Source organism: Stigmatopora argus, chromosome 18 (assembly GCF_051989625.1).
Source record: "Stigmatopora argus isolate UIUO_Sarg chromosome 18, RoL_Sarg_1.0, whole genome shotgun sequence".
Classification (NCBI taxonomy): Eukaryota; Metazoa; Chordata; class Actinopteri; order Syngnathiformes; family Syngnathidae; genus Stigmatopora; species Stigmatopora argus.
In genome coordinates, this window is record NC_135404.1 from 2,403,416 (window position 1) to 2,475,504 (window position 72,089).

General features: G+C 40.0%; 3 protein-coding genes and 2 long non-coding RNA genes across 5 annotated transcripts in view; 2 read left to right on the forward strand and 3 right to left on the reverse strand.

The window, feature by feature from the left end:
* Nucleotides 1-717: 717 nt before the first annotated feature.
* Nucleotides 718-6,277, forward strand: LOC144092678 (2-aminoethanethiol dioxygenase-like). Its single transcript, XM_077625687.1, has 2 exons — nucleotides 718-1,346; nucleotides 5,130-6,277. Exons 1-2 carry the CDS (start codon nucleotides 1,011-1,013, stop codon nucleotides 5,586-5,588), a joined length of 795 nt encoding a protein of 264 aa, XP_077481813.1. The 5' UTR covers nucleotides 718-1,010; the 3' UTR covers nucleotides 5,589-6,277.
* An 8,896-nt stretch (nucleotides 6,278-15,173) lies between these two features.
* On the reverse strand, nucleotides 15,174-19,322 carry egr2b (early growth response 2b). Its single transcript, XM_077625820.1, has 2 exons — nucleotides 19,163-19,322; nucleotides 15,174-18,787 (listed from the first exon to the last, which is right to left on the reverse strand). Exons 1-2 carry the CDS (start codon nucleotides 19,320-19,322, stop codon nucleotides 17,628-17,630), a joined length of 1,320 nt encoding a protein of 439 aa, XP_077481946.1. The 3' UTR covers nucleotides 15,174-17,627.
* A 4,128-nt stretch (nucleotides 19,323-23,450) lies between these two features.
* LOC144092381 (uncharacterized) lies at nucleotides 23,451-46,990 on the forward strand. Its single transcript, XR_013306007.1, has 3 exons — nucleotides 23,451-23,604; nucleotides 38,794-38,842; nucleotides 46,696-46,990. It is a non-coding gene; the product is annotated as an uncharacterized LOC144092381 (long non-coding RNA).
* Nucleotides 43,725-48,961, reverse strand: LOC144092382 (uncharacterized). Its single transcript, XR_013306008.1, has 3 exons — nucleotides 48,874-48,961; nucleotides 44,340-44,473; nucleotides 43,725-43,866 (listed from the first exon to the last, which is right to left on the reverse strand). It is a non-coding gene; the product is annotated as an uncharacterized LOC144092382 (long non-coding RNA).
* A 22,213-nt stretch (nucleotides 48,962-71,174) lies between these two features.
* LOC144093202 (NHL repeat-containing protein 3-like) overlaps nucleotides 71,175-72,089 on the reverse strand; it is an 8,585-nt gene continuing 7,670 nt past the window's right edge. Inside the window, exon 3 of the mRNA XM_077626534.1 lies at nucleotides 71,175-72,089. This exon is cut by the window's right edge and continues 1,981 nt beyond it. The gene's annotated coding sequence lies outside the window, so the exon portion shown is untranslated.

Below are 72,089 nucleotides of genomic sequence, written 5' to 3' on the forward strand. Positions count from 1 at the left end.
CATATTTCAAATTAATTTATTTTTGGCGTTGTTTTTTAAATTAAGTATTTTTCAAAACTCCGTTTTTCAAAATTAATTATTTTTGTTTTCTTTTTAAATATTTTTTCTTCTTCGTTTTTCAAATTAAATAATTTTTGGGTTTGTATTTTAAATTATTTTTTCAACAACAACAAAAAAATCAAAAAAAACAACCCCAAAAATAAATTAATTTGCCAAACGGCCAGGGCTTTTTTAATGCAATAAGCTTCCGTACATTTTTTGTCACTTCGATTAATAAAATTTTGATTGCAATTTTGATTAAAGTGATTTTTTTTAAATGTCTTATTGGAAGCATTTTTTTGTTTTCTTTTTATTGACGTGCGGGATTTTTTTTTGTTAAAAATACATATTTTGATTGAATGATGAACAAACAAATCTACCTCTATAGAATTTAAAGGATATTTCGTTTCAAGTGAAGGAAAGATGGAAGGAAGTCGGCATGCGTTGAGTTCAATGGCCTGTGTGGATTTCCTCTTTTCATCCATTGGTCGTCGTCGTCATTCATGGGGAATGTAGTTTATTTGGTGATATAATTTCTGTTTCTGCCGTATTTAAGCTAAATGTAGTCGGATTTTGAGAATAAAATTTTACATAATTTGTTTCAACGACAATTCAGTCATTTTGTTCAATTTCATTAAATATCTGAGTATGATTTCACAAAACAGTAATTAAAATAAAACTCACGTTCCCACAATGCTACATTGTGTAGCGCAGGCACCGCTCGAGCAGGCAGCCAGGCAACTATGGCATCTTAGAAAATGATCAAACGAAGGACACTGTATGGCGATAAAATTGGGCGTTATTACAACAAAAGCCACATTTTACCACCAAACATCGATTTTTTTGTGTTTAGATGAGGTTGACCCACAGACGCTGGGCAACATTTCTTGACATTAAGTCTTTTGCGAGGCATTTAAGAACGTTTCCTTTGCGACGAAAAGGGAAGCCTTTATTTTTTCCCATCGACAAGAATGTCGCGAAATAACAAGAATCCTCTCATCCAGAAAATAGCAAAACAAGCTTTTATGACTTTTAAAGGGTTGAAATGCTTGGAAAGCGGAGACAGTAAAGTATTTGCAGAGAAACAGGCTAAACTAATCTCTCTAGTTTCCGCGCTCCGAACTAATGATCTTAAGATCGCGCCCCGGAAAAACAAACCGACCTCACGGACATCGGATCTTGAAACTCCCCCTGTCACCTACATGCACATCTGTGAGACAGATGTGTTCAGCATGGGGATATTCCTGCTCAGAACCGGAGCCTCCATACCTCTCCACGACCATCCGGATATGAACGGGATGCTGAAGGTCTGAAATGCTTCAATTTGCCAATTGAATTTTATGTTTTGGTATAATCCCCTACCAGTGGATATCCAAAATACCACTGGTATACAAATGTACGCTGAATTTTACGTGGAGAGTGTTTCACAATTTTAAAAATTGTTATCTTTTTTCATAACATTTGATTGCATTCTACAAGCCCCACTATGGCCAATTTTCTCATCTCATCTAATTCCCTGAACCGCTTTATCCTCACTAGGGTCGCGGGGTGTGCTGGAGCCTATCCCAGCTAACTCCGGGCCAGAAGCAGGGGACACCCTGAATTGGTGGCCAGCCAATCGCAGGGTACAAGGAGACAAACAACCATTCACGCTCACACTCATACCCACGTGGCAATTTAGAGAGTCCAATCAGCCTACCATGCATGTCTTTGGAATGTGGGAGGAAACCAGAGTACCCAGTGAAAACCCACGCAGGCCTGGGGAGAACATGCAAACTCCACACAGGTGGACCGATCTGGATTTGAACCCAGGACCCCAGAGCTGTGAGGCCGACGCGCTAATCACTCGCTCCACCGGGTCACCCGGCCTATTTTCTTCTATTCAAAAATGTGAAATATTATTTGGACCATTGACACAATGATAATTGATATTTTTGAACCAATTTAGGATAAATTATAGTGAGTTCTAAATCTTTTAAACCACATCTGTCAACTTTTGCCTTTTTTATTATGTGATTTGTGTCATAGATTCCATGTATTTGACATTTGACACTGACAACTTGACCTTTGACACAATTTAGGCACAGTCCTCGTACTAGCTGATATGGCAAAGCCTGGTATTAAGCTGTGTTGACAACAAAGTTAAATAATTATATCAGGTAGATAATTGGAAGCAAGAGATGCAGTCAGTTCAATAAAGATTTGAACACCCTGTTATATTGCAAGTACTCCCGCTTAGAAACAATTAAGAGGTCTGAAATTTTCATTGGCGGTGCATTTCCCCTTTGAGAGAGATAAAAGGAAAAATTCAGAAAACACAATGCATGATTTTTTAAAAACGATTTATTTGTGTTATACAGCTGCAAATAAGTATTTGAACACTTGATAAAACAAATATTAATATTTTGTACAGAGCTCAAATGTTTCCTATTGTTTTTCATCAGGTTTGCACACACTGCAGGAGGGATTTTGGCCCACTCTTCCACGCAAATTTTCTCTAGATCAGTCAGGTTTCTTGGCTGTCGCTGAGAAACACAGAGTTTGAGCTTAATCTCAAAATTTTCTATGGGGTTTGGGTCTGAAGACTGGCTAGGCCACGCCAGAACTTTGATATGCTTCTTATGAAGCCACTCATTGGTTTTCCTGGGTGTGTGCTTTGGATCATTGTCATGTTGGAAGACCCAGGCATGACCCATTTTCAATGCTATGACAGAGGGAAGGAGGTTGGTCCCCAAAATTTCAAAAATGCCCCCTGGTCATCCTCTACCTAATACAGTGCAGTCGTTCTGTCCCGTGTGCAGAAAAAAATCCTAAAGCATGATGCTAGAACCCCCATGTTTTACAGTAGGAATGATGTTAGAACCCCCATGTTTTACAGTAGGAATGATGTTCTTGGGATGGAACTCAGCATTTTTCTTCCTCCAAACACCATTAGTGGAATTGTGACCAAAAACTTCTGTTTTGGTCTCATCTGACCACAAAACCTCCCTATGACTCGTCTTTATCATCCAAATTTGTCATTGGCAAAAATATGGACCTTGACTTGTGCTGGTTTAAGCAGGAGAACCTTTTGTACCATGCATGATTTCAAACTATGATGTCTTAGTTTATTTCAAGTCATTGACCAAGTCCTCTCGTGCAGTTCTGGGCTGATTCCAATTTTCTCTCTGGTGTGGTGGAAAGCTCTTTGGTCTTGGCCATGTTACAAGTTTGAGTCTTAGTGATTATATCGGGTGGACATGTGTCTTTATGCAGCTCACGACCTAAAACAGGTGCATCTGATTCAGGATAATATACATGGAATGGGCTTTTAAAGGTGGACTAACAGGTCTTTGAGGGTCAGAAATCTAGCTAATAGACAGGTTTTCAAATGCTTATTTGCAGCTGTATCGCACAAATGAATTGTTAAAAATCATACATTGTAATTTCTGGATTTTTCTCTTTAGATTATCTCTCTCTCAGTGGACATACCATTTTGGAACCCTCCATGATTTCTATGTGGGAGACCTTGCAATATAGCAGGGGGTTTAAATACTTACAGAACTGACTGGGAAATCAAGCAAGACAAAAGTTAATAAACAGGAATCACTATTCTCTTCTATTACCGTATTTATTCGCGTATAAGGCGCCTGCGCGTATAAGCCGCTTGAATAATCTGTATAAGCTGTTGAATTTTACTATTTCTTGTCTATAAGCCACCCCTAATTCAAAATTTTCACCTCCATATTTATGGTTTTAATAGGGTGTAGAAATGTGTTACTTTAAAGGGAAAATCTTAAGAAAACATCACATGTTTTTTCTAAAATACTGTATCAATCAAAAGCATATTATTAAGGTCAAATACGTTAATATGCCTGTTTTTGTAAATTCAAAATATGAAATTATTCAATTTGAAAAAGAAATAAATCTATCTTGATGAGAACCCGATGCTTTTTGATGACGTAAATTACAATTTTCTTACCAGAAGTTTAAGATGTTGTGGCAACCAAATTGCTTCTAATGTTGAAATATCTCTATTTTTTTCGATGGTTCATATGCTGCAATAGTTGTCACTTTCGAACAAGAAATAAAAAGAAAAAAATGTACAATCATTTCCTTTCTGTTGTGATGTGCTGACATGGTAAACGCTACGGTCAGAGCACGCTTAACTACGGTAAGATGGCGGCGCCCTGAGCGAGCAATAGCAGACATAAGTAAGTGTACTCGCGTCTGGCCAGTCTGAGCACGTTTACCTGCGGTAAGATGGCCGTGCCCCGAGCGAACAGTGACGGGAACGTGAGTTTTTTCACGTTTTGTTACGTCTTTGGCAAGACGTTATGGCGAGGTAACGAGGAATTAGGATTTAGGACCCAATCACAGGGACGCAGGTGACGAGGGATGTGGTGCTCAAACCAAAACTAATAACTTAAGCAGGATCTTAGAAAATAACAAATACTTTGAAATCAAGTCACATAACCACACCTGACAAGGGGAGACACGAGAAAGCGTGGAACAGGGATCGAGGTAACGTGGAAACATGGCATGGACAAAGAAAACCAGACAAACCGACGAATGACATAACAATTAGTGGGGTTTAAATAGACTGACATGGGTTGACGAGACAATTAGGAACACCTGGGAAACACACGAGGGAGCAAGCAGGGAATACACCAGAGGCGGAGAAACGACACCTGAACACAATGGGCAATCACTTAGACAGGACAGCAGGGGGGAAAAAGCATAAAACCAACCAATCCTAACACGTTTTATGCAAGATATGGTTTATTTTTTCCTTGAATTATATTCATAGACATCAAAATACATTTTGTTTAGCATTTTATCCGTTTATCTTTTCTTTATTTTGAAATAAATGACCGCATCGGCTGCATTGTCTTGCGTCATGACGTCACGGCGCCATTAGTTGTGACGTCATCATCGTCAACTTGCAGTTTCGTGCATGGCGTGTTTTTATGCGCATATAAGCCGTACCCTAGATTCAATCATCATTTTTTGTCCGGCTTATATGCGAGTAAATACGGTAGGTCCATTAATAAGCAGTGACAAAAATGGTTGGCCTGTTTTGGTTTTAAAATGATCTTCTCTTTCTTTAGGTTCTCTATGGCAAGGTGAATGTCAGTTGCTTTGACAAGCTAGAAAGTGGTCAGAATGTCACTGCTGCCCTTCCTCACTTTGAAACTCCACTGGATCCATTCCAACATGCTTCATTGCGATGTTCCTTGCTCCGATCAGTTACTGAGTACTCGGAGAACAGTGGACCGTGCCTCCTTACGCCGCTACGGGATAATCTGCACCAAATTGATGCTGTAGACGGGCCTGCTGCTTTCCTGGATATCCTTGCACCACCATACGATCCAGATGATGGAAGGGACTGTCATTATTACAAAGTTCTGAAAACTGTGTCAGACCCCGGTATAGCTGTGATGGACAACCAGGAGCTGCAGGAAGAGGCGAGGGGGAAAGAGAAAAACATGTGGCTTTTAGAAATTCCTCAGCCAGAGGACTTCTCTTGTGGAGGAGAGCCTTATCCAGGTCCTGCAGTTTCTATGTGAAACCAATACTACAATGTGTATTGTGATATTAACTCATTTGCAAATCCTATTTCTTCCATGAACATGGAAGTCAAACATCAGGGCCTTGCGTGCTTTTGTTAAAGCTACAAACAAAATAAGTTAAAACAGGGCCACTGACTGTCCGCAGTCAAAATAAGACTGTTTAACAATGGAATGTAACCGTGATTTTCAAAAACACTTTGCATTTAATATATTTTCTTTCTATTTCTGATCTTTTTGCCTTTTATGAATGAATGTAATCTTGAACTACAATTTACTCTGAAAAATCTGAATACAGAGGACTTGTATTTCCAAGTTGAAATACCTGGGACAAAATTAGGAGTTTATTCCCGCCAAACACATCAGAGCATAGTATTTGAGTTCCAATCACAGAAGAATAAGATTTGAAATACTTTTGCAATCCCTAACCACAAATTTTTATCCATATTTATTCCCAGCTAAACAATTTTTTTTGTTCTAATTGAATATATATGGATGTCAACAGTGGGCACAGAAAGACAAATTTTTGAAAATACTATGCACATTTCCTGATGTTTTCGTATAGTTATCTAATAGTTTTACAGATTAGCAGTGTTGCAACAAATACAGACCATCAATTTCTTTATTTACTCTCCTTTGAATTCATTGTAATCAACCAGAAAGTGGATGTTAAAATGTTGAAGTCTCAACCCAGGTTGTTGGCTTTTTTGGCAATCTATTACATGGGATTTTTGCTTTGCTAGTTCCATATATTGGCAAAATAGCTACTAGCCTTCTACCTATACCGTATGTTTCCAAACCACGCAAGATTGGAATGTGGCCTCAATTATTTTCAAGAGTGAAATGTTCCACCCAGTGTTGCCCATATTGATCCCAGCCACAACTAAGGGTGTAACACATCAATATGGTGATGTTTCGTGATCGTTGTAGTTCTACCGGTTATCAATAGGCTCCTGGCAAGAGTTGTTATATCATTTTAAAAAGTATTACTGTCTAATAGGGGAACCAGCCCCCCGAAAAAATTGATCTCCTTGGCAAAATGCTTCTATGGAAACTTCATTGCTGTATTCTTTGGAAATTAGTGCAGTGTTCTAACACTAGGGTCCAATGACTCACTAGTCATTACGCATGTGTATATCGTCAATACATCCCAATTACTCAATACTATGTATTAACTTTAGCTTCCCAACAGTGTAAACACCTCATCTGACATTACACTTTGATCCAAAGCTTGTGAGTGTATTTCAGGTCACTACAGAGAGTGAATAAATCCAATTGATCCTCATTTTAAAATAACGAACACAAACCCACACCGACAATTTTTTTACACTTCACGTAAAAAAACAAAACAAAGGACAATTTGTCTGGGGACAGCCTTTAAAGTTAAAAGAAAGCACATTTTAAAGCAATTTGACAATTGAATTAATTATTTGACTTACACAGCCACGGTGTAGAGCAGGGGTGGCCAAGTCTGGTCCTCGAGAGCCCTATCCGGTCTGTTTTCCATATCTCCCTCCACCAACACACCTGAATCAAATACCGTATTTTCACACCTATAGGGCGCACTTAAAAGTCTAAAATTTTCTCTAAAATGGTCGATGTGCCCAATCGGTCAGTGCGTTTTGTCTGTGCACTAAACTCAATTTTTGAATGGCCCTGACTGGTTTTATTTCTTGCCGGCACGCTAATTATTGCGATCAACCCAGCGGACGTTCACCCTAAAAATTGCCTCCCCGCACATTCCAAGCATTACGGTAAATCCATTCAAAACATCCCAGGGGAGTGGCAAGGCATTTGACTTCCGTGTTCTTGCAGCGCTTTTAACCCTAAAAACACTCTCAATACTTAAAGAAACAGCATATCAGAGCTATACAGAGGAAATGCCTGGCGTGAATGACAACACAATGCGGATGTGAACGCTTGGAAAATGGACTGAAGCCATGGATCGAACACAATTTAACAGCTTTGCTAACAGATTGCTAACAAATTGCTAAAGGATCGCTAACGGAGGGCCAACATTGTAGTTCGGGCAGGCAGCGTCGCACGAGTTACGAGACGATTTGGAATGAATTGTCGACGCCGATATAACAGCGAGCAAAATCAAAGGCTTGTAAGCGATGCCTGTCGCGAGTTACAATGGATCGTGGATGACTGGGCTAAAGTGTCGGCCAGCACTGTTCGAGCTTTCACCAAAGCTGGAATCAAGTTCCCGGAATACACAACTCTGACTGACAGTGGAGCCTTGCATGTTAAACGCCAAACTCTATATATTAGAGTGTACCTTTGACCTCAATAAAGCATTATCAAACTTAGTTTTAGTCGTGCTGTCTTTAACAAAACATGCTACTGCCAAGCCTAACATACGCTAGCAGCTAGCATAACATACACTAGCAGATAGCATAACATATGTTAGCGGCTCGCATAACATAGGTACGCTAGTGACCAGCATAACATACGCTGGCCTACTCCCAAATGAGACTGCCCTATCACACGGTGCGTTTTATAGGTGTGAAAATATGGTAATCTGGATCGGTATCAAGCTTCTGGACAGCTTCCTGATGTGTTGATCATTTGATTTAGGTGTGGTAGAGGAGAGATATATGGAAAACAGACTGGATAGGGGCTCTCGAGGACCGGACTTGGCCACCCCTGGTGTAGAGGTTCACTCGCCTGATTTCGGAGGGGGCAGGCGCAGAGCAGGCTCGATTCCAGCTGGTGGCGGTATGATTTTTGTGCCAATGTCTAGGGTGGAGAAATCCCTTCGGGGTAGGCTCCAGCAACCCTTATGAGGATCCACGGTGTGGAGGATGAATGAATATTTGACATACCTCGAGAGTGAACTGGTGCCACTGGTGGTGTTTTTACCACACGTTCGAGAAAACTGGTCTACAAAATTTAGGAAAATATCTTGTTCAGAGATCAATATGGCTAAATTGTACTTGTTCTGGTGACATGGGTTCGAAAATAACATTTATTGCCTTTGGCTAAAGTATTCAACATATTTAATGTTAATGTTTGATTACACAAAAAGACTGCAAACGCGCTGCCTGCTTTACAGCATACATCACTTCCGTCTTTTACGATTGTCTCACTTTTATCTTGTTTAGCCGCATTTACATTCATTGCTTCATCTCTATTCATCCTTCACTCACTCACTGGAAACACGTGTAGTTCTTTCCAAATGCAAGAGACTTGACGACTCTTTCACTGGTCCCCATGGCATACACATTCCTTCGTTACGGAACACTACTGCTTTTGTCCACTGGTGGCGTCGACATCACTGAAAACCGAATTTTAATTAGCATTCCTTAACATTTCTGCCAGATCCTGTTACAGTGCCTCAACTTTTTAACCTTTCGTCACATTTCAGGCTTCAAATATAAAGATATAAAATTATTATATTTTTGGAAAGGATCAACACCATGTGGGATACAATTGTGAAGTGGAAAGAAATCTATTGGATATTTTAGACTTATTTAACGAATAAAAACTGAAGAGTAATATTATTCGGCCCCTTCTCCTGGACCCTGAATCTCCTCAGGGGTACCGTATTTACTCGCATATAAGCCGCCCGCGTGTATAAGCCGCACCCTGAAAGTTGCCTTGAAATTTTTGAGTGTTACAATTTCTCGCGTATAAGCCGCCCCCCTAATTCCCAATTTGCACCTCCATATTCATGGTTTTAATAGGGAGTACAAATGTGTTACTTTGAAGGGAAAATCTTAAGAAAAATCATCTTAAGTGGTAATTCTGAGATACTGTAAGAATCAAAAGCACATTTTTGGGTCAATATCATAGGGAAGTTAAGATGCCTGTCTTTGTAAATGCAAAATATCAAAATTTTCAATTTGATGAAAGAAATAAGTCTACCTTGATGAGAACCTGATGCTTTCTAATTACAGAAATTACAATTTTCTTACCAGAAGTTTAAGGTGTTGTGGCAGCCATATTGCTTCTTATGTCAAAATATCTAAATTCTTTCGATGGTTCATATTACTCCAATAGTTGTCACTTTTAAACTATAAATAAAAGGGAAAAAATGAAGGTGGAATTTTGTTTTATTTCAAAATCAAGGCTACTCGCGTCTGGCGAAAAAAATGTAGACGGCAGCGCCCTCCTCACTAAGATGGCTGCGTCCTGACCTCCCTAAGATGGCTGTGCCCCAACCTCGCTAAGATGGCTCCGCCCCGACCTCACTAAGATAGGCGTGCCCCGAGCGAGCAATGACGGGAACATTTTGTGATTTATGCGTTTTTTTTCTCATGAATTTCCCTCATAGACGTCAAAATAAATTTTGTTTAGCGTGTTATCTGTTTATCTTCTTTATCTTGGAATAACTGATCGTATCGGCATTTGCTTGCATCGTGACTCACGGCGCACGCATGGGCGTCATTTTGAAGTGACATCATCGTGTCACGGTGCTGTCAAATTGCAGTTTTTTGCAAGTCGTGTTTTTATGCGCATAAAAGCCGTACCCTCGATTCAGTCCTTTTTTTGTCCGACAAAAGCGGCTTGTATGCGAGTAAATACGGTAATTACCCTTTATGGGAGAGTGCCCAGAAGAAAGCCATTTCTCAAAGATAACCATTAAAAATCTTGTTTAAAGTTTGCTACTAGCCGCCTGGAAGAAACACCAAATATTTAGAAGAAGATGCTCCGGACAGATGAAACCAAAATCGACCTTTTCGGCCACAAGGCAAAATGATATGTATGGCGTAAAAGCAACAGAGCTCATCACTCAGCGTCCCAAACCCACTAGAGGTAAGATCTTAAGCACCAGCCCGAGCCCAAACCGACCCGACCCAAAATCTGGGTTTGGGTCAGGCCTAAAATGTCAATCATTAGTTTGGGTTCAGGTCGGGTCAAGCCAGGCTTCTCTCTTGCTGACTTTTTTTAAAAATAAATAAATGTTTATAAAAAATGTATACTAAAACGATGTGTGGATACTAAATTAAGGAATACTTTTCATAAAATAAATAATTTGGATAACACAGAAGGTGTTGTAATGTAATTACTATTTAACTACTAAACAGGAGCCGCAGAGCTAGAGCATGCTCTGAGCACATGAACTCCGCCCTCTTAATGATCTTCACCTCTGCAAGTCCGCATCTTGACCTGGTATCCCCAATATGAAGGAGCAAGGAGTTAAGCCACAATATCCCCGAGGACATCTCGAGACCACCGAGATCTCCATGGATAGTAATAATATCTTAGATTAGGCAATATTTTAGTATTTACCTTAACAGGATGTGACTTATATTTTTATATTACTTATTTGGATTGGATTGGATTGGATAACTTTATTCATCCCGTATTCGGGAAATTTCATTGTGACAGTAGCAAGAAAAAGCATAAGTTAGACAGTACAGTCGCAAAGGCTGCAGAAAAACAAAGCAAAAGCACAAAGTACAAAGAAAATCAAAGTCAATGGGATCATTAAGAATCACCAAATCATTAAGACAGAAAAGCAGCCAAAAAATTATGTATTATAAGTTTGTGGTCTTTTGCTGGGAGAGCGCACTTTGTGGAGTAGCACCACCAATTTCGTCATACGCAGCTGTGTAGGATTGGATTGGATAACTTTATTCATCCCGTATTCGGGAAATTTCATTGGCACAGTAGCAAGAGGGTGAGAATGCAGATATAGGAAAGGCATTTTAGACATAAATAGATGGCTAATAAGTACGTTTTATATATATATACACATTATATATATATACATTATATATATATATATATATATATATATATATATATATATATATACATGTACATCTCCGTGCTCCCGAGACAATAGGCTTTTTTGATGATTCGATGATGATGATGATGATGATGATGAAGCCTATGTCTGAACAGTTAAGGATAAACTAAAGATAGGAGAACTGAAAAGACAGAGGTGTACAAAAACGTCAAATTGATTGTCGAAAATGCTACAGAAACTTGCGTTGGGTTCACTACAGCTGTTTTAATATAAAATATTTAAATGTTCATACAGTCTTGTTTTACTTTTATTTCGTCACAAAGGGCAAATTTAATTTATTATCATTAATCATGGATCAAAGCATGGATTCGTGTCCAACAGATCCTGCCTCACCAACTTGCTGATGATGGAGGAATGGGTCACTCAATTAATGGACGATCGACAAATTGCCGACCTGGTCTTCCTGGACTTCGCCAAGGCGTTTGACTCGGTCAACCATCGCTTGCTACTCCGCAAGTTGGAAGCGTATGCGATTCACCCAGCGGTCGTGAGGTGGATTGATGCGTTTTTGGCTGGCCGCACCTTTCAGGTACAAGTCAACGGCATACTTTCAGAGACTCAAAACGCCCCCAGCGGTGTCCCCCAAGGCTCCGTTCTTGGACCACTGCTGTTCGTGGTGTTTGTAAACGACCTGCCAGAGCACATCTCCCAGCGGGTTCTCCTCTTCGCCGATGATGTGAAGCTCGTTGCTCCCCGGAGCGACTACGAGGACCTGCGTAGGTGCCTTCATCATGTGTGGAGTTGGTCGAACCTGTGGGACCTGCGGCTCAATATCACGAAATGCAGTCATCTGGCTATTGGGGCTCCTCCTGATTCACCTCTTGACTTTGAACCGGGACGCCTGGAACTGGAACGAACTCAACGGTGCAAAGATCTGGGCATCATTGTCGACGACACGTTCAAACCAACGGCCCAATGCATCCAAGCAGCCAACAAAGCTCGCGGAGTTCTGTTCCTAATGTTCCGGTCCTTTGCCGTCATCACAGCAGACATCTTCCTTCCATTGTATGTTTCCCTGGTGAGGCCCATTCTCGAGTATGGGATCCAAGCCGCATCACCGTACCTCGCCAAGGACATCCAGCATCTGGAGCGGGTCCAGAGGCTTGCAACGAGGATGGTCCGCGGCCTCAGGTTATTGTCCTACGAGGAAAGATGCCAGCGACTCAACCTGCCGACCCTTGAGGCTAGGCGTCTGCGAGGGGACCTGATACTGGCCTATAACATCCTCCACGGCATCTACAGCGTGCCCCGCGACCTCTTCTTCACGCCCGCACCTGATCGTGGTCTGAGGGGTCATCCGTGGAAGCTGTACCCTCGCGGGTTCCGGTTGAATCGGCGGAAGGCTGCTTTTTCAGTGCGCATCGCCGGTCCTTGGAACCGGCTTCCGCAGGGTGTGGTCGAGAAGCCGACGGTCGCCCAGTTCAAGCGGGCTCTGGATGGCTTTTTGGCCGTGAACCAGTGACTTCACCGCGTTTGTTGCACATTTCTTGTGTCTTGTTACATGGCCCTTAGCCTAGTGCTTTTTCTTGCCAAATAAATTGAATTGAATTGAATTGAATTGAATCACCCCTCCTCATCCCGAGTCCTCACAAATAAAATATGAAATTTCAAGTTTTCTTCGGGCTCGGCCCTGCAAATCAAGTTAATTGTTCAGGCTCAGGCCGGGTTGGGCTTTAATACCCGCGGGTCAGGTTGGGTCGGGCTGGATTTTTTAGGCCTGATTTTAGCTCTAATCCCCTCTGAAAAACATGGTGGAGGCAGCCTCATTGTTTGGGCCTGCTTTTCTTCAGCAGATTCGATTTGATTCGATCTTTATTTCATCCCATATTCGGGAAATTCCCTTGGTTACAGTAGCAAGACAGTAGCAAGCACAGACACAGGAGACATTGTAGACCTAGGTAAAAAACTGGAGCCATACACAGGAAGTCCACAAGGTGGGGACGTTCTGCAGACTGAGACTGAGGTTTAATATGCATAATCACTGTTATCTCAGTTATCTAAATAAAACAGAACAGAAAAAAAATGAGAATTGAGCACACTCGAGAAAAACACACAAACCACTGCATTAGAAGTCCGTGATGACACATGGCGGCCCTATAATAATAAGTAAATCATTTTTGAAATAGAAAGTTTAAGGTTTGTTCTTGATTCTAAAAAAGGTCACAAAAGTTCACTTTCAGATCATAGATTTTTCGATTTTCAAAATTATTTTACTTTCAATTATTTAAAAAAAACGTAAGGCCATGTTTGGGCGTGGGATTGCGTGGCTTTGGCAGAGAGCCGTGTGGGTTTGTAAAAGATGAAAGCCTAAGATAACATGCCCAAGTGATGGTGTCTTAAGGAAATTTGGGTAATCGCGACCCATGCCTTGTTATTTGGGTACACATGCTACGGCCGCTAGCAAACATGCTAAACATCTAACACATACATTACTACATACTGCAGTTTCGCCCAAAAAACAACCAAGCTCATTAGCCACACACCATTTGTCACTTGGTCAAAACAGTCATGAGGAAAATATTCAGATTAAAACAACAGAATAGGCTACATAGTGCTTGCCCCACTTCCCTCTATGCGTTTAATTCACTTAGTTCGCCACTCTGTCGGACAGAAAAAAATATAGCAGTTTTTGTGTTCCAGTAGCCGACACAACACATTAACTGTTTTCCGATAAAATGATTAAATTTACTGGAAAATACAACTAAAAGCTATCCGCCAAAGTATAATAAAACTAAGCAGAAGCGTGCAGAGTGCACGACTATAATTTTCTGGCCATCAGCAAAATGGGATTAATTTTTTTTGCGCTTTTTTGGGTCATTTTACAGAAAAGAAGGTAAAGTAACTAGGCCAAATCCACTCTGTCGAATTCAGTACAGTAACCCCCCCAAACACACGTGATTGGGGGGCCTTTAAGTGAACGGGGCCATCTAGTGGTGACTTTGAGAAGTGCAACAAAATATAGGCTGGACTCAAGATCCTTGTGTGGGCCGGAAATATTTTTACCAATTTCGTTATACGCAGCTGTGTATGATGACAATAAAGGCTTTTGATTTGATTGTTTTGATATTGCCAACACTTTGGCTGGGTGCAAGCTATAGTTTGGACACCAAGCATTTGCACGTATTGCCACAACCACAGCAATAAGTTGCTCTCTGGCTTTCCCATTTCCAATCTTAAAAGCTTGCAATTAGTCCAGCAAGACTACGGTTTCATACTTTTCTACCATGTTGACCTGCTAAAATGTTGTTTAATTTTATTTCCCTCCCAAACTCCTGGTTCTTCACTTAGTCACCAGTGATATAGAATTGCTTCCAACAGAAATGAGAGTTGTTACCGAAATAGAAACTTTTACATTTCACCTTTAAATCTACCTGATTTTTACTCACTGGCATTTGGTAGAAGCTAAAATACAAGTAGGCTGCTTTTCTCCCTTCCTTGATGGGCATTGTATGAGAACATGCTCTCAATGTCTTTACCAAGTAAAATTTTGAAATTATAAAAGGTTTACACCTTTAGGATTATCTACTAACTAATCTGTCATTTTCCCCAAAATAAAACCCTCCTGCAATATAGTGCTCAAAGTACATATTTAAATGTTCATAAACAAAATATTGGAACACCTTTGTTTATGTCCCCCAGTTTCTTTTTAATATATCTGAAATGCTGTTTAATAGTTTGGAGAAATACAATGGTGACAACAAATACAGCTCGTAAGAGTTTAATTAAGTGTTCATATGTACCAGCATGCTCCATGGTTTTGTAAGGAAAAGGAAAATTCCATCAATACATAACATTTTAAGAGGATAAAACTGTGCTTTTATAAATTTTGTGTTTTTCATACTGTTTGTTCTGAATGTGACAACACCTTTAGTATCAGGCATTACAATGAACAAAAAACTGCAAAAATCATATTGGACTAATAATTTTCTTCATTACACATTAGATTTAAACGATCTTTTCCTTACTTTTGTTCATCGGTTCCTACGTAAAAAATATGTGCTACCGGTGACCGCATTCAAACTTCTGTTCCACAGTATGATTCCTTACTATCTCTCAAAATAATAAAATTCTGAAAAGCCTTATCATGTGACCTCATAATGCAGTGTTTTAGAAAATCAACCAAAGGAACCAATAATCATCATGCAATTAAAAAAGACGTAATACTTGTTTAAATTAAAATGGGATAATTTAAAAAGGGACTTTTGTACAAATAAACAATATACGCTTTCACTGAAAAAACTGGTGTGATTCACTTGGTACAATTCTCGTAACAATTTGCACTTTATTTTCTCAAGTAAATTTTATTACTGCAATATTAAGTTCATTTCCACTTTCACCTAAAGTATACTTGGCACTCACTGTCACTTGTTTGCAAATGTATGTCAAATTAAAGATATCAAGTCAAATCAATTGTTGCATTTCCAGCAGCCGTGCTTTAAGCTACGTGAAAACATGATGTAAACCCAAAATTGCAGTAACAATTGCTCTCATAAAACAAATAGTAGGTTTTTACAGATAAAAAAAAATCTACATTAAATGGGTTGTATTAAATTGGAATGAATCTCTTTTTTCTTTTATTTCTTATTTTTATTTCCCTGTTTCAATATATTTCACCAAATTGCATAATTCACTTTTAATTTGTACACTTTGCATAACTTTGTTTTGGCCTTTCAATTTTTTTGTGTCTAGATTTAGGCTCAACTTGTTTGCCTCTACTAGAACAATGATTTAAAACAAAACACCTGAAAAAAGACTCACTCCAGGAGTTAAAAGAAAATCGGTTTCATTTAAACATTTTACACCGAGACGATAGTTTGGCTCCATGAAACGACAAACGCTTTGCATAAAAGGTCACGAGTGGGTGAGGATATTGAGTCACAAATACCATACATGGCACAACGTGGGATTTACCACATCTTATTTCCAACATCATTATTAGACTTTCTCTCATACACGCAAAAGACTTTCCATTCTTACCACTTTCAGAGGAGAGGTGGGGGATTCATTACATCTTCTATGAGTTTATATGAGCCATCATGTGTTTTGCACCCACGCAATAAATCCCACAGCAAAAATGTAAGCATTTTTTTACAGTACACTATCATTTTGCTAGTTGTGACACATGGTACAAGGTAGTCTATTTAATACTGACACAAAATTAATTGAGTACAAAAATAGAATCTTCCAATTTTACATAAGAACAAATATACATTGTATATTTGAAGTGGAATCAGACTATACAACAAGGCACAAACGTGAAAATATGTGTTATTCACAGTTTGAATAACTTTGACCATTTACTTTCACAATATTATTGCTGTTATTCATTCATTTTTCTCTTTATATTTTCCTTTTGTGTTCAACTCTCTGTAATAAAGGCTATTGTATGTTCAGTAGTTCGGCGCAATTATATTCAGTAGTCAGTACAACACGATAAACCTATTAACCCTTTCAGGGACAGTGGTCACTACGGTGGACATCTATTCAAAAGTTATCAAATACTTAACACATTTCCTGCCTGCCCAGGTCATAGAGTATGTGTAGTGACAGTTGGTGAAAGAGGGATCGTGAAAACAGCTATTGATGGCAATTGACGTCCAATCCGTTTCAATATTCAATATATATTAAATTTTAAAAGGCTGGAAGCAATCATTTAATCACTTCCAGCCCATCCCAGTTGAAATGGATTGACGTCTATTGCCTTCAATGGTGGCCAGTTAAGTTAAGTTATGAAGTCACAAGAGATTAAAAAATAATAATAAAAATAGCAATAATAATAATAATAACATTAATAACAACAATAATAATAATAATAAAGTTCTCAGAGCAAAATACACACGGGCCAAACATATTTGAACTTTAAGTATTTCGTCTTTTTGCGAAATGTTGAAGTTTTGAATAAAAATACATTAAAAAAACGTGTATTACTTAATGATAGAAGATAGAATAACCCCAACACTTAAAATAAAAATTATCTATTAACCTTTTTTAGTTTTTATATTTATTACTAATTGATCATCCCCGGTTATTTCATTCTTTTTTATTTAAAATTGTTTATATGTATTTATTATTGCTCGTGGCCAAATATTTGTAGGCAGCAGTGTGGCCGCAATATAGTGTCCCGTTGACCGTCATTTCTGCAAATTTGAGTTCTCTGTCCTATAAGAATTTATTCCAAACATTTAAGAAAAAATAATAATAATTTGTGCATGATAGGGTTTCTTAACAATACTTTGGTTTAACGCCGCGTTGAGCGCAAATATGTCCCACCTTGGGACTCATCCCATCCCGATGTTTGCGCAGATGCTTCCAGTGCGCTCTAACGCGGAGCTAACGGATGAAGACGAGGACGAAGTAGAGACAGTGGAGGACTTCCTCTCCTTTTGTCTAAGGTGGATTTTCGTATGTCTCTTCCTTTCGTCACTTCTGGCGAATTTGCGTCCACAGAAGTCGCAAGCAAACGGCTTCTCTCCCGTGTGCGTGCGTATGTGAGTCGTAAGGTGGTCGCTGCGGCTGAAGTTGCGCATGCATATCCTGCATTGGAAGGGTTTATGTCCCGTGTGGATGCGAATATGTCTGGTGAGCTCGTCGGAACGGGAGAAACGACGGTCGCAGCCCTCCGCCGGGCACGGATACGGACGTTCGTGGATCGGCGTCTTGCTTGGTCTGTTGGGGTATTTTCTGGGGCGCAGGATCGGCCTCAGAGGGAGGTTTTGGGTGCTGTATGCGGAGGGAAGTCTCGCCGGGCCTCCTCCCTCAGAGCTCGGACCACCGAGCGTGTAATTTCGGATAGTGTTCAGTGGAGTCAAAGGTGGAGGAGGGACGCGGAATGTATCAAGGGAACAGGGGCCAAACGGCTTCCGATCTGGGATGCTTGGAGCGTGCAGGTCTCGCTGACAAGCCGGTTGGAAGAAGCCAGGATACTCGGGGATCATTGGGAAAAGTCCCGGCACGTCTTGGCCGCTGTGCTGCTTGGGGGATGAGTACGAGGGTGGCGGGTACGAGGCAATGTGGCAGGTGGAAGTGGGAAGAAATACTGACGGATCCTGGTAGACCTCCCCGCAGGCTGCAGATGAGTACGGCGGAGGAGGGGAGTATAGCTGATGGTGGTCTGACTCAATTTGGTTCTGATGCGATGCGGCCATGGTGCAACTCAAATTTCGGTTTGGAAAGTGACTGGGAGAAGCAGAAGGTGCCGGCGAGGAAGATGACGTGGTTTGAGGAGGGGGGTGAGGAGGATGGGCAACGTTGAAGATGCCCGAGACGATGTTAATGACTCCTTCGGGGTTCCAGTTTGCGGGATACTGGGAGTCGATGGAGAACTTCCCCATGTAGGTGAAGGTCTGGTTGAAATGGGAAGAAGGCTGGGAGAAACCGCCGGAGTAAGAAAGGTCGAGAGAGCGCCTCTCTGCGCTCATCTCTGCGCTCATTAAGGGATCTGCGGGAAAAAATATTATAGATCATTAGTGAAATTTACAGATGATACACTGTAATTACAAACAGTTGACCTGGATGTCACCTGTTCTAAGTTTCGAGCTATGTTAAATCCCAAGCCACTTTAATTGAATACTAGGGCTGAATATCTAATAGCTAATTTGTGTGTAAAAAATCGAATCCCCGTAGTGTCACTGAAATATTGTGTAATCTCTTTTAGATCATATTTTTAACACCGGTTTTCAGCAAAGTTTCTGGTGCGTAATGCTATTCATGCAATACACTTGTACTTTATTTAATTAGGTATAATGTCATGGTACATTTTCCTCATTTAAATTGATCAGTGTTACACGGTATATTTTTCCAAGTAAAGTCTCACCTGCAGCCGCGTTGATCTGCTCGTAATGTGGCCCCAAGTCCGAGTTGCAGGGAAAAATAGCAACCGACGTGGGCAAACTGGTGGGGATATCATCTACGGAATACACGTTGTCGAACCCCCCGAGGGAAATCGGCACCTTCTCCAGCGTTTTAGTCGTCATCCCGTCAAAAATGGAATCCCCACGAATACTTTACGCTCTTTCACATACCCTATGATAGATACGAAATTTTAAAGTAATTGCGCTGCATGCCTGTTAATAGGAAAGAATAACAGATGAGAGCTCCATAGTTCGTTCGCTCTGCCGTTTGAAGTTTTAACAACTGCTTTTATTTCTCGGGAGCAGCGGGCCGTGGGACTCTGCGGCACATGAGGGAACCCTTTTCATTGTCGTCGAACGTCATTAACCAAATATGGTGTGGGTGGGGGGCGGAGCCACATGCTGATTGGCAGGGAGCGCCATGACGATAGAAAGTAGGAACATGACAGTTGATGTGAAAGCCAATTTGTATTTATTATTATTTATTTATGTACGTTTTCCTCTGTTGAATTTATGCAGTATGTTTTTTATTGAAATAATTTGTGTACAGTAATGCCTTGACATACGAGTGTCCCAACATACAAGAAATTCGGGATATGAGGAAAATTCCGAGCAGATTTTTGCCTTGACAATTACGAGACAATTTTGAGATACGAGCATACGAGATTTAAGTGTGTATCGTAATCTAAATTCATTTAAGTTAAATTAAAAAATTATGTTATTGTTTCTCTCTCTCGCTCTCTCTCGCTCTCTCTTGCTCTCTCTCACTCTCTCTCGCTCTCACTCTCTCTCTTGCTCTCTCGCCCTGTTGCTCTCTCTTGCGCTTTCTCTCTTGCTCTCTCGCTCTCTCGCACTCTCTCACTCACAGTTATCTGCCATTGACCACGATATACGTTTAATCAATTATTACTCGGAGGGCTCGCTGCAAGATCAATATAAATTTATTCTTTATTTCTAACTACCACAACACAAACTCTGTGAGTATTATACATACTGTACCTGCATTGGCAGTGATTAAGTTAATTACGGGGCACATAATGGGGTTCAAAACCATTCCTATTCACTTCACATTCTCATTGGCACAAATGCCCGCTGTCTTCACAACAGTGTACTTCACTCAGGTCAGGTAATGACCTATCCTCAAAAGGAGCGTGCACTCCACTGAGTTTCCTGTTTGCTTTGCACCCTGAGAACATCATTGTGAAATTTGTGGATGACACAACAGTGGTGGGGATGAACACAGGGGGGAACAAAATGACCTACAGAGATAAGGTCCTTAGACTCAGCGAGTGGTGCGCTCTCAGCATCTTGGTGCTGAACATTTCCAAAACCAGGGGACTAATCCTGGACATCCAACGGAACAAAGCTACTCCTGTTCCCCTGTACATCAATGGCAAATGTGGAGTCTTTCAAATTCCTGGTGGTCCATATCTCTGCTGACCTCTCTTGGGCAGTAAACACCACAGCACTCGTCAAGAAGGTGCAGCAGAGGCTACATCACCTGAGAGTACTCAGGAAGGAGCAACTCAACACCAACCTGCAGAGGGTGATCAACACAGCCCAAAAGATCCTCACCTGCCCCTTGCCTCCCCATCTACAAATCCCACCTCTTCAACCTGCTGCATTCTTTCATTCATCTTCTGAACCGCTTTATCCTCACTAGGGTCGTGGGGTGCTGGAGCCCATCCCAGCTGATTTCGGGCCAGTGGCGGGGGACACCCTGTATCGGTGGCAAGCCAATCGCAGGGCACAACCAGACAGACAGCCATTCACACTCATCCATACCTAGGGGCAATTTAAAGTGTCCAATCAGCCTAAAAAAAATCCCACTCAGGCCAGGGGAGAACATACAAACTCCACACAGGTGGACCGTCCTAGATTTGAACCCAGGACCCTAGAGCTGTAGGGCCGACATGCTAACCACTCAACCCGCCGGGCCGCCTATATCAGTTTTAGCACTGCAAACCTTTATCTTGCACTTTGATACTTGCAATAAAATGCCGTAGCTACCTCACGTGCTGCTAACCACTTTAGGCTCTTCCTTATTTTTCTTCTTTTACCTCACTTATTTTTTATTGTATATAAATCTTTTTATGACTATTTATGTATGCACTTCATGGTGAAGATTTAAATGTCATTGTACTTGTATAATGACAATACAGTAATACCTTGACATAAGAGTCTCCCAACATACGAGAAATTTGAGATACCAGGAAAATTCAGAGCAAATTTTTGCCTTGACATACGAGACAAATTTGAGATTCGAGCATACGAGATGGTTCCCGATGCGGCCGTCCAGGGTGCTTATGAGAACAGCATTACTCTGTCTTTCTTGCCGCATCTCCCTCGCGTAAAGATATCTAGGAGCATTGGGCAGAATTTATTTTAAGTGTGTGTATAGTAATCTAAATTAATTTGATTTAATTTTAAAGTTCACGTTATATTATGAGCGAGTTGCCGTCCGTCAAGTCCGTGTGCGGTCGTTTGGTCGCCAGTCTTTTGGTCGCCGTCTTTTGGTCACCGGACTTTTGGTCGCCGTCTTTTGGTCGCCCAGACCCAAACAACGGGCGACCAAAAGACCGGCGACAAAACAAGGTAAAACAACACGGTCTACGCATCAATAAAAGCCAACAATGGCCCTGAGCAGTTTCACTGAGCGGACGTGTGAGTGTATAAGAGTTTGTATGTACATGAGTTGTCCCCTTAGAAAGGAACGTCAGTCAGGGTCTTAACAAGTTCTCTAACAAAACACAATAAAAGTACGGGAAATTTGGAGCTTTTCTTTAGCCTAATAATTAATAGGGCATTAAGTATGACTAAATAATAATTCACAGTTTGTATTTAGGGAATTTGAGCAAAGATTTAAATGGTAATTATCAATAACCTCCCGGGCAACCAAAAGACCGGCAACCAAACGACCGAGTACCGTCAAGTCTCTCTCCTGTCCTTTCTCTCTCTCTCTCATCCGCGCACTCCGCAGTAAGTCTGTACTGAGTAGAGGTGAGATCTTGAGCCCAAGCCCGAGCCTGACCTGACCCAAAATTCGGGTCGGGTTGGGCCTAAAATGTCAATTATTACTTCGGGCTCAGGTGGGGTTGAAAAAAAATCTATACTAAAACGATGTGTGGATTGTTATAAAGTAAATAATGTAGCTAAAACAGACAAGTCCTGTAATGTAATTACTATTGGAGCCGCAGAGCCAGAGCATGCTCTGCGCACGTCACGTGAACGCCGCCCTCTTAATAATCTTCCAATTACCAATATGGAGGAGCAAGAAGTTAAGGATGAACTAAAGACAGGAGAACTGAAAAGACAAACACGCATCGGTAAGAGTAAGGTGTGGAAAAGCTTCAAATTGATTGTTGAATACACGACAGAAACTTGCGTTGGCTTCGCTGAAGGTAGTCAATGTAGCGCTTTGCTTTCATACGAGAGCAAAAAAACTGGCACCTCGATGCTGAGCAGACATTTAAACAGCTGTACTGTCAAAAGTGATGATCGTCAAACATCTATATTATCATATAAAAGATGTAATTTTTATACAGTCTTGTTGAACTTAGATTTTGTTACAAAAGACAGGCTTTAATGTGTTATCATGAATCACCCCACCTCCTCCCGACTCGGGAGTCCCATGTCCTCACAAATAAAATATGAAATTTCCGGTTTACTCCGGGCTCAGGCTGGTTTTAATACCCGCGGGCCGCGATGGGTTGGGCTGGAATTTTTCTCATCCTATCCTACCTCTAGTACTGAATAATGACACATTTTACCATTGAAGATCATAACCACTAGATAGGTATTTTTTTAATTTGTGAGTAGGTGGTGAGTTAGAACAAACAAAATATGTTTTTCCATTGTAATATCCTCTTTTTTGTGTTTTTTCGGAGGGTGGGAACAGATTAATTTGACTTTAGTTGTATGGGGAAAAATGATTTGAGATACGTAAATAGCATTAAGCTCGTATCTCAAGGTTTTACTGTAAAAGCATTTAATTCAATTCAAAATTAGTCACAGGTCAGGTGTTGGTGGACAATTATTCCTACAGAGCCACACTCAGAATTTAAATGTAAAAATACATGAAAGTGTGTGCATTTTTTGTCACTTCAGCCCTTTTAAAATACAAAAAGTCTCTTAATTGTTTAACAATGTTGCTACACTTGCGAAACAATGAGTATCATTGAGAGTATGTATGCACAAAGGAGTTTAATGGAAAAAAATATGATTAAAGCGGCATGTTGATGTGACAGTGGTGCGCCATCGCGACGCTTCAATTGGTGGGTTCGGCTCTCTCGCCAGGGATTTTCCCATTTTAGCTTACAGGTTAGCGGAGAGCCATATGAACCCATCAAAAGAGCCGTCGGTTTCCCTACCCCTGGTCGAGAGGATGATGATTTATTATCTAAAGGTATGACTGATCCATTCTCTATTTTGTAACAAACAATAGTTTTAGTGCCACAAACTGTGCTTTTCTTCTGCACAGTTAAAGCTGAAAGCAATCTTAAGAAATACCAAAAACTATAATACTACCACCAAAACCTGAGACTGCTCCAACTGTTCAAATGGTTATGTGGCGTTAAAAGACTTTTATTGTTCAACTTTTAAACTATGACAGCAATGACCCAAGCATTCACATCAAAATTGAGGTTCATTCACCCCCAAAAAGTCAGTTCGAGCAAATTCATTCTTCTTCTTTTAAGCTACACTCCTGATACTATGACTGTTAGCTTTGTGGCATCACAGAAAGCTTTAATGGTTTACTGTCTGACACATGAAAGCAAAAGAACTTCTCTGATATCAGTCCAAAATAGAAAAAAAAGAGAACGAAAAAGAAGAAAGCAACCAGAGATACAGATAAATGAGAAGGTTTTGGAATGGGGAGCCCACTTTCATAGACATGCTTCACACAGCCTGAATGACAGCAGTTTTGTGGAGGGCAAAATATGACTTACAATGGCCCACTGTAACTTTGAAAGAAATTTTGGATCAGATTTTGATATAATACAACTAACACCAAAAATCTTCATATGTGCCAGTATTGACATTTTATGGCATCTGTGAAAATTATTTGATTATTTGGCGCTTGTTATATGAGTGTGTCCAATTAATTATGGTAAGACTAAGAAACATTTTGAGATTTTGTTTACAATCACTGGTTGTCCTCCCAAGATGGCCACTGATTACAAACGCCACAGAAAATAAGAAAATAGTAAATACATGAAGAGAAGAAGGAGCTTGCATGTTCTCCCCAGGCCTGTGTTGGTTTTCTCCGGGTAGTCCGGTTTCCTCCCACATTCCAAAAACATTCATGGTAGGCTGATTGGATACTCTAAATTGCCCCTAGGTTTTGCTTGAGTGTGTGAATGGTTGTCCGTCTCCTCATGCACTGCAATTGGCTGGCCACCGATTCAGGGTATCCCACGCCTGGTGCCCATAGTTAGCTGGGATAGGCTCCAGCACCCCCCGCAACCCTTGTGAGGATAAGCGGTTCAGAAAATGAATGAGTGATTTTAAAAAAACCTAGAGGATGCCATTCAGGTAGAGAAAAATACCAAAAAGTCATTGAACACATTTTTGGAGGGTGGTAAATTATAATCAAGACATATGGTGTTTTTAATTTTTATTCTGCTTATTTAGTATTCATATTTTCAATGTTATAGCCTGTACTTTAAATGGCAGATATATTTCTAATGCTAATATCAGCCATGATTTAACTTTTTATAAATGCAAACATTGTGATGAGCTACCTAAAAGATGTTAGCTTTTTTAAAATGTGGTACCATGGAGAAAAATAGGCTGGCAAATTTGTGATTAGAAGAGTTTCCTTTCCCTTTTCCACCATTATTCCTGTTTCACCAAGCACTGTCTGACCAAAACCATGATATCCACTATTTTAAATTCAAATGATTATGCAGTAAATTATTATTTAACAATTTTGTGAATTATTTCAAAAATCATGGTATCTATATAGTATCAGTAATGGCGGTAACACAGCAACCAGATATTTAAATCCCGAGAAAAAAAAATTCTCCGTGCAACACTAGTTTATAGTTCATTCAATATTGGATCTCTCATCACAGTTGTGACATTTATGAGATTATTCACTTGTGCAACCCATTGCCTGAAATTAAAATATTTAAATGCAGGGTAGAAAAATCAAGGTTATGTACATAGAAACACTGTCTTTTTATGCTATTAAATGAAACTTGTGACAAAGAAGGATTTCACATTTATAAACAAAAATAATAAATGCATTGTCTGTTAACTTCATGAGTGTGAGCTGTGACTGTTTTCAACACCTCAGCTTGACATCACAGTTTGCATTAAAGTGAACTGTTAATTTTTACATTATTTGATGTTATATTTTGAATTTCATAGAGAAGTATTTTTCCATTTCATAAGCTTTACATCTATTCTGGATTTTATTTCTTTTGTTTAGGATCCCTCTGTATGTTCTCTTAAGTCCTTGAATATAGGTATTTACCAGTAAACTTAAATATATTTCAAAGATTAATCCATGCAATCATGTGCCCCCTTACAAGAAGCACCACATGATGACTATTGTGTTGTATACAGTTAGACATTCACAGTAGTGTTTAAAACCAGTGTAAAGTTGAAAAATTAGAGCATAGTTAATGGTTGTGTCAGAAGTACACTGACAATAGCTCAGTCTTCAAAAATGCCTCTCAGTTTCTCCAGAACACTGACAGTGTTGAACAGGCCAGCATTAATATAACTAATCTGAATGTTTCACATTTTCTAAGAATGTTTCTCTCCCGCCTCCAGTAAGTCAGACGAGGAAATTGTGGGGCTTTTGTCTCGCCCACAGATGCAAAAATGTTTGCACATTGTGGCAGAATGAATGAAAGCCCTGAACAAAAGAGAGGAGGGGACATCATTTGGTAGGGTGAAGATGGTTTGGACTAAGGGGGGTTGGGGTGGGGGGCTTGTTTGACCAAAAGATAAAGATATTTAGGGTCAATAGATGGGACGAGTACAAAGGTATATCGGGGGGAAAGTGCAAAAAAGTAAGAAACTAAAACAGGAGCGTAAAAAAGAGAAAAATGACATTTATGACAGTTCCGTGGACTGTTGGCGGAATGGGGTGAATAATTAGATATTCAAACGCTTGTTTGTTTTATTACTTCAGATAAAACTTTGATGAGAATGACTTTATATTGTAATTATAGGTGACAGAGTTTAGAATTAGAGGCTTTTTAGCTGGATATTTACCTGAGATGTTTGGAATTCAAAAAGTGTGCTGCAGCTCATAAGCAGTTGGGAAACGGCCTTAAACAATTGCTATTCATCTGATAAAAAATACATCAAGCTAGATGCTCTGGTTTAAGTGCAATGTTGTACGACAAAACTGAGTGGCTGACTGCAACACCTTGGTAGATTCCAATTGCATCCATTGCAATCCAATCAGCAGTGCCTTGCAAAAGTGTGTGCATATGTTTACGCAGCTGCTAAACTTTTGCCTCCTCCTCCACCCTCACCTATGCACTCACTCGCCCATCTACCCCAATAGAAAATGTCATTGCATGTCTTATTCATTTTATTGCCTTGATAAATCATTTTTCTCATTTTTTTTTTGTGTTTCGCACATATTTACTACAAAAATGTGCAAGTCATTATTAGCACATTAGTGCAGTAAGGGTAGTCAGGAATACACTGCAGCAAACAACAGCATTTTTATTTTATTTTTAGACTTGATTTAAAGACGAGTACCAGGCGGGAGACACCCTGAATCAGTGGCCAGCCAATTCCGCAGAGCAAAAGGAGACGGACATTTACAGTTGTGGTCAAAAGTTTACATACACCCAATGTTCCCTCTAAGCTGCGCGCGTGCGCAATTGCGCAATACTCTCATCTTCTCTGCGCAGCAGCAATCATATGGTGCGCAGTATTTTTTTTTTTTGCCCCTTTCCCCATGATGGTGCCGTTTAAGCGGCAGCCAGTGGCAGTAGCTCTGTCCACTCTTATGTTTTTCGTGTTTTACAGCATGTTTTACATGAAAAATTAGAGGGAACATTGACATGCACCTGCTTGTGGCAGGTGTGATACTGGTGTGCCCATAGCGAGCAATGATGATGTCGTGACCGGATGATTTGCCTAAAGACGTTTTGCCGACGGACGTTTGACAGACGGACTGGTCGCCGAATGAACGTTCGTTCAAACAGCGTTTAATGATTAAATACAAATACTAGTATTTGTTAGTTTAATGATTAAATACAAATACTAGTATTTGTATTTAATCATTAAACGCTGTTTTCAGCTGGATTTGACCGAATTTGAGAGCATTTTGAGCCGTTTGGCGAATGGACGTATATAGACGTTTTTTTGCCTCCATCGCGACATCATCGCGACATTTTACCGAGGAATTCACTTCCCTGGGCTCGGTTCTAATGTCCAAAGAGTTACAGTATTTGTATTTAATCATTAAATGCTGTTTTAGGATGGATTTGACCCAATTGCTGTCATTTTACGGCTTTTTCGGTTCTGCTACATCTGCCCGCCCAAGAGTGCTTATTCCCGGGCTGCTATGCCTGCCCAAGAGTGCTTATTCCCGGACTCCCATTGATGGTAGACTAATAAATTGAGAGTGATGAGCGGCAAAGGGAAATGAATCATTGATTTTTACTATAATTTGGACAACGCCGGCGGCGGGCCGGATAAAAATCCTAACGGGCAGTATATGGCCCGTGGGCCGAGGTTGAAAAACTTGTTCACACACGATCCGGGGGCGGGACGAGCGCGCGAATCCCGTTTCGGCGAAACCTCCGTTCGGCGGAACGTCCATTCGGCGACCTGCCCGTCTTTAGGCAAATCATCCGAGTACCGATGATGTCGCTCACACTGGTACTCAGTGCGCTCAGGGAGGTTGTCTTTCTGCCCAGACCAACGAAAAATTAGAGGGAACATTGCATACACCTGTGAAGAACAATGTCATGGCTCTCTTGAGTTTCCAGTTATTTCTACAACTCTGATTTTTCTCAGATAGAGTGATTGGAACAGATACTTCTTTGTCACAAAAACATTCATGAAGTTTGGTTCTTTTATGTTTTTTGTGACAAAGAAGTATCTGTTGCAATCACTCTATCAGAGAAAAATCAGAGTTGTAGAAAATAACTGTAAACTCAAGAGAGCCATGACATTATGTTCTTCACAAGTGTATGTAAACTTTTGACCACAACTGTACATACCCAGGGGTAATTTAGAGTGTCCAATCAGCCTACCATGCATGTTTTTGGAATGTGGGAGGAATGTGGAGTACCCGGAGGAAACCCACGCAGGCCCAACATTAACTCTCACATTCATATATATACATTCCTCCCACATTCCAAAAACATATATATATATATATATATATATATATATATATATATATATATATATATATATATATCAGTGGCGGGCCGTCAGGGCCTTCAAGGCCTTCTCTGCTGGCCTAAGAAATATCTGAATCATATTATATTTTGTCCATCAATACTTATTATTCCAAATGTTCTGTTAGCTTCCTTTCATTGCTTTTCCCCCTGGTTGCACTGCTTCCAGATGTGTGTTTTGATATTGAAGCATTTAACCAATCACATTTCAGCCATTATTTGTTGCCAGATCAGATCTGCCTCAAAGCCTTCACAATCAGTTCTTGCGGGCTCTGCTGCATTAAACTAGACTGTTGCTTTTAACCAATCAGATTTCGAGTTGGAAACCCCACAATGATTTTTCATAGGCGTTAGCATTTTGCTGGCTGGGACATGTCATTGCTTTCACAAACTATGATTGGCTAGTAGGCGGACCAAAGCAGTACCCGAGGCAGCCGAGATCGCAAACTCCACCCACTATGGCCGACAGAAGCCAAAACAAATGGATTCTGTTTGCTCACAAAGCTATTTTCCAGACGGACTTTTCCAGAAAAAAATGGACATCATTAAGAAAGGGCGGTCCACTCCGAAGCTAGCAAGCCTGTTACAGCCGGGAAAATGGTGTGTGGGGCACTTTCAGCGCGCTAACTTAGCTCCACAAGCAAATATTATATTGTTGTGTTGATTTAATGCTATTTTCAAAACGGACTATGCCGGAAATATGACAGGACAGCCTCGACTTTCATCATTAGCTTCGATGGCGATAGGAAAGAAGGAAGAAAGAAAGGAGGATGGATATTGTGTAAAAAGGACTTTTGGTGAGTAAAATATGGCTATATTCCTAAATAATATTTCAATTGTGGGCCAAGTTCTGATGTCTGAAGAGCTCCAGTGTTTGTATTTAAGCTCCAGTGTTTGTATTTAATCACAAAATGCTGCTAGGAAGTGGATTTTACCCCAGTTTAATTTTTGGCGTTTCACCATTGACGTCCATCGCTGTCTTTTTCCGGGAAAAATCACCCCCCTGGCCTGGTTGTGATGTCTCAAAAGCTCCAGTATTTGTATTCAATCAATAAATGATGCTAGGAAGTGGATTTTACCTAATTTTAGTGCATTTTTTGTCATTTCACGTATGGACGTATCGACGTTCATCGCTGTCTTTTTACCGGGGAAATGATACTCCGGGCCCGGTTCTGATGTCTAAAAAGCTCCAGTATTTGTATTTAATCAATAAATGCTGTTTTCGGCTGGATTTTACCCCATTTTCGGGCAATGTTTGCCCGTACGCCATTGACGTTCATCCCTGTCATTTCCCGGGAAAATCACCCCCTGGCCTGGTTTTAATGTCTGAAAAGCTCCAGTATTTGTATTTAAGCATGAAATGCTGCTAGGAAGTGGATTTTACCCCATTTTTGTGCATTAATTTATTGATTATTTTTTATGTGTCGCAGCTGTAGCTGCAGTAGAGGTTTTATAGCCATAAAATATTTTTTGAGGGTTGGATTGATACGTTGAAGGCGCTACCAGAAAATGCACCGCCCGCCACTGATATATGTATATATATATATATATATATATATATATATATATATATATATATATATATATATATATATATATATGGTATATATATACTATATATATACAAAGAGACAACATTCACTCTCACATTCATACCTAGGGGCAATTTAGAGTGTTCAACAAGCCTACACTGCATGTTTTGGGGATGTAAGAGGAAACTAGAGAACCTGCAGAAAAACCACGCAAGCTCAGAGAGAACATGCAAACTCCGAACAGTGAGGCTGACACGCTAACCACTCGGCCGCCAGGCCGCCTCACTATAATCCAATTGATTTTTTTTAATTAATAAAAATGTTAGTTTTGTATGTATGTTTTCCTGAAAATAAGTGACTGTAATCTGTTGACATGTTCAAATTTATTGAGATCGTCCAAATTTCGCAAAGTAGGTTAAATGTATTAGGAGGCACACAGTCAATTTTGCATACACATGATTTTGAGTAGCCTTTTTCCCAAAACACTGGAGTTTTAAGAGTCTATTGGAATAAGTTTAAATTGAACCAATAATTTCTAATGCTTAACTGCCTATTAAACTTATTTTAACTATTTATTTTAAATACTTTTGTCTTTATTTGGTTAACAAGAAAGTTTTATGTATTGCTGGAAGTCAACATGAAAAATATTAGACCACAGGTTCAAATTTATTAAACACATACAGGATTTATACATTTGGTCCACTGGATTATAAGACTCTCTCAATTTTGCGGGAAAATAAAGGATTTAAAAAAAATTGTAGTGCAAAAAAGATGGTATATATGCTCGAAGAGGGTGAACAGAATTACTTTGTCAAGAACAAAGAGGTACAGCAAAAGAAAAAAAAAAGAAACAGTTTAAGGTAAAGACCAACTTATCAGAGAAAAAGGAAAAGAGTCAAGTGCGTATACTTAAAAGACAAACAAAAGAACAACAAAAAAACTATAATAATCATATAAAAGGGGGGTTGTAGAGTACTGCTATGGTCTTTGGGGTTTGATGGCCTAACACTCGCCCACACCAAGCCAGTGGTTCGATTACCAGTCTTGTATTTCAGCAAGAGCTCTAGAGTCATCCGGGGGTGGAAAACAGCGGGGGCCACGGTCCCCCTCCAGCTTCTTCATCAGAAGATCAATCAACATTTCTCTGCTGCTAACACAATCCCTCTGTGTGCTGTTGTTTCTCTGCTCAATTTAGCCCGAATCTGGAGCATAGTTCGAATTGTATTTAAGATGCTTTATCTTTCTTCTGTTTGTCACTTGGGCTCCGAAAGTTTTTCGACTAAAAGAAAAACACAAATTTACTATCATTTTATTTGTCTTTTGATAATAAGTCGCTATGGGATTGTTATGTTTTAGGTCGGCTTCCCAGGATGCAGGGAAAAAAGGCGGCGAAAATTGCTGGTGCAAAACAGGCTTTTAATGACAAAAATGGTGAATACAAAGGTGACAAAATAAACCAGGAACACACTTAACGACAAAAAGGGCAAAAAACATGAGATACTGGATGGGACACACAAGGTGATGGTAGCAGCACGGTATACAGAAATAATACTCCCACGATTAGGCATACCAGAACGCAATATATAAATTGACACACAAGGAATAATTATCAATCAAACAGACCTGGTCACATAAGGAAGGGGAGGCTAGAGAGACACACATCACCCAGACAGCACACACAAGGAAGACACGCAGACACCTCCACCAAAATCCCAACATAACGTGACAGGGATATGAATGTATGCATATTTTCAACCTCGGTCAGTCTGCGGTACCCGGACATTTCGCCGACGGACACTTAGTCGCCGGACGCTTCGTCCCCGGACAGTTCGTCGACTGGACACTTCGTCGCCGGACACTTCGTCGCCGGACACTTCGTCGCTAGACAGTTCGCCTAACCTTAACCACTATTAAAGAAGACAAAGGAAATTCACATATTCTTTATTAAAGAAAATAAAACAGCAAAAAAAAAAAAATTTGGGCGTGTGCGTACTAAATGTGCCCGTCTCTAAACACACTACGCATGAAACCTGTTCCTACGTTAAACGGTTCCTACATTAAACGGTTCCTACTTTGAGCGCTCCATTTTTAAAATAAAAGGCAATAAATAAAATTATTTTATTAAAAAGAAGACAAAGGAAATTCACATATTCTTCGTCGTCTTCCTTCTTCTTTTTTTTGCATGGTATTCCCATAGGTATCGTGTATACAAACTAGATTTCCGATGCACGTTGTGAGGCAACAGAGCTAGACGTCGTCGCTTGTCGGCCATTTTAAGAACAGGCCCATTCGCTCCTATTAATAGAGTCAATAGAATTTGTTCTTTCAAAGGACAACAGATTGCTTGATTTAAAATCAAACGTGTGCGTCTATATCAAAGTCAGAGATGAAGTATTTTTGGCATACTTCATAACAAATATCAGCATCCAGTCAGAATCGTAGCCACATCAATTCGCGATTAAAAACCAAACATTTAATAGTAATTTAGTGGAGTCACTCAGTGCCCCCCGAGGAACCGTTTCGTGCATAGTGTGTTTAGAGACGGGCACATTTAGTACGCACACGCCCAATTGTTAATGTGTTTGTGTTGTCGAGCAAGTTTTATTTTCTTTAATAAAGAATATGTGAATTTCCTTTGTCTTCTTTTTAATAAAATAATTTTATATATTGCCTTTTATTTTAAAAACAATCGTTCGCGAGTCCGGCGACAAATTGTCCGTCGACGAAATGTCCGGCAACGATATGTCTGTTCGAAGAACTGTCCGGCGAGAAAGCGTCCGTTCGACGAACCGTCCGGGACGAAGCGTCCTGCGACGAAGTATCCGTCAACGAAATGTCACGCAGTCTGCAGAAGCTCCCCATCTTGTGAAAGACTACCTGCGTGAGGTTCCAGTTGTATCCAACTCTACAACGCTATCCGTTTTTGCTACTGCAACCAAGATGGTGCCGCTCAAGTGGCAGCCGGTAGCGGTAGCTCCGTCTGCTCTTCCTCGTTTTGTGTTTTTGCTGCTTTTCTGTCTTTTTTTAAATTGCATTTTGGTATTTAGTTTTTTACCTAGGTCTGCAATGTCTTGTGTCTGTCTTGCTACTGCAACTAAGAAATTTCCTGAATACGGGATGAAATATAGTTCTAGGGGGTAGGGAACCTATGGCTCGGGAGCCATTTGTGGCTCTTTTGATGGGTGCATATGGCTCTCAGCTAACCTGTGAGTGAAAAATATGGGAACCGTCAGTGAGAGTTGATTCCCAAACGCACCAATAGGAGACTTTTTCTACCTTAAAAATTGTGAAATGAATTTTAAAATGCACATATTTTCATGTATGTTTACTTTTAAATTCTGTGTACGGCTCTCAAGCCATAATATTTGAAATTATGAATTGTTTAAGGCTCTCTCTGTCAAAAAGGTTCCCGACCCCTGTTCTAACCTAACCTAAAAAATACAAATTAGAAATTGACTTCAATTCCAAATCAGTATAAAATAATAGTTGATTATTATGCATACAAGATTTTGCTAGGAGCAGCAAAACTGCTAGCAAATACTAAAATATTTAACATCGCAGAAGTGGTTGTTCTGGTTGATCCCTTGTTTGCCTTACCACTAGGAATTGTAGTGTTAAATGATTACAATGGAACTTTAAACCACTTCAAACACTACACCGCAAATTGTGATTACAGTTATTTTAAACTCTTACAAACACCTTTCAACATTGTTGTACCCTAAAAATTTATCATTCTACGGTGAAAATTTGCTTCTTCTTTGGCGCTGAGTGCCACCCAACTCAGCGCCGAAGAAAAAGCGGTGCCCTGACTCATGCCATTTTTCATCTCCTAGCTTCCGCTTGCGAGTTTCAAAGTACCGTCTGTCTCTACTGAGTAATGTCACATTTTAATTGACGTTTCAAGTTTCTGAAATTCTCCCCCGAAAAAAAAAAAGCAAACAGTAAGATGAAAAATTTGCATCAGGAACCATCTCCAAATAAATATATTTATTTATATAAATATATAAATATATTTATATATAAATAAATATATATATATATATAAATATATATATATATATATAAATAAATATATATATATATAAATATATATACAGACACTCCTCAACTTACGAACGCAATTGGTTCCGAGCGATTGTTCATAAGTTGAATTTGTTTGTAAGTTGATTTAGTGCTATATTTTGTATTATAATTTATGTTTAAGGCCTATATAAGTATATTGAAGGTTTATATAAGTGCATTTGTATGTTTAAGGCTTGTATAAGTAACACGCATTGGTTTGTACTGAAAAAAAAAACATTTAATAAAATGGAGAGAATATGTACAGTACTGTAGAGAGAGAGATAGATTTATGTATTAGAAACTGGCCAAAAGAAGCGACCTAATGACGATTGCAGTTTTCTTCTTTTTTTCATCATAAATGATGCAGTAGCACTGTATGGCATCATTCAATTGATTTGCAAACTTTGTGCAACGTTCAATATTTGGGTCCTGCTGCTCGATCTTTCTGTTTATAAATGGTACTGAATGTGCAACGCTCACCACTTTCTGACGCGCATCAAGCTTCGTTATTATTGCCACTCGTTTCAAATGAAATGGCTTGCCTCTTCCTTGCAACTCCCTCAATAGAAGCCTTTAGCTTTTTACCAACCATATTCAATATTGGATGCATGAGATATTTAATGATACAAATGAAAAAGGTTCTTTGCACACTGGAGATACATTCACGCACTTCCGCATTGCAACGAAGAAGGTAGATGCTGGGTGTGCTGAGCTCTCACAGCGCCAGGCGTCGGTATTAGCGGCGGAAAGAAGTACTACTCCGAAAAAGACGCGAAATACAAAATTGGACTTGCGAACATTTTTGGACTTAAACGCAATTTGCAGACATGTTCGTATGTACCGTTGTTCGTAAGTTGAATGTTCGTAAGTAGGGGAGCGTCTGTATATATATATATATATATATATATATATATATATATATATATATATATATATATATATATATATATATATATATATATATATATATATATATATATATATATATATATATATATATATATATATACCCGGAGAAATCCCAAACAAGCACGGAGAGAACAGCCCAAATCCACATATGAAATCTATACTACAGTAGTACCTCTACTTTATTCATTCATTCATTGATATTCTGAACTGCTTTACCTTCACATGTGGCGCGGGGGGAAGCTGGAGCCTATCCCAGCTAACTATGGGCACCAGGTAGGGGACACCCCAAATCGGTGGTCAGCCAATCGCAGGGCACTGTTAGGAATCAGCAAGCTGATGAAAGATGGATTCACACAACTAAGGGACGAAGGAATCCATATTTACAAAAACTAGTATTTATTTAGCAAAAGGAGCACGCATGAATGCGAGTATCAAAAAAGAACACAGGCACGACCGAGTTGGCATAATAAACTAAGGAAGTGTTGAGCAAGCAAGGCTGTGATCAAGGGCAAGGCATGCAATACTCCGACAATCCGCTAGTTTGTGGCAGGCGTTTTTAAATACCGGATGCATCAATCTGCTGTAGGTGTGTTGATCCCGCCCTGCCTTGTTGCCTTAATCACTTGCTGAAAAGAAACATGTCATCGTAGGCAGCAGAGCATGACAAGCACAAGGAGACGGGCAACCCTTCAGACTCACTCCCATACCTAGGGGCATTATAGTGTGTTCAAGTTGCCTATCTTTCATGTTTTTGGGATGTGGGAGAAAACCGGAGTGCACCGACAAAACCCACGCAATCCTGGGGAGAACTTGCAAACTCCACACAGTGAGGACGCACCTGGGATCGAACTCTCGACCACAGAACTGTGAGGTCGATGCGCTAACTACTCGGACAAGTACCTCTTGTCATAAGTGGTACAAAGTGGTTTTGTGACGTGGATTTTTCATGAGTAGAGACATATTTAACATTGAATTAACATAATGTGTACCACGATTTTTAATACTACCCATTAAATCCTTTAACCATTACATTATAAAAGTATATACATTTTTGGATGAAATATGCATACAAATATATGGTACTTGGTCGTTTGGTCGCCGGTCTTTTGGTCGCCCGGAAGGTTATTGATAATTACCATTTAAATCGTATTTAGTCATACTTAATGCCCTATTAATTATTAGGTAAAAGAAAAGCTCAACATTTACCGTACTTTTATTGTGTTTTGTTGGAGAACATGTTAAGACCCTGACTGACGTCCCTTCCTAAGGGGACAACTCATGTACATACAAACTCATACACTCACACGTCCGCTCAGTGAAACTGCACAGGGCCATTGTTGGCTTTTATTGATGCGTAGACCGTGTTGTTTACCTTGTTTTGTCGCCGGTCTTTTGGTCGCCCGTTGTTCTGTCCGGGCGACCAAAAGTCTGCGACCAAAAGTCCGGCAACCAAAAGACCGGCGACAAAACAAGGTAAAATAACACAAGACCGCACACGCAAATATATGATGCTTGCGAAAACAAGGAAAAAGCTAAAAAAAATCATTAAATTAAATTAAAATGAATAGAAAATGCAAACACATTTGGCAATTGGGTGGAACTGCAAGTGACAGCTCAGTAAATATTGCTACACATGCACTTATACTTAAAAACTTAAACTTAAGTTAAAATCATTTTACGCATAATGAGAAAAACTCAAACAAATCCGTGATGATGGAGGGTCGAGACCAAACGAATCAAAAACACTGCCAGCCAGAGCTGCTCCAACATGGTCCTGGAAATAGTGCCCAGAAAGAGTCACATTCAAACTCTGCTGGTGGCCACTATCCCATTTTGGGCTGGCTTTGGTGCCGCCAGGAGCGCGCCATTTCCGGGTCTGACTGGCCCTAGCCGGGCCCCTCTGTTGGACCCGGTGGCTGATATTCCTTCACGGGCTGGCTCTCGCGTCCTCCTACAGTACGCTCAGCTAACCTCGGAATCATGGAGACACAGCTTCTTTCTAGCCAATTGGAGGCCTGTTGGGAGATGGGAAAGCAACTCTAACACTACAATTAAAAGAAAATACAAACACGAGAGTGTATTTACGTTTTAGGGAATATTGGATTTTTTTTTATGTTGAGTGTTTTTCTTTCGTCACCTGAAACACCCGTAAGTAGAAGTTCCACTATTTAAAAAAAAATCTATAATGTGTACTAATAATTTCACATGATTAAACATTTTAAAAAGTCATATCAGTCCAATAAAAGTTTACTTTATGTTGGGTCTGGGCATTGATGTCAACATGATAATGGTATGGAAATACTGTAAAGAATTTTAAAAAATCATTACACCGCTGTCTCTCTTCATGTTGCTTTATATTGTTTGCATGCCATCATGTCTGTCAGAGCCTGTCACTGTCCACCCACTTGCTGTAGTTTTTACTGGCAACCCAAATTGCTAGAACCACCCACTTCTAACTGTCCTCCCATCCCCCAACCACTCCTTCCTTCCCTAGGCACACACACACACACGCTGACCATGTTGGTGATGTCAGCTAGTTTGGCCAGGAGATTTTCTTTCTTCTTGGGGCCGTGGGTGGTTTCTGTTTTTCTTGGTAATTTAGTGTAGGTGGCTCTTTTCTCTACACAGCTGACCATCACTTTACTGGGCAAATAAAGAATGTCAGCTGAGAGAACATTTTAATTTCTGTTATAAAACATTACACACACCCTATGGGACGCCATTTGTAAAGCTGCGCTCAGTTAAAAAGAAGGCAACATTTTCTCGTATTTAGCACCACACAGTATTTCATGTGGTGTGAAAATTTTAGGGTCAGTTTGACTGGCACATTTACAAGAATATTTAGCAACTTCAGTGATAATTTCTAAATAGTAAGTGCTAAATCCAAATCCTAAATTTAAATTTTAAATCTAAATCCTAAATCTTAGATATCTCAACTAAATATTTAGCCGATATGCAAATTCATATGACCGGTGGCCAGAAGTAACAAAAGTCAAGCCGGAGGGCGCTCAGTTGAGTAGGTTTCAGAATCTCACAAATTAGAACCCCCAGCTTTTTTGTTACTTCTGAACAGCAGTCATTTCAATTTGCATATTCCTTAAATATTTAGGATTTGTATTTAAAATTTAGATATCATATTTGCATTTAACATTGAAGGTATAGATTTAACATTTAAATAAATATTTAGAATTTATATTTTGAGTATAGATTTAACATTTAAATAAATATTTAGGATTTTTATTTAATATTTAACATTTACATTTACAATCCACATTTAACATTGAAATTTATGATTCAGATTTAACATTTAAATTTATGATTCAGATTTAACATTTAAATTTATGATTTGGATTTAACATTTACCTTTATGATTCAGATTTAACATTTAAATTTATGATTTATATTTAGCACTTAATATTTCGAAATATATACTGAAGTTGCTAAATATTGTTCTAACTACGCACAAAAAAAAGACTCCATGTTTGAAACACTGTGTGGCGCTAAATATGAAAAAAAAATTGCAGTTATTTTTAACCAAGGGCAGCCTTTAAAACACCACCCTATAAACCACTAAACATTTGCCCGCACCGAAGTCAGGTGAGTGAACCACTACACTATCAGGTGGATGTTGCAATACAATTCTATATAAATTCAAATCACCAGACTCTGTATAGCTACACAAAGTAATTACTATTTTATTTTTAGGTCTCTCTCATGTCTGGTGGATCACAGGGGAGCAGACAAAGATCAGCAGGTCAGAAGTGGTATCCACTCATTAACATGAGCCACTCTCAGTCATTAAACTGTGCAAGACTCCATCATTGACATTTGACTTATGTACAGTCCCATCATCAGAAGCATTAATGTTAATGTCTCAGAACAGCAGTCTATTAAATCTCTTAATATTGGCCCCATTAGAGAAAGATAGAAGAGATATTTATCTTTTGTACACATAAATACTTTGTGTCCATGTGAATGTTTTCAAAGCTTTCAGAATGTTCTCATTTCATGTCAAAATGAAGAATTTTAAAGCAGTTTGTGTTTATACTTACAGAATGGTAAAAGGCAAGGACCTAAAAAACATATTTACACCGAAGGTTCACTAAAACTGGGGTACACGTACCACCAGTGATGTGCCAAAGATTTAATAAGAGCATTTTTAGGTAATTATGATTAAATAGTTCTTATTGCAAGTGGGGGTGGCCCAATGGTTGCGTGGTTAGTGTGTCAGCCTCAGAGTTCAGAGTTTGAGGGTTCAATCTCAGACCCGGACTATCCTCATAGATTTTGCACGTTCTCCCTGTGCTTGTGTGGGTTTTCTACCACATTCCAAAGACTTGCATGTTAGGCTGGTAGCCATAACCTTTTCTCAACAACAAAACAAGAAGCCTTTTGAGCCCCCTTTTATAAGATGTATACATTGATTGGTGTGTTTTCTTGACAATATTTTTATTTACAGGATAGGATTGATTTCCACATATGAAGGAGACATGGTGGTGGACTGGTTTGCACGTCCGTGTCACAGTTTTGAGAACAAGGGTCAATCCCTGGTGGGTTCTGACCTTCCTGTGTGGAGTTTGCATGTTCTCCCCGTGCCTGTGTGCGTTTTCTTATATCTCAATGTAGTTATCTCCCACATCCAAAAATCATGCATGGTATGCTGGTTGAACACTCTAAATTACTATTATTTTTATAACAATATAAAGCAACTGCAACTCTGAAATTGAGGCAGCTTAACTGCAGTAGGTTTTGGAGGAGGCTTTTTACGCTATTACCACAACAGCCTGGGAATTGGCTGATGACTACTGTGACAGGATGGATAAAAACAAAATCCCCCAATCTATTACATCGATGTGTTCATCAAGATGCTAAACAAACATCAAGAAAACGGCAAACGCATTAAGCAAATGGTATCATCAGAGACCGTACATCTCCACGTGTTGACTGCGTACTTGAGGAATAGCTTCATTTATCTTGGAACACCTCTCTAGAGCTGGTCAGGTGTCAGTCAAGCAAATGACTGTAATTGTTGTTCACAGCAGTCATATTGAGGCATGAGAGTTGGTGCAACATATCTTTGTGCCTGTGTGTTTGTGTGTATGTTTGTGTAGAGTGCTTCTGCATAACATGCAAGGGTGTACAAATTGGGTTGGCGTTTACCCATTAGCCTGTCAGTATATTAATCATGCAGCAAAGTTCCTCTGCAATACATTGCTGTCCATCAAATTAATTAACCCTATAGAAGTAATAATTAATGTCTCTCAGTCTTCTATCCTCCATCCAGTTGTTGTTTTCAGCACTTTGTATTTCTCGAATCAAAGATGTCCTTCCAACAGGGAAGTGGGCTGAGTTTTACTTTAATTTCTTAAAGTGATGGAACTACATTTTTAACTCAGGATGGGTTTAAGATCAATTAAAAAAAGAAGTTGTTTTTACACAAGTCTGGAGTTTATGCGATGGTCATGCTTGTACACTACAATTGAGAGTTCTATAACTCACAGGGAGTTTATTCCAATTACCAAAATTTGCCATATGGTAAGTATTTAGTCATTCTCCATACTGCTTATACCCACAAGCACCAGGGGTGCTGGAGCCTACCCTCACCAACTATGGGCAGTCGGCTGGGCACACCCTGAATTGTTTGTCAGTTAATCCCAGAGCACACGGAGACGAACAATCTCACAACTCACACTTATACATACCTAGGGAGAATTTAGAGTGGTCCAATCAACCACAAATGTTTATGGTATGTGGGAGGAAAAGGGAGGTACTCCAGGGAAAACACATGCAGGAACAGAGAGAACATGAAAACTCCACAAAGGAAGGAGGGAACCCACTATCTCAGCTCCAGGAGATGGACGTGCCGATCACTCCCCACTGTGTGGTAACTAGACCATTTTACATTCATTCATTCATTCATTCATTCATTTTCTGAACATCTCACAAGGGTCGTGGGGGGTGCTGGAGCCTATCCCAGCTGACTTCGGGCACCAGGCAGAGGACACCCTGAATTGGTGGCCAGCCAATCGCAGGGCACAAGGAGACGGACAACCATTCACACTCACACTCTTCCCAAGGGGCAATTTAGAGTGTTCAACCAGCCTACTCTGGATGTTTTTGGGATGTGGGAGGAAATTGGAGTACCCGGAGAAACTCCATGCAAGCCTGGGGAGAACAACTCTACACAGTGAGGACCTACCTAACCACTCATCTGCCAGGCCGCCACTATTTTACATATTTAGCAATTTTCTTTTCAATCTCATAATTTTAAGCGTATTGTCCAGAGTCAACTTTTCTTTAACTAATATGGTCTGTAATTTTTAGGGATAATCTGGCAAGCCTTTCGCCATGTACAGGATATATGACAGGTCTGGGCCAATGTTCCCTCTAATTTTTAACGGGTCTGTGCATACACATAAGCACCCTGAGTACACTAAAAACCGCTGTGCACGCTGTGTTCACACACCAGCATCAGAGTGCTTCAAAATCTTGGCTCATGGCAAGTTACATGACTATTATGTTACTTAAATGAATTGAATTACTAAAACAATTTTCATTAGTTGATTGGCTTCATTGATTTGGCCCACTCAAAATTAAAACGACAAAAATATTGTTATTCGTGAGATGTGTAATATGTTATATGTGAAAGCCAGTGGCGGGCCGTGTATTTCACATCTATGCCTCCAGTATTGCTACGTCTGAATCAATCCAACCCTCAATAACTATTTTATGGCTATAAAACCTTCACTGCAGCTACAGCTACGACACATATAAAAAGCATCAATAATAACCTCATACAATTGAAATAATATTTAGGAATATCGCCACATTTTACTCACCAAAAATCATTTTTATTTTAACACAAAATACATCCTCCTTTCCTTCCTACTTATTTTCTATTGCCATCGAAGCCACTGCTGAAAGTCGAGCCTGTCCTGTCGTATTTCTGGCATTGTACGTTTGTATTTGATTTAGGGCTGAAAATGTTTGTTACCGGTTATGACAGGCTTGCTTGATTTGGAGTTGTACGACATTTCTTAATGATGTCCAGCTTTTTCTTGAAAAGTCAGCCTTGAAAAAGGCTTTGACAGTAAATTTGCAACCATATCAATTTCTTCTCCTTCAGCCATTGTGGGTTGACAAAACCACTATTAAATCAACACAACAATATATTTGCTTGTGCAGCTCGCTACAGATACAGTTTGGTAGCTCTGGCTAGTCCACTCTATCACTAGCCAATCAGTTTGTGAAAGCGATGACGTATCCCTACGCCGGCAAAAAGACAGACCTTGGTGTTGCCAACTCGAAATCTGATTGGTTAAAGCAGCGGTCTCCTAACTATTCCACAAAGGGCCACAGTGGGTGCAGGTTTTCATTCCAACCCAGAAAGGGGACACCTTTTCACCAATCTGGTGTCCTACAAGTGCAATCAGTGGATTGCAGTCAGGTGCTTCTTGTTTTCTGCAGAAATCTCATTGGTCAAAGTGTCTGTGCTGGATCGGTTGTAGCAAAAACCTGCACCGACAGCGGCCATCGAGGACCGGTTAAAGCAACAGTTTTATTGACGCTTATTTCATGCTGCAGGGCCTGCAGAACTGATTGTGAAGGCCTCTGGGTAGATTTCTGACCCTGGCAACAAATAATGGCTGAAATGTAATTGGTTAAATGCTTAAATATGAAAACACACATCTGGGAGCAGCACAACCAGGGGCAAAGCAATGAAAGGAAGCTGAGAGACAATTTTGAATTATTTAGTATTCATGGACAAAATCTAATTAACCTCAGTCTGTGATTCAGAATTTTTTAGGCCAGCTGAGAAGGCCTTGCAGGCCCTGATGGTCCACCACTGGTGAAATGCCTTTGGCCAAGGAAAGTGTCCAGTAGTGACCTGACTTAGGGTCCTGTTCAGGAGAAATGATACATTCACACCTTTCAGACATAACTTTTTGTCCAAATTAAAAACATTTGCATTTTTCCCAATGAAACGTGCTGTTGGTTATGAGTGTGTAAATTCCTGCAACTCTGACTGTAAAATATATACAGGGTTTGTACACCTTTTTAATGCCCACATTCAAGCACATTTTAGCACTTTCGTTAGGGTTAGCTCCCTAACCATTTTTTTTTTAACTTTTTCAAGCTGTTTTTCCAATACCTCTTAAACAATGTCCCACTGTTTTCATTTTTAATTTAACAATTAAGCAGAAATAAAATATGGTACCTTCTCACATGTACGTAAACATATTCCAAAATATTCTAGAAACCCGGAGTCTTGAGAAATTTAATTTGTACGGGGCACTTCTGAAACCCCATGATTTGAAGAGTTGTGTTCCCGGCAACAGTGAGCAATTTTGTTATGAAACAGCAAACTGCTTAGAATGGATTCAGAAGCAGGAATACCAAAGAACAAAAAGATTTATTATTAAACACAGAGAGCATGACAAAAAATGATATGACAAAATACAACAAAAGTAGCATGCCCAAATGGACAGTAATAGTGGCAACTAAGGTATCGTGAGATCTATGCGAATAATAAGGTACAATCATAAACAGCAAGACCAAGTCGGTGAGTAAACTAAGAATGCAAAGTGCCAAAATAATCACAACAAGTAATACAACTTTATGAAGGCAGCAGAACTCGGAAGGAATGTTGGCCGCACACTATGGAAAGCAAGGCAGTAGTCCGACAGCGATTTGCTGTGGCTGGAGTCCGTAAATACCACGTGCGACTAATGCACAAACGGTGTGCTGCTTGACCCGCCAATTCAGCTAACCCAGGTACTGGAAGAAAGGAGAACAACACACTGAAAAGCAAAAGCAATTTGTGGCAAACTGAGCGCGTACACACAAGTCACGGCCGAGGAAAACGTACTTGGCACGCTTTCTAGAAGTTTGGGACGGTAGAAAAATGGCTCTTAACCCACCAATTGCTAAGCTAAATTATATCTCAATGTAAGTTTGTGTCGAGCTGTAGTTAAAAAACATCAACAAAGAAGTAAATCTTTTTACTGGGCTTTTACAATCCCTCCTACTCCTTAAAACATGATAGGTTGTTTTTTGTGCAACAAGAGAAGTCAATTGAGGGCTCGAGGAGACGGACAACTATTCACGCTTACACTCATACCTATGGCCAATTTTGAGGGTTTAATCAGTCTACCCTGCATGTCTTTGGAATCTGGGAGGAAACCAGAGTATCCAGAGAAAATCCACGCAGGCTCGGTGAGAAGATGCAAACTCCACACAGAAGGACCGACCTGGTTTCGAATGCAGGAACCGAGAACTCTCAGGCTGACGTTCTAACCGGCCGCTGCCGGCCCGCCTTAAATGCTTAAATAGGAAAACACAACCTGGAAGCAGCACAGCCAAGAAAAAAATCAATGGAAGGAAGCTGAAAGACAAGAGAAAAAATACTGGTATTAGCTCTACACATAAGGAAAGGAAATAAGGGAAATTCTGGTTTTCTAGTTAAAAACCCCAAGAAGATGGGACACTCAACCATATTACAGAAAGAGGTGTCAGTAAAACTCGGTCTTTTACTTTGGCAACTAAGTCTCTGGACCGACCCGGATCATTTCTGATCATCCTTTTGTTGTCGCATTGTGAACGTTTCTAATTTGGAGCGGATAACAGAACCCTCTGTTGCTATGAATCAATTAAAATGGGGCTCCATTGATAATGGCTTTTTATGGTTGGGCTGTACACTTTTAGTGAAAATAGTTTGAATTGTTGAAAGTAGTAAAATTGAAAAAGCAGTTTTATTTATCCAAGGACCTTAATTTTGAGTTAGACTAAGAGTTTATTGAATGGTGCTTTGTGAAGTAAGCTCAGTTATTTTTTTCTAATTTTATTTCTTGTTGATTCTATAGTCACTTGTGAATAAATATATCACTTTTTTCTATCCAAACGAAAACATAAAGCATTTTATTTTCGTTTTTGAGCTTAATGTTTTAATGCATGAGGAAAAGTGCCCATTGATCCTGCACACAGAAGCCATGACTTACATTTAAAGGGACTGTTGTTCCCCTGCAGCCCAATATTTTACCAATATTGATTCAGTCTTGACATTAAAAAACCACTTTGTGCCTTGTCTTTGTCTCTATGTCTGTCTTCTGACAGACAACATTATAGTGCTAATGTGAAGCCCACAAACAATAATAATATGAATGAATACTTAAAATACTGACATAAAACAAATATGCGTGCATTTTTGCACATGTGCAAATACGTTTGCAGTGTTCTTTTTTTACACTATATATTCAAGATTCTACAAGAATCTTCAAGAATCTTTAGTATGTTGTTGAACTACAGAGGACCCTCGCCTATTCACGGTTCGGCATTTGCGGATATTTATATCGATCATAACTTGTCTGAGTCGAATGCTCGCTCTTTCACGGTCATGAGCAGAGGGCCCTAATGAAAGCAAGAGACAAGGTTGTGGTGGATAATGTTTTATTAGTAATGTGACGCCTGGCAAGATGATGAGAAGAGGGGTGGAGGTCCTAAGGAGAAAGAGGTCGATGATCACTCAGGAGAACAATGGTCACCATGTAAGAAGGCAGTAACATTAAACTGATAGAGACGAACCAGCAACATGGTGGCGCTCCGGCTAGCCCAGGGGTCGGCAAACATAGGTTCTGAAGCCGCATGCGTCTCTTTAACTCACTTGAGCTTTTTCAAAAATGTTTGAAAATGGAGGAGAGAAATATATTTTGGGGTTTTATGGTTTCAAACATTTTTTATGTTAACCAATGCTGAAAGAATGTGTAGAATAAATATTACATTTTAACATTTCTGTCAACGAAGATTTGCATCGTAGCCTGCAATCAGCAGGGCGGGATACTAGGGTGGTCGCTGTTTTAAACAAACTGGCGACTTTGTGATGGGCCATGGATCCCAAGGGGGAAAAGAGACAAATAAGTGTGCAAAACAGCCGATTCAACGTTTCTTGTACTGAATCATTTGCATTCATTGGAACAAAAGTTATCCAAACAAAAAGTCATGTGGAAAGCTTTTCCAGGTAAGGAATGCTACATTTGCAGCCGAGTACTCAGTTGAGAAAGAGAGTAAAAGTGTGATTGCATTAGTTTTGGATAAATTAGAGGAGCACAAAATAGATGTAAGAAGTGGATTGCTTCTCCAAACTTCACTACTGCTGCAAGTTTAGTTGCAACCCAGGAGATTGGAAGAGTGGAAAACCATTCAAAACTAGTGAAGTGGCACGTTATGTACATTTGTTGTTGTTGTTTTGTCGAATCCTAAAAATAAAAATGACAAAAAAATAGGATTTCTTTATTGCATTTCTTTAAGGACATCAAAGCAATAAAACATAATTCATTAATATTGTAATGAAGTTAAACTTGAGGCAGCATCATACAACAGGGCAGTCATGTGGTGCGCCGTTCTCTACTCTACAGAATGCATTACAGGGAAAATAAAAATTTAAGGATGAATGCTCATGATGTATTTGTAGCCAACTTACTCATTTTGATAGTAGGCTAATGTAGATACATGCAGCATGTGTTGCCTTCATTATAAGGCTTTTAATTTTTTTGCAGCTCCAGACATTTGTTTTTTGTTTTTTTCATCCAATATGGCTCTTTCAACATTTAGGGTTGCCGACCCCTGGGCTAGCCTACTAGGCCTGTGATGATGATTGACACCACCTACCGCTTCTCCCCCCGTCTGGTGCTGGGCTACAGGCCCACACACATCCACCCACCTGACACACTTGCATTATTTGGAACTATTGACCCACAGAACAATGATTTGAGTTTGAGTTTTCCCGGGACCGGGATGAGTTTTTGGTTGGTGAATAATAATATAAAATAAATTTTCAAAAATAAAAAAATGTTAATAAGGCATCACTGCTTGGCTCTTCTGTTCGACACACCACCTCAGACCTCCGTTCTTGTTCATTACAACATTCGTGTGTTGAAATATTTTGTTTACTGTTAACCCTTCTAGTCAAGTAGACCTCTATCACCACCAATGAGACCACAGCCAATGTTCCCTCTAAGCTGCGCACGTGCGCGACTGCGCACTACTCTCGTCTTCTCTGCGCACAACAAATCATATGGAGCGCACAAAATAAAATCCCACTTTATTTTTTTAATTTATTTTTTTTAGCTGTGAGGCCGACGCGCAAACCACTCATCCACCGGGCCGCCCATTCATAGATATGAATCATTACATTTTATTATTACTAAATCAGTTATGTGTAGTAGACATGCACCTGCTTATGGCAGGTGTGATATTTGTGTGTGCCCATAGCGAGCAATGATGATGTTGCTCACACCAGTACTCAGTGTGCTCAGGGAGGTTGTCTTTCTGCCCAGACAAACAAAAAAATAGAGGGAACATTGGCCCCAGCATTTCAAAAAGCTAGCAAACTTCTCTTGTTTCGATAATGCCATAAGGGGCGAACAGCAAGCAATACATTGCCCTATCTTTTCTCTTATCCTTCTCAGGTACCCCTTCCCCACAAGGTGCCAATCTTGCAATGCTACTAAATGTACATTTGTAGCTTGCATATCCTGTACAGTGTAGTCACTAATGTTTTTCTGTCACTATTCCCTCTGTCCTTTTCCTTCTCTTTCGCCCAAAAAACATTTTCTTTTCAGTTGTATTCTCAACAAACAAGCAGATTGGGAGTATGTACATCAAATTCTCATGTTCAGCCTTATAGCCACTCAGTGAGTAATTCCCTCATTCAATAATTTCTCCTCTTGATATCTGTGTTAAAGCCATCCGTTAACCATTTGAAATTATTTTATTTAAGGCTTGTGTCATGTCTATTGTTTGGTTGTTTTCTACACAATAACAAACTAACTGAAGATCCACAGGGTGTGGTGATTCCGTATTTTTTGCAAAGGTTTGTGCTTCTCATCGTGCTAGACATCACCACATTATCTCTACAAATTTCCTTATCTCCTTCACTTCATGTAACATGTCAATCTTCACACATAGTTTTGTTTTACTTTCCCGCTTTTTTCTAATCTTTTCTGTCATCTATTTCCATACTTTTCTCCGACAATTTGACAAAGATAACTTGCCATCCTGCTGTGAATAATTGTGTGCACTGCATCCCACCAACGCTGCCTATATCTGACACATCTCATTTTGTGAACCCCTTTAACCTCACTAGAGTTGCGGGGGGTACCGGAGCCTATCCTAGCTGCCAGAGGCGGGGGACAACCCTGAATCGGTGGCCAGCCGATCTCAGGGCACAAGGAGACGGACAACCATGCACTCTCAGACCCATACCTAGGGGTAATTTGGAGTGCCCAATCAGCCTACCATGCATGTTTTTGGAATTTGGGAGGAAACCGGAGTGCCCAGAGGAAATCCACGCAGGCCCGGGGGAGAACATACAAACTCCACACAGGTGGACATGACCAGGATTTGAACCCAGGACCCCAGAGCTGTGAGGCCAACGCACTAACCACTCGCACCACCAACATGAATTTCCCAAGTATGGGATGAATAAAGTATAATCCAATCTAATAAATGTGAGACCTTTGACCTCGAATACTTTTGATGCCAAAAAAAGAAGAATCCCCTCAAGGCTGTTTGCAAACAACTCACTTGATTTACCATACACATCATACAATACAAAACACAATCAAAAAAAAAGTTTTTTTGTTGCTCTTGATAAATGAATATACCCCACATTACACTTCACAAAAACATGCAGATACTCATTCCAAAAGTAATTGTATTATGTCTCCTCACTAATGATACTGTTGAGTCTCAAGTTTCCTGCTGAATAAAACTGTCATGTAACCATACCTCATTCTATGCTTTAATCTTGTTAAAACAGCGTAGGAGAAGCTCATTCACTCTGTTCATTTGGCAGGGGAGGAGTAGTGGAGAGGCGAGAAGCAGACTTCATAATGAACCGTTAATATCAGATTGCCAATGTGGGAAGTTTAGATAACAGATGAGCAGCGGAAGAATTTGTGTGTGCCTGTGTGTGTGGGAGTGGGGGTTGAGGGTCTTAATGTTGCGACAACAGAGGAGGAGTGAATTAGAAAGAGCTCTAACCTAAATCTGTATAAATGTGCTCATAATTGAATGCCATTCAGTGGTACAGACACTGGTTATACATTTGCTCAAGCAATACGAGTAAAAGCAGTCATACCTTGTCAACTGCAGACCAGGTACGTATTTGAAAACCAAACTATGCTTGACATATTGACACTAGAATGACATATTTTTATATGGAATGAATGAAACTATGAGCAGTCGCTAATGTTCACATTACAATCATCATTTAGTTATTGTCACAGGTGTTTCATTAGATTAAAGAGTTGGCAAACCAAAGACATTTTCTAAAGTAGACATCTCTCAGAAAATTATTATTTTGATATTAAACGGTTGATTGCATCTCTAGAAACCCAAATATTTGCAACAACAAATCTGCTCCCTTTATTCATTCATTCATTTTCTTAACCTCCTCACAAAGGTCTCAGAGGGCCCTGGATTATATTCCATCTGACTACCCGGAGGAAACCCACACAGGCCCAGGGAGAACATGCAAACTCCACACAGGTGGACCAACCTGGATTTCAACACGGGACCCCAGAGCTCTAAGGCCGACGCGGTAATCACTCATCCGCCCGGCCGCCCGCTTACCCAAGTTAACAGCTGAAAAGCACACAAATGAAGCAATTAACAACCATATGTCTTGACGTGGCAGCGTGGGTTTTCTCCGGGTACAGTAGTTTCCTCCCACATTCCAAAAACATGCATTGTAGGCTTAGTGGACACTAAATGTTCCCTTTATATCAGGGGTCTCAAACTCAATTTACCTGGGGGCCGCTAAAGGCTGAGTCTGGGTGAGACTGGGCCGCATCAGGATTTCCACAAGAAAAGCGCTGATAAAACATTCCAACGTTATCAAATATCTTTATTTTTTAACAAGAAATAATGAATTAAATAAATTAACTTAAAGATGAATAAAAAATCAATCAATCAGTAATACAAATATAAAATAATAATAATAATAATGAGCATACAGTAGATATACATTAGCTGGCTAAGTAGAGAAAATGAATTATTTTAATTCCGTTTCAAATGTCTGTATTAACAGCTCTTTAACTTTCTGAACTTGAATGTTACATTGAACATGAAATATTCTGAAGACGGCTTCTCTTGCCTACTCCTTGCTGCTAGAGACCTGGCAGCGCTTCTCCTCACATAGCTGAGTCACATTTAGCTTGAGGGAGGAAGCAGTGGAGACCCTCGGTAGAGCTTGAAGATGCTCATCAGTAAGTCTGGACCTGTACTTGGACTTATTGAAGTTCAAGGTGGAGAAGAGCTTCTCACACAAGTATGTGCTCCCAAAAAGGCACATGGTCCGCTTGAACATTTGGGAAAGTTCAGGGAAGCTGGGGGTCAACTCTCTCAAATATTGCCCAAGCTTGTCTGCTTCTCCACTCACCTCCCTGAAGTCGGCTTTGAGTGCAGAGTCGCACTGCAGGTTAATGAGCTCCATTTGAAGCTCAGGAGGGGCATCTTGCACATCAAAGGAGAAGGGGTCCGCAAAAATTTGAAATGTGGCTTTGTGTGTCTTGAAGTCTGCAAATCTGTGATCAAATTCCTCCTGTAGCTTCGAAATGGCCTCAACATACTTCTCACCACTGAATGGTGTGCCTGCATCCACGAGAGCCTTGCATGCTGGGAAATGGCAAAGGTTTGTCTGAGAGAGCTGGGCTTTCCATAACACAAGTTTAGTGCAGAATGCTCTCACGTTGTCATAGGCAGCACTGACAAGTTGCCCCTGGCCTTGTAGCTTCTTGTTCAGTACATTAAGCTCATGTGTGATATCAACAAGAAAAGCCAAGTCCATGAGCCATTTGGGATCACTTGGCACAGGAACAGCAACCCCGTCTATCTCATGAAGTCTTTTACTTCTGTTCTCAACTCAAAAGATCTCTTCAACACGTTTCCCCTGCTGAGCCAACGTACCTCAGTGAAGTAGAGCACATCCCCATATTCTGACTCCATTTCCTCTAAAAAAGCACGGAACCTTCTGTGCTTTAAGCCCCTGGATCTGATTTGGTTGATGCATTTCACAACGACAGACATCACATTGTCAAACTTCAGGCATCTGCTGCAAAGGGCCTGCTGATAGATAATGCAGTGCAGAGCTATGGCCTCCTCCACACCCTCCTCTTCCAGTTTTTTTGAACAAGTGCTACCAGTCCATTCTTCCTCCCTCTCAGTTGTTATTCCAACAAAGCTCTTCCATGGCAAACCGGCATTCTTAATGGCATCACACAGCTGGTGAAATATTTCCTTAGCGGTGGTCTGGCCATGCATTGGAATTACAGTGGTACCTCGACATACGATCTTAATCCGTTCCGGGACTGAGCTCGTATGACAAGTTTCTCGTAACTCGAGGTAAAGTTTCCCATTGAAATGAATGGGAAACAAATTAATTCGTTCCAACTATCTGAAGAAAACACCAAAAACAGGATATTGGATTTGAAAAAATGTTTTATTTCTTCTAATTCACCATCTATTAACAAAGTAACACATAACTAGTGGTTTAATAGTAATAAAATGTGTTTAATCTAACTAAAAATGGGCAGATCTCGACGACAGGAGACAGAGACGTTTGGGGGCGTGGGGTTCGTTTTTTTTCCACGACAACGCACTCGTAAACGGAACAAACAAATTTAAATTAACTTGGATTAATATATACAGACACTCAAACATACGTTTAATGTAACTTTACACAAAACTGAATTCTAATTTTGTTGTAATCTTTTGTTACCTTCGTTTTTCGGGTTGGCGGTTTGTCACGCTTCCGCCCTCACGTTCGCTATCGATGGACTGTTTACTGTTGTATTGCCTTCAAAATATTACCAAAATGATGCACACAAATGTCCTCACAATAGGATAAAGCACGACCACTTGCCAACGAGAAATAGTCTTTAAAGAGCGATCGCTGGACCTTCTTTCCTAAGAAAGAATAACAGGAAATGACATAGCTGAGCTTCCTACGTATTGATTGTGGGTAATGAAGTTTTATTCTGAGAAAGGTATGGGTGTTGTGTGCAGGAGTATACTTCATTACCCAGAAAGCCTTCTTTTTGCATGCGCGTCGTGCGTTTCCTGGTCCGAGGAGGAACTCGTTTGAATTATTTGTTCCGTGCTCGTAAATATTGTTATACACGAAAGATATGCAAAAAAGACCTGGCTTGGTCGTATCATGAAATTTTGACCGCATAACGGGCGAATTATTCGATCGAAATTTCCCCCGTAAGACGAGCATTTTGTATGACGAGCGGTCGTATGACGAGGTACCACTGTACTGTGAGCAACTTCTCCATTACTTCAAAATTGTCATCAACACCACGGACATATGTTGCGAGCTGGGCAGTGTCTGTGATGTCTGTGGTCTCATCAAGAGCCACTGAATATACACTGAAACATTGTGCTTTCTCACACAGTTGATCATAAATGTCACTTGACAGGTGAGAAATGCGCTCTGCCACGGTGTTGGCAGAAAGGCTGATGTGGTTGAAAAATTCACCTTCTGTGAATGGCTTTCCTGCTTTAGCAATCAACTCACAAACGGCGTAGCTAGCTTCGACTGCTGCATTACTGTCTTTGGTAGCCTTCTTGAAGAAATCCTGTTGCCTCAGAAGACATGTTTTAAGACTGGCAACCTGGTTGGCTCTCTCATTTCCCTGGTATTTTTCGTACTCCTCAGCATGTCTCGTAGACTACGAGTCGTAGTATAATGACGTTTCAAATTGTATTCCTTGTGCACCGCAACTTTTTCAGTGCAAATGAGACACGTCGAGTGCCCCTGTGTTCAACAAAGAAATATTGCACTCCCCACTTTTCTTGAAACTGTCTGTGCTCATCACCGACCTTTCTCTTCACGCCAGGCTTTGAAAGAGACATCTCTGGGGCTCTGTAATTTGTTTTTCCACTTGGAATGAGTCTTGGGTTGATCTTTCACGTTCAGGCGCGCGGGTTTGTGGCGCATGCGCACTTTCGCTCTATGTTCTATGCTGAGAGCAGCGGAGGAGTGTGCGCGCCGAGCGGAGTGATCGGCTTCACGGCTTCTCCTCCGCCCAGCTGATTGGAGGAATGAATGAGTGAGTGAGCGAGGCACTGGACAGCCCAGCCGATGTCCCGCCCTCCAGAGCCGTATACCTCACCGTGATTGGTTCATTCAGCTCCGAACCCAACAAGTGTCATTCATATCAATCTTGCGGGCCGCACGAACATTAATCTTTCATATTAAGACGGGGGCCGCAAATTATCGTCCTGGGGGCCGCAGTTGGCCCGCGGGCCGCGAGTTTGAGACCCCTGCTTTATATGATAGCGTGAATGGTTGTCTATCTCTTTGTGCCCTGCGCTCGATTGCCTGCCAACCGATTCAGGGTGTCCCCCGCCTCTGACCCCAAGTCAGCTGTGATAGGCTCGAGCACCCCCCAGGACCCTTGCGAGGAAAAAGCGATTCAGAAAATGAATGAATGAATGACTCGATGCCAAAGAGTTATTCCTACATCCAAATATAACCCCTCTTTATATAGGAGGATTCTGCGGGCCAATTGACCAATCAGTGGCATCTGCCCAAAATGAAAACAGGTGGCAGCCTTCCTGCTACAATTAAATGGCCTTTATTAGAATATTTTCTCCGTTTTCATTTATATTGTTAACCAGCTTTAGGCAGATGCCGGCGTGCTTATTTGAAAATAGAGCTTGCTCAGCATACTGGACGGTCGGGAGTCTCGGGGCCTCGGAACTGATGGTGGAATTTCCCCGAAATGTTCCTGTAATATATTGATAATGATAGTTGCCTCGGGTTATGGAAGTGTGTTTAACCACGCCACCTGGAGCCGTGGGGTAGCACAGCGTAACCCGGACGTAGTAGTGTTGTGTGTCCGGTTTGTGTGTGTGTTGTTGGACAGTGGCAATAAAGAGCTACACGTGTGTTACCCTGTCTCCGCCGTCTATTGCTGTTATGGATATATTAACAGTTATATAAACTGCAAAGTTATTACAGTGGCGACGAGGATGGGATCCCTTTCCAGGCGGTAGGGATTAAAAGTTTCGGACGAAGAGATTAAGGCGTTACAAGGAGGTAACGTGACTTTGCAGACTAGCATTAGCAAGAGTGCTAAGCTAACGGCGGCGCTGCATCATGGCCAGATTCCTGGGAAATCTCGGCGAATACGAAGCAGTTAAAGAAGATTTTGAATCTTACTTGGAACGTTTTGAGCAATGGATGATCATCAACGAAGTGGAGGAAGGTAAAAAAACCAACGTGTTCCTGTCTATAATAGGTGCAGAGGCCTACGGACTGTTGAAGGGCCTTTGCATACCAGAGAAGCCTAGTAGCCTCTCATATGAGGTGCTAAGTGGAAGATTAGCATCTCATTACAACCCGAAACCGCTGGTGATCGCGGAGCGATTCAAGTTTCAAAAGAGGAATCAGAGAGAGAACGAGTCTGTGTCGGATTATATTGTGGCGTTGAAGCAGCTATCCAGCCACTGCGAATTTGGTCTCCATTTGGACGAAGCAATGAGAGACAGATTTGTTGGTGGATTGAGAGTGGAAGCTATTCAGAGAAGGATTACTCACGGAGCAAGATCTAACATTTAAAAAAACATGTGAACTGTCGTTGTCCATGGAGATGGCATCAAAGAGTACGTTGGAGTTCGCTAGCAAAATGGAAGAACCTGCCACATTAAATAAGATTGACCAGGAAAAGACAAGCAAAAGTGCGTGGAAATACCAACCAGCCACCAGCGATTGGAAAAGTAAAACCACAAGTGGAAAATTCAGACCACAGAGAAGAGAAAATCACCAACCCTGTTACAGATGTGGACTGAGCAACCACGCCCCTCAGGAATGCAGGTATAAAGGAGAGACATGTTACAAGTGTTCAAAAGGAGGACACATAGCAAGGATGTGTAAAACGAAAAGTTGGCAAGGACACACACAGTATGTAAAAGGAAATCAAAATGAGACAACAGGAAGTGCGGATGATGAACTGTGGGAGTCATATCGCTCGAATGCCGTGTATCCCACAAATGCTGTCTGGAATTGGAAGAAGGAAATAACAGTACAGGTCATAGTAGAAGGAACTCCTCTAGAGATGCAACTGGACACAGGGGCGGCTGTAACACTGGTTTCAGAAATTGTGTATAAGAAGCATCTCTCTCATCTGCCTTTGGAAGTAAGTAAAGTGCAGCTGTCAACTTTTCCCGGAGAGAACATTCCTTTGATGGGACAAGTGACGGCCAAGGTAAAATATGGAACCCAGGGTGGAGAGCTACAGAGATTGCACAGAGCACTCTCAAGGACCCAGTCCTATGCAAAGTACTGGAGCTGACTCGGTCTGGATGGCCAAGTCAAAACAAGGACGAGAGACTGAAACCATACTTTTCCAGGAAAAATGAACTGTCGGTGGAACAAGGTTGCATATTGTGGGGAATTCGAGTTATCATTCCACCAGCACACAGAGAGCGACTACTGCATGATCTTCACCTAGGACACCCGGGAGGGTGCAGGATGAAGGCCTTGGCCAGGAGCTATTTGTGGTGGCCGCAGTTGGACAGTGACATAGAACATACAGTACAACAATGTGACGCCTGTCAGAGTGTGAGGAAACTACCTGCAACCGCACCTCTACACGTCTGGAAATGGCCGACTAGAGTTTGGCAGAGAATACATATTGACTTTGCAGAGAAAGACCAACACCACTTTTTAGTACTAGTGGACAGTCATTCAAAATGGCTGGAGGTCATCGCCATGGCAACAACCACAGCAGCCAAAATGATTGAGGTGTTGCGGAATATTTTTTCTTCCTACGGGCTTCCTGAGGAGATTGTTTCTGACAACGGACCTCAATTCACTTCGCAGGAGTACAAGACATTCCTGCTGAGCAACGGAATAAAACAAACTTTGGTACCAGCTTACCATCCCGCTTCCAATGGAGCGGCAGAGCGAGCAGTTCAGACAGTGAAAGCATCACTGCTGAAACAAGTACTCGAGGAGAAGAAACAAAAGGTCACAATAACTATGCAGCACAGGCTAGCTAACTTCCTGATAGCATACAGGAGTACACCGCACACTGTTACAGGATGTGCACCAGCGGAACTGTTTTTAAAACGTCAAATCAGGACCAGGTTCAGCTTACTGAAACCAGATCTCGCTCGAGTGGTGGAAGCAAAACAAGAGAAGCAGAAACACTATCATGATAGAACCACCTCCAAGCTGAGACATCTGTCTGAGGGTGACTCAGTTCTGATCCGGAATTTCCGTGGAGGGAAGGAGAGGTGGACAAAAGGAACAGTGGAAAAGAGACTCGGACCAGTCACCTACCTGGTGTGGAATGGTGTGAGCCGACGCTCGATCCACATTGATCATCTGCTGTACAACCTACCGTCCAGACCAGAGACATTGGAGCTTCCGGATGAGCAGCTGGACATCACAAACAAGTACCCTGTGGTGGTTCACGCAGATGTGGGGGGGAAAGGCACACCTGGAGCAGTAGGTGGTAGCCCGTACTCACCTGAAGAGACACGTGTAACATCTTCGCCAGGCTCAGTGGCCTGTGACAAGACAGTTACACCTGACAACCGAGCAGTCAGTTCCCCAGAGGTGTGTGGGCGCAGGTACCCAGTGAGAGATAGAGCACCTCCGAAGCGACTGAATTTGTGATCGGTCAGTTGTGAGGAACGTCGTTCCTAAAATAAAAGAGTTCCTGTTCATACAAAAATGTGAAAAGAGTTCCTGAGATTGAAATGTCAAAGACTGGAATATTGAGTCTAATGGTTGTGTTAGCAGTAATAATTTAGTTACAAGTTGAGAAGTAAAATTATAAAAAGTTAATGAGGCAAAGATAATTGTTGGAGTTGAGTGCTAAGTATAAATAGGAACTTCATAGTTAAAGGGGGAGGAGTGTAATATATTGATAATGATAGTTGCCTCGGGTTATGGAAGTGTGTTTAACCACGCCACCTGGAGCCGTGGGGTAGCACAGCGTAACCCGGACGTAGTAGTGTTGTGTGTCCGGTTTGTGTGTGTGTGTGTTGTTGGACAGTGGCAATAAAGAGCTACACGTGTGTTACCCTGTCTCCGCCGTCTATTGCTGTTATGGATATATTAACAGTTATATAAACTGCAAAGTTATTACAGTTCCAAAGTGCGTTCTTTTTTTATTATCGTGGACATGTCTTGTCTACATTATCCACGATTTTTGAGGGTTGATTGTACATCTAAATTCTATAATTCGTTCCAGGGTCTTAAAAAAACAACCCACTACACCCTTTAAAAATGATCAACATGTTCCAATTTTGTATGAAAGATGTGAGAAACATAAAAATGATAAGAAAATGATATTTTAACTATTTAAAATATAAATACCAGGCATGCAAAAACATTTTGTAGTTATCTTGAAGGGAAGTTGCATTGGAATGAGGTGGAAGCTAGTGCTAGGCAACAGACAAAGCACATGAAGAAATGCACATAAACACACCTAAACAACTTCAAATTATGAATTTGAAACCACTCTATACTGTGGTATTTATACTCATGAAATTAATTGGTTCCAGAACTTCTTTCATAACTTGGATTTTTTTTGTAAACAGAGCAGTATTTCAACCAGCCTTCATGCATGTTTTTGGGATGTGGGAGGAAACCGGAGTACTGAGAGAAAAGCCACGCAAGCCCAGGGAGAACATGCAAACTTCACAAAGTGAGGACCGAGCTGAGATCGAACCTTCGACCCCAGAACTGAGGCCAACATAATAACCACTCAGCGCCAGGACGTTATAATTATTGTTAAAATAATTAATCATACACTATTTTTCATTAACATTTTAGAATTATAAACACGTATAAATTAATGTAATGTTAAAAGAGAAACTAAATTAATGGAATTTAAATGAAGAAAATCAGAAATACAAAATGGTTATGGTCACCTATTAGGTTGCTGTTGTTGTCTTTTTTTTCTTAGTTTTTATAGTATTTAACTCAATGCTAGCTATTGATGCAAATAGACCATCATTTCATTTAAACTGGGAAAAGGCTATTCCCAATCAATCAAAAACCGAGGGGCGAATGATCGTTTGTTCCCAGTCTAAATGGATTGGACGACTAGGCCCATCAATTATAGCTTGTAAATATAAAAGCAGATCAAAGAGTTAAATAGTTTTGCACAGTACATAATTTGTCTTTATCTTTGTCAGTATTTATGTGCCCTGATGGGAACATGCAACCTGTAAGTCGTATCCTAAATACTGAATCAAGAAGAATCCTGCACCTGCACTCTGTCATCAAGGAACACAAATTATACCATTTATTAGATTTCACTACTGTAAGTAGATGCTGAGTGAACAACCCTGGCGTCAAGCTGAACTCAATCTTGCTGGTTTCTGCATGTGTTAATTGACAAGGGACAGACGAGGGTAGTGTGGCAAAATCATTATTACAACCATAAACCTTCTCAACAGGGTATTGCTTAGATTTAATAACACCAGTTTATTGTTTAATTTACTTTTTAATGTGTCAATCAAGCATGGATGGAGAATATGAAGTTTTCTGCCTCATCTAGGGACAAAAGTGAATATACTAGTTTTCCTAATGAAGCCCACTTAACATCACACTTTCGAGATCAAATAGATTTTGCATCATTTGACGAATGGTAGGAAAATAAAATCGGTTATAAAATCCTATGCCTCTATTGTGCTTTCTGCTATAGGAATGGTGAGGGTGATAATCACGTGATTTGCACACAAATTCAATATTGCTTATTATGTGATCTGAAGACGAAGGTGTCCAAAAATAAAACTATCTATTCCCATCTTCACAGTTAATAATGTAGACTAACGGTGAGATGAATTTCCCTAATTAGTTTTAACCTTCCATCTTTCTTCACAAATAATGTTAGCGTCTACAAAAATATTTAAAACTGTTTACTCTGAGTGATAAATTGAGATTTTTTTGCCAATGTTTTTTGTTGTAGGCAATAAACACTAGGCAGTTTTTTAATTTGTTTGTTTCAAGGGGTGTATCACCTATTTTTTAGGCAATAGTATTATTCTGATGTAGATTCAAGTCACAATTTTACATTGAGTTTATTTGTATAAGCTATACATTTCATAAAATGTAATGTAAACCTCACTTTGCATCAAGGCTGTCTCAAACTTCTGGAAGTGGGAAACTTGTCATGTTCCTTGTCCCTTGTCGATGCGGCCCCTTCACTTTGAAATATACAGGTTATGAAAAGTCTTGATGCGAAAACTTGCGTTCCAAGATATAAAAACAATCCAAGTTACAAAATATCAAATGAAATCAAACATCCCCAAAACGTAAATACACTTCCTGTAGTGTCATCCTTAACCACTTTGAGGCTTCAACATTCGCGGCTTCAGTTGTCACGAACCGTCCTCATTTATGAAGCAAAGTGGGACCCAGAAGTGCACGACAAGTGGAGTGCTGGTGGAACAACTAAAGGCTTTAATCGAAACTAACAGAAAAGACAGACAAACTTGGGACTTAAAGCCCCCTATAACCAGTTCTTCTTTAAATCAAGCGGAGATGAACTATTTTCACTGTGTGTACAAGTAGTTGTACCTCTACCAAAATTAATTGGTTCCAGAACTTTTTTCGTAACTTGAAAATTTCGTACGTAGGTGTACTTTATATGTAAATTATCTAATTCGTTCCATGGTCCTCACACAACTACCAACTAAACACTTTAAAATTTGTCAAAGTGTCCCAATTTTGTATGGAAGATGTAAGGAAACACACAAAAATGAGAGAAAATTATAAGGAAATGATTTAATAATGTCTTAAAATAAATAAAGCATATGAAATTGTGCCCTCCACCGCTGAAATAGTTCGCGCCAGGGCCGTTGTTATGGGAGACGTAATTCCCGTGCTTGTCTGCCAGATGGCGGCAAGAGCCCGTTCTACCAGGGCCGAAAGCCGTCCACTTTGTACTACAATTTAGACTTTTACGTGTGCCCTATGTGTGTGCGTGTTGTGAAAATGTGCCGCGTTGTATGTGTACGGTTTTTAATCGCTTAATAAGGGGAATTGCAATCATTAATAAGGGGAGCATTTAGCCGAGGTGGACAGGTATATAAGAAATAATCTTGAAACATGGATAGTGGTTGTTGTGAGACAGCCACTTGAATTGAATTGAATGCTTTTATTGTCATTAGATGAGATGCAATGAGAGCGATGAAATGAGAGCCCATTGGATGGTAGCGATGTTCTACAGTGAGAATCAACGCATCCGTGACAATAGTATTTTCTGAATGAAATAACGAATAAGGAAATGCATTTACTTTTTGGGGGATTTTATGACTTGGAGCTTTTTCGTATCTCGAGTCACTCATTTGCATATAAAACGTTTTGTAACCTGAAAATTTCACATCTAGAGGCATTCATAAGTAGAGGTATGACTACTTGAATTTAATTTTTTTAATATATAGATTATATTTAGATATACATTACAGCCTTTTCATTGGGCCTGTGTACCAGTGTTTTTCTATTGGCGCAAAAACATATATATTGTACATGGTAGTAATAATAGGGGTGATCCTACTTCACGTTTTCTTGAGTATCGTGGCCATGTCTGGTCTACATTATCCGTGAATTTTTTTAATTGTTGTGCCCGTTTTTAATCTTCTCAGGGACCATGAATGATCAGCTCTCGGCGGTGGCAAGTTCCTGATTCGTGTGCCTTCGACCCTCATTCGTCGCCTAGCTTTTTCTTGAGCTTTAACATAATTTGGTAAATTGTGTTTTTATGTATCTGCGTGTGTACATATGTTTATTCAGCTGCCACTCACAATTCCACTCCAGTGGACGATATCTTTAATTTTTTTAAATTAATTTTAATCGCTAATTACATAATTTTCTCTTTTTTGTATGCTAATTAAATTAAAAATATCCTTCTATTTACGAAAAATCCACGTTGCGAAACCACTTCTGGAACAAATTTTGTAAGTAGAGTTACCACTGCACTTACATTAAGAGCTGCCAACCTCTGTCGACCCCATTTCAGGAGTACCTTTGTCCCATTTCCGGAGTATTTCCAGAGTGAATGCGATTCATGCAAAATTGATATAAAATGTAAAAAAAACAAGTGTAGGACAATTTAAATCAAACTGTTATTATCATGATTTTACATTAATTGAAATATTGTGTTTTTGTAAACTATTGAAAAAGTACAGCATAATAAAAAAAAAGTTTATCTTGTGTTTGGGTCCTTCTACGTGTGTTTTACAGTCAGTAATTCCACCATGTGTCACACTGAAGTCGCACATGCTTGTTCTGCAATGTGCAAATGCCGGTCCTTTTGGAGACGGCGTCAACATGGGATATTTCGTCGCATAAGAAGCAATAAAGTTCTTCGAGTGTCTGGATTTCTTAAAACTTTCATCCAAATTGCGATCCATTTTGCTCTTATTCCGAGGAGGCATATTGATAAGACTCACCAGTGCTGTGTACGCCTACTTCCTTTCGAACAACCCCGGAAATGATAAGATTTGTTTCAAAACAAAAGCCTGGTGGTTTAGTCAGCCTTAATAATACTTACTTCCCTTATGAAAAAAAAAAACGAAAACAAAAATGTTAAAGCGATAGAGGCTACCTATGCAATCGATTCCGAATCGATTGCCATGCTGAAGTCGCACGGCACTCGATTCCGAATCGATTGCCACGATGAAGTCGCACGGCACTCGATTTCGAATCGAGTGTCATGCGACTTCAGCGTGGCAATTCCGAATCGATTGCCACGCTGAAGTCGCAGACAAATTATTTGTCAGAACTTGTAACTCGGATGATTCACAATGCACTCGTGTTACCAAATTCTTCCGGATTACAGTGCAGTTGAATGAAGATGGCGGAAGCCGCAGCGATGGTGTGAATTTCAGGGCAAATAAATTGGAAATTTGGTACTTTTCTGAAATGGTGGCTTCAGAAAAAAAATTTAACTGACATTTTTTGGGGATTTCCAGAGTTTAGAGAGGTTGTCCGGAGTCCCGGAGTTTGTATTGCATTTCCAGAGAAACTCCTGAAATTCCGGAGTAGTTGGCAGCCCTGGATGTCTAAAACAAATATTGTTTTTCGTAGTGTTTAATATATTACGTTTTATGGTCATGGTTGTTGATCGTAGTTACTTATTTATACAAGTATGAACAATCACCTCACTGAATAAATATTTTTAAATGAAGGTGAAGGGAAAATGAAGTGTACTCATTCCTGTTCAAAGGGAAGAAATATAGGTTGATTGCATGATGACTCAGAGGAAACATTAAGAACTCACGTAACCATCTAATACCGAAATTCTTTATGAAGAGAATTGATCACATAGAGGGTTGTTTTTATAATTAACATTTCACATTTGAACATTTGATACGTCACATTAAAAGAATACCGTGCATTTTTTTAAATGAAAGGCCATAGACTCATGCTATTTTTGCAAATTGCCTTTGTATTTGAACAATGACAACTTCATGTTCTGATCATTTTTTTCTCTTTTCCATGTTGTGTATAATGATTTCCAGTTGTTTTCAACATGTCTGAATTTATTGGGAGAATCATATCGTTTAAATACAATCTGACTTTTTCAATTTGGACTTTCAGAAAATGAATGGAAAGTTCACAAAACACGGTTGAACAATTGGGAAATAGTTGACACACAGATTACTACAACAGTACTTGTATAACATTTAAGGTATTTGAGGATGTTCAGTCTAGAGCTGATATTTGAAATCCTAATTTATTTGTTCTCCCTTGAATTATTCATGGTCAGGGCTCCGTTGAGTTTCTGTCTTATGGCTGTAGCCAGAGTCACGCTGAATCAATAGACTGGTCATAACTTAACAGCAATCAATAGCACATTTAGTAAGTTGTTAGCCTTTCCATTACCCTGCATAAAATCAGTCAAATTAACTATAAAATAATGTTCCTGAAATAACTTAAACCATAAAAATGGTTTTGAAATAGCAACACATTCTTTAAAATTCAATTAATAGTTTTTATTCATTCATTCATTCATTCATTTTCTGAACCGCTTATCCTCACAAGGGTCGCGGGGGGTGCTGGAGCCTATACGAGCTGACTTAGGGCACCAGGCAAGGGACACCCTGAATTGGTGGCCGGCCAATCGCAGGGCGCAAGAAGACGGATGAACATTCACGCTCACACTCATACTTATGGGCAATTTTGAGTGTTCCCGGAGAAAACCCACACAGGCCCAGAGAACATAGAAACTCCACACAGGAGGACCGCCCTGGATTTGAACCCAGGACTCCAGAACTTTGAGGCCGACGCGGTAACAACGCAACCGACAGGGTAACCACTCACCTGGCGGGCCGCCCAGTTGTCATATAATATCATGTTTTATTCACAATGCTTTTTATATATATATTTTAAATGTTTTTACAAGTTATAGTTTTCAATTCAGCATAAATCATTTGAATGTACTTAAAGAAAAATAATTTTCTCCCTACCAAACAGTGACAACAATGCTTGTTTTGTGTTTTACTCTTCTGTAGGATATTACACCTGCACATTTAAGAAATTCACACCTGTATGCTTTGTATAAATAATGTAGTATGAAATGACGTATTAGTATCAATGTTACCTTTATTATCATTTAAATGAATAGGCTATTGTGTGGTTAATGGTTCCTGTTAAAATAGAATTTTTACCCTTTTAATTTATCGCTAACCACTTGAAGGTTCAGTGCAATGCTAGGACAAAGCTTACATGACAAAGCTTGCATCTCCCCTGCTAGCATTCTAAAATCCCATCAGTTGCCCTTAAGTTCCTAGCCTAAGTTGCTACAGTATGTTCTGAGGTTCAGGATGAACATGTCAGAAAGACCTTAGAGCAGGGGTGGCGAACATGCGGCTCGAGAGCCGCATGCGACTCCCAGCCAAAATGAATGAGGCTCTTTGCTTCTTTCCATATTTTGCATATATATTGTGACTCTTTGCCTTGTTTCATGTTTCTTTTATTTTTATTCTCTCTAAAAACACTCAAAATCATCAGGGCTCATTAAAAACAACGACTAAGGGGAAGGAAGTGTTAGGGTAAATAATATGGTTTTAAAAGTGTGTTCGTGTGTGTGTGTGTGTGTGTGTGTGTGTGTGCGCGCGCGTTTCTGCAGGTCACTGCATTGTGTGGCTCTTTGACTCTCACACTTTAAAATGTTTGCTCTTGTCTAGCTTGTTCGCCAGCCCTGCCTTAGAATATGCAGTTTTTTCTACTTTGCACAGTAATGGTTTTCACTTGGTCAGCAGTCTTGCCACTCATTGCCTTGTGTCTTGCAGTATTTCGTTTCTTCTCTGAAGCTACACACCTCAGTAAACTATCGTCGAAAAACTACAGAAATCGCAATTATGGCTGATGTGTTGTCACTCCAGTCTCATCGTGATCACAGAACCAAGAACGAAAGTGATTGACGACCAATACGTGTCTCATAAAATAAAACACAAAGAAAAATCTCATTTCTCAGCCACTAAGATTCAATGAGGCATGAGCCTAAAAATGAAACACAGGAAGATAGAGTAGAAAAAAAATCTATATGTAATGTGAAAATATATTTACTTTTGCTGACAATAAAAATATACAATAGCATATTTAGAAATTTTTAAGATCAATGTTAAATGGTTAGGCTTAATTATCCTGGTGGGACTTAAATCATTACCAAACAAGTCACATACAACAGATTGAAGTGCTTGAAGCATCAGCTTCTTTACCACCTCTGTACTTCCTCTACATTTTCTCGACAGGCCACTGACCCAGTTCCTTGAAACTACAGACGAGGTCATTATGGCTGATGTAACAAAAGATCCCGTTGAACGGCTCTAAGAAGACGAGACACTGGTTCTCCTGCCTGCCTCAGCAGGGCCACAGGATGCATCACGGACCCGGGGATTCATTCATGTACATTGACAGTGGAAATTAGGGAGGGGGAAGTCTGTTAATGTTCAACCACACACAGGAACTGATTTAGAAATTCTGCAATTGAATGATACACCCCCTATTCTTTCAAACTTTCATCTGTATCTATCTATCTGTCTGTCTGTCTGTCTTGTGAGAGAGAGACAGAGAGAGAGAGAAAGAGAGAAATGGAGAGGAAGGACGAGAGCAATGTTCCCTCTAATTTTTCGTTGGTCTGAGCAGAAAGTCAACCTCCCTGAGCGCACTGAGTACCAGTGTGAGCGACATCATCGGTACTCGGATGATTCGCCTAAAGACGTTTCGCCGACGGACGTTTGACAGACGGGCAGGTCGCCGAATGAACGTTCGGCGGAACGTCCATTCGGCGACCTGTCCATTTTTCATGTAAAACATGCTGTAAAACACGAAAAACATAAGTGGACAGAGCTACTGCCACTTGCTGCCGCTTAAACGGCGCCATCATGGGGAAAGGGGTAAAAAAAAAAAAAAAAATAAAAAAAAAATAAAAATAAAAAAAAAAAAAAAAAAAAAAAATCCGATTTTTTTTTTTTTTTTTTTTTTACTGCGCGCCATATGATTGCTGCTGCGCAGCGAGGACGAGAGTAGTGCGCAATTGCGCACGCGCGCAGCTTAGAGGGAACACTGGACGAGAGAGAGGGTGAGAGACAGAGAGAGGGGGGAGTGCACAAAGACCATAAGTAAAAGATCTCGGATACAAGCGGCCGAAATGGGGTTTCCTCCGCAGGTTTTTCTGGGCTCTCCTTTAAGATGGGGTAAGAAGCTCGGCTATCCAAGAGTGGCTTGAAGTAAAGCTGCTACTCCTCCACATCGAGAGAAGCCAGATGAGGTGGCTCAGGCATCGCATCTCATTAAGATCTGAAGGCCTCTACTGTGAGGTGTTCCAGGCACATCACACTGGGAAGAGAAAGTGTGGCCGACCCAGGGCAACCAGGGAGGACTATGGGTTCTGGCTGGCTCGTGAATGCCTTGGGATCATCCTGGAAGAGCTGAAGAAAGTATCTGGGCAGAAGGAAATCTGGGCTTTGCCATTAGCTAAGCTAATGGGTGCATGAATTTCTGTTCAATGTTTGCGGCATAACTGATAAAAAAAGATTAAAATACATTTAAACATACAGATGAAGTCCCGTCGTTAGTTCATAGCGTCGGATTCAAAGAGATTGAGGGTTCAATCCCAGGTTCGGACCTTCCTGTGTGGAGTTTGCATGTTCTCCTCGGGCCTGCGTGGGTTTCTTCCCACCAAAAAGACTGGTAGAACACTCTAAATGCCCTGCGATTGGCCGGCCACCAATTCAGGCCCGGGAGAACATGCAAACTCCACACAGGTGGACCGACCTGGATTTGACCCCAGGACCCCAGAACTGTGAGGCCGACGTAATAAACACTTGTCCGCTGGGCCGTTATATAATTATCCTTTTAAAAATATTTCGTCATACACTATATTTTATGGGCGGCCCAGTGGACCGAGTGGTTAATGCGTCGGCCTCACAGCTCTGGGGTCCTGGGTTCAAATCCAGGTCACGTCCACCTGTGTGGAGTTTGCATGTTCTCCCCAGGCCTGCGGGGGTTTCCTCTGGGTACTCTAGTTTCCTCCCACATTCCAAAAACATGCATGGTAGGCTGATTGGACACTCTAAATTGCCCCTAGGTATGGGTGTGAGTGTGCATGGGTGTCCGTCTCCTTGTGCTCTGCGATTGACTGGTCACCAATTCGGTGTCTCCCACCTCTGGCCCGGAGTCAGCTGGGATCGGCTCCAGCACCCCCCGTGACCCTAATGAGGATAAATCGGTTCAGAAAATGAGATGGGATGAGATGAGACTATATTTTATATGTGGGGCAAAATACAGCACAGAAAGAGTAAACTACCTGTATGTGTCCATGCATGAGTGTTTGGGTGTGTGTGAATGGGTTCAACTGTCGACACTGTGCCATGGTTCGCTCCTGATGTTTCTTTTCCTAGTCCCCATAAATGTTGTTAGTCTCATTCTTTCACTTTGGAGGTATGGAGTGAAATTGGTGCCAGAGACAATTTGTGTTTGCAAAAAAATTACAAAATAATGAGAACCAATTTCATATTCAAATCGAATGAAATGGAGAGCAGGCACAAAAAAGGTTGGGTTTCCACAGCTGGATATTATTTTTTTAGAAAAAAACAGGACATCCACTTGAAGCAAGATAAACCGTTTTCATTCATTCATTCATTCATTCATTTATTCATCTTCCATACCACGCATCCTCGAAAGGGTTGCGGGGGTTGCTGCACCCTAAACAAGCTGACTTCGGGCAAAAGCCAGAATTCACACAAGACTGGTTGCCAGTCAGCCGTAGGTCACACCGAGAGACAAATCACCATCCACTCTCAAAATGATAGCACCACCAATGGGAATCGAGACCGCGCCTGCCCACACCGAAGTCAGGCGAGTAAACCTCTACACCACGAGGCGGCGCAAAATTACAAACAATGAAATAGCAAAAGTGCTATTTTTCTTATTAAATCCAAATTTAACCAGGAAGCCGTCATTGTTGAGAATGGAATCCCATCCCTCCTGTGTGTGTGGAGAAGGTGTGTGGGTGTGTGGTGTGGGCTTTCTCTATAAAGAAGGACTCTAAAGGCCAACCCACACATTAGGATGCCGCCTGTATCCATGCCATGTCATCCAACTGGACTCTGACAGCAAAACAGCCTACAAGGCAGAAAGTATAGAGGAAGAGGGCAACAAGCGAGACATGGTTGAACAAAGGCATTGTGAGATTTGAAGTGTAAAGAAAAGGAAGAGGGTGTGAGCATAATGTACACTGATATGGAGAAACCTTGAGTCGGTGGGACCATCCTGGTGTGCAGAATTGTTTCACTCCTACATTCACATTCCTCATCACGAAATGTAAGGCAGCAGATGGATGAATACTTCTTTGCATTGGAGGTACCGGCGTGAAACCTAGCGATTGTATATGTGAGGTGACACGAATTTACAGGGTTTGAATGGCATTTAAAACAGCCAACACAATCGCAGAATTTTTTTGGTCAAAGTAAGATGAAATATACCTTAGATCAACTAAGTAAGTTACTCAAAGAAAGGAGTTCTAATTTATGTAACTGCGCATTGTTGAACTGGAGCATGAAATTAGTGCAGCAAAGTATGGTAACATTAACATGATGAATAATAAGACTAATCCAATAGAATTATTCACAAAGAATACTTTTATCTTCATGAGAAGTCTTTATTTACAATATTGTTGATTTTTTTGAGAAAAGGAAACATATATATATACAGTCATACCTCTACTTACGAATGTTTCTAGGTAAAAAAATTTCAGGTTATGAATGTTTTTGTATGCAAATGAGTGACTTGAGATACGAAAAAGATCCAAGATACAACATCCCCCAAAAAGTAAATGCATTTCCTTATCCATTATTTTAATTGGAAAATATTGTCACGGATGGATTGATTCTCACTTTAGAACATCACTACCATCTAGTGGGCTCTCATTTCATTGCTCTCATTCTATCTCATATAATGACAATTAAAGCATTCAATTCAATTCAATTGGCTGTCTCACAACAACCACTTTCCATGTTCCAAGATTCTCTCTTACATACTTTACAACAAATGCTCCCCTAATTAATGATTGCAATTCCCCTTATCAAGAGATTAAAAATTGTACAAATGCAATGTGGCACATATTTTCATACATACACATAGGGCACAGGTAAAAGTCTAAAGTTTAGTACAAAGTGGACAACTTTCTGCCCTAGTAGAATGGGTTCTTGCCGCCATCTGACGGACAAACACGGGTATTACGTCTCCCATAATAAGGGCTGTGGAGGGAACTATTTCAGCGGTGGAAGGCACATTTTCATATGCTTTATTTATTTTAAGACATTATTAAATAATTTCCTTATAATTTTCTCTAATGTTTGTGTTTCCTCACGTTTCATACAAAACTTTGGACAATTTTAACCTCCTATATGACCTTCTATCAGATTTTTGGTTGTCAAAGACTACAATGTTAAATTTTGGACTATAAAGGCTTGTCGTCCGCTTATGATGTGGCCATTTTTTTTCTACATCATGGAAAAAGATAATTCTTTGTTTGTACACTCATCAGGTCCCAATTAGCCTAAATATCAAGGAGAAAATAAAAATGCATGCCTTGCAAGAGTTTGGGTCTTAGGAGGTTAAAGGGTTCAGTTGGTAGTTGTGTGAGGACCGTGGAACGAATTAGCGAATTTACATTTAAGTACACCTCTACTTACAAAATTCTCAAGTTACGAAAAAAGTTCTGGAACAAATTAATTTAATAAGTAGAGGTACGACTGTATAAGTATATATATAGTCATACCTATATTTATTAAATATATATATATATCTATATCTATATATATACATATGTATATATATATATGTGTATATATATACATATATATATACATATATATACACACATACATACATATTTATACACACATATACATACATATACATACATATACACACATATACATACATATATATACACATATATAAATACACACGTATATATATATGTATATGTATATGTATATATATGTGTATATATGTAGATATATATGTAGTATATGTATATATATATATATATGTGTATATATGTATATATATATATATATATATATATATATATATATATATATATATATATATATATATATATATATATATATATATATATATATATGTATATATGTATATATATATATATATATATATATATATATATATATATATATATATATATATATATATATATATATATATATATATATATATACAGTGGTACCTTGAGATACGAGCTTAATTTGTTCCGGGACTGAGCTCGTATGTCAATATTCTCGTAACTCGAACGAACGTTTCCCATTGAAATGAACTAAAAACAAATTAATTCGTTCCAACCCTCTGAAAAAACACCAAAAACAGGATACTGGATTGGAAATTTTTTTTTTATTTCTTCTAATCGCCATCTATTAACAAAGTAACACAGAACTAGTGGTTTAATATTACTAAAATGTGTTTAAAAGAACTAAAATTAATTGTTGTGCTATAACCGAGGCAAAGGTGTTTATATATTCCGCCGCGGCTTTTGAGTCGGAACTGGGCAAAGGTGTTAATGTATTCTGACGCGGCTTTCGAGTCGGAACTAGCTGCTTCCCCGTGTCTCACAACCGAGTGTATCTCCAGTTCGTTTTTTAAAGTTATCGAACCAGCCATGACTCACTTTGAAGGTTTTCGCTGGCGTGGAACTCTCCCCTTTCTTTGCTACTTGCTGTAATTTGAAATCCTCGTAGATTCCGCTAACGGTTCCTCCTTTATCCATATTAAAAGAAGCCCCTCCCTCTCATCAGCTTGAAAAGGACCGCCTAGCGGCCGCATCGTGTGCTCGTATGTCAAATTTGTCTCGTATCTCAGGGCTAATATCTGCTTGGAATTTTCCTCGTATCTCAAATTTTTGTGTGTGTTGGGACACTTGTATATCAAGGTATTACTGTATTTTACATGGAATTAGTATAATCTCTTCCAGGATTTTTCACACTACTCCCTAAACCATTTAAAAATGATAAATGTATACCAATTTTGTATAAAATATATGCAAATGTGGACAAAAATACATAAAATACCGGATAAATATCTGTGACAGCAGCAAAGAGAGAGAGGTACCATTTTTTGATTTGAATTCTTTTTTTGTGGTCGTCTATTCGGTTAAAATTTGCGAGTTTTTTTTGCTCCAGTTATGCAAGTTTCCTCATACATCCCCCCCCAAAAATGCATAGTACCGGTCCGCGAGCCATCTGGTGCCGGTCTGTCAGAGAAATAAATCTTAAAGTTTTTAAATCTCATGCACACAAGACACGGTCGACCGTCAATTATGGAAATCATGAGCCACTGGCACCTCAGGGTTAGCAGATTACAAAGACTCTAAAACAATCACCCGTAAATATAAGGCACTCAGTTTGGAGGGAATTTCGCCCAATCTGTCAACACTTCTCCACCTACTCAACACACACTCACTCAAGTGCGGTTCGTGAGACAAATAAGTGTTGGAGTTCGAGACAACAAAAGGGCTACAGAGTTTTTTTGTTACAATTCCAAAGTTTATTTTCCTTTAGATTAAGAATGCATGAACACTTATTTCTGATGAGACAGCTCCGTTCTCAGTTTTTTAACACGAGGTGCATTTCGAGTCACCACGGAAATTACAGTGGCACAAAAGATAACTTGACATACTGCATTACAGTGTGGTATGCTGGAAGCACGGCAGCAGACAGAAAAGCCATGCAGAGAGTTATCAACACCGCCCAGAAGATGTGCTATAACTTCGGGGTGTACAATAAAAATGTGCAATATTTAGATATGCACAATATTTTAGAATATACTATAATCTTGCCCGGATGTGAGTTTTTTAAATTACTTATTTATGTTTTATTGGGAAACACGCACTTTGTGGAGTAGCACCACTAATTTCGTTATACGCAGTTGTTGTATAATGACAATAAAGTCTTTTGACATATTGATTGAACACGAAGATATATTAACATGTGAAAATCAAGTAAACAAAAGGGTTGCATGTAAAGGCAAGAAAAACAAATCAACATCTCCCACATAAGGCTGGTGCCACACCATGAGTATGCCGCGTTTTCAGATTTTGACGTGTTGCTACTCCCGACTCACTCAGCACGTTCTCCTTCATGTCTGAGTTGCCACACAGAAAGCTATTAAATGTTTATGTCAGTCAGGCCATTCATTACATAAATGCATTTTCTTGACCTTCTCTGAGCATCGGGATGCTTGGCAAGTGGCTTTCACGCCACGTTTTTGTCAAAACTAGAACAGCATTTTCAATCTCGCTCTCCTACTTGAAATGAGAAAACTTATGATAAGAATAATAATAAATGCTATTGTGCTTTCTTTTGTTGTCATTACAGTTCAGAAAAGCAAATCGGAGGTTGACCAGCTTCTCAAAATAGGTTGTGTTTGACCTTAGAGGTTCCAC

Excerpts from the sequence above, each read along its gene's own strand:
- LOC144092678 (XM_077625687.1), top strand. The coding sequence starts at position 1,011 with ATGTCGCGAAATAACAAGAATCCTCTCATCCAGAAAATAGCAAAACAA. Across the intron at positions 1,347-5,129 it reads ATATGAACGGGATGCTGAAG|GTTCTCTATGGCAAGGTGAA; the intron begins GTCTGAAATGCT and ends CTCTTTCTTTAG.
- egr2b (XM_077625820.1), bottom strand. The coding sequence starts at position 19,322 with ATGACGACTAAAACGCTGGAGAAGGTGCCGATTTCCCTCGGGGGGTTC. Across the intron at positions 18,788-19,162 it reads GCAGATCAACGCGGCTGCAG|ATCCCTTAATGAGCGCAGAG; the intron begins GTGAGACTTTAC and ends TTTTTCCCGCAG.